This window comes from Rattus norvegicus, chromosome 1, assembly GCF_036323735.1.
Source record: "Rattus norvegicus strain BN/NHsdMcwi chromosome 1, GRCr8, whole genome shotgun sequence".
Taxonomy (NCBI): Eukaryota; Metazoa; Chordata; class Mammalia; order Rodentia; family Muridae; genus Rattus; species Rattus norvegicus.
Window position 1 is genome coordinate 59182839 of NC_086019.1, and position 72089 is coordinate 59254927.

At 43.7% G+C, this 72089-nt stretch overlaps 2 long non-coding RNA genes and 1 pseudogene across 2 annotated transcripts; 1 reads left to right on the plus strand and 2 right to left on the minus strand.

Moving 5' to 3' along the window:
• Positions 1 to 12881: 12881 nt before the first annotated feature.
• On the minus strand, positions 12882 to 25961 carry LOC134485009 (uncharacterized). Its single transcript, XR_010062911.1, has 3 exons — positions 25817 to 25961; positions 23798 to 23920; positions 12882 to 14596 (listed from the first exon to the last, which is right to left on the minus strand). It is a non-coding gene; the product is annotated as an uncharacterized LOC134485009 (long non-coding RNA).
• Positions 25962 to 47330: 21369 nt separating this feature from the next.
• Positions 47331 to 58021, plus strand: LOC134482827 (sperm motility kinase Y-like; annotated as a pseudogene).
• A 7752-nt stretch (positions 58022 to 65773) lies between these two features.
• LOC134482832 (uncharacterized) lies at positions 65774 to 70388 on the minus strand. Its single transcript, XR_010059430.1, has 2 exons — positions 70278 to 70388; positions 65774 to 68373 (listed from the first exon to the last, which is right to left on the minus strand). It is a non-coding gene; the product is annotated as an uncharacterized LOC134482832 (long non-coding RNA).
• Between the last annotated feature and the right edge of the window lie 1701 nt (positions 70389 to 72089).

Sequence of the window (72089 nt, forward strand, 5' to 3'; positions counted from 1 at the left end):
CCCTATGCAAAAACAAGGTCAGAACAGCACAATGAAATCACACAGCAGGAAATGAGCAAAATCCTACCCACATATACCCTGGAATCTTGACTAGTTAGGAAAATTTCTATTTTATGGTTCCAAACTTGTAAGAAAAATACTCCTGTAAAATGGACAATTGGGTCAGAAAATGCCTATGGACTTGGAATACTCAAAATGATTATTTATAAAGTCTAAAACAGCTACAAATCTAAAGGAATGAGAAACATAACAAGTGACCAGCCCTTACCCACATCAGGACAGAAAACCAGCTTGGTACTAAATAATCCAGCATCTGCCTTCTCTATCTTCCATTTAAACATAATTTATAAATTTTAAAACAAGAAATTAACTTCTTGGAGGAAGCAGTTAACAGCATTTTGTAAGGAAATATTATCCAGAAAGTACTCTACTGGAATTCATACCCTGGAACTGAACAGTCAAATGCACTTACAATAGCATTCTATGGAAAGCTAATGAAATGTTTGAGAAATATCTTAGGTATGGTATATAATTTCAGGATCATCAATATTCTGCTTAGAGATCATAATATAACAACAAAAGAGTTTTGGATCACATAGGGAAATATTATACAATGCAGTCATGTGCATGAAGCCTTACCCGGACATTACTGGAATTAGCACAACATTATGTGTATACTTTTGTACTAACAATAAAAATAACTTACCATAATAACTGTGAGATAGTATATCATATAATAATGTATCATAAAAAGTGACTTCAAGAAATGAAGAAAAATTTCTAAAGAAGGAATCAAGAAGATGTTATTTTATATGCACACCATCTGTATTTCCACCCAGTAGTTAACATTTTAGTTTCCCTTTTTCATTGGTGAGACTGGTCCATTTTCTCCCCTGCAGTAGGGAGTAGGGACAAGGCAGCAGTCATCAAGTATGCAGTGTGTTACTGTTTCATAGGCATACAACCTGTGTTTTATTTACATATAAATATATGGATGTATGTAATAAAATTATGAATAAAATAATAAATTACATTGTACATTAATATATAAATAGAAATTATATATTATAAAAGAGAATTGTCTTATATAGGTTTCTTTAGAGTCACAGAACTTATGGGTAATCTCTGTACAGAGAGACAATTTGTTGATGACTTGCAGTCTGTAGTCCAACTCCCCAACCATGATCAGCAGCAGGTATGAATGGGAGTCCAAGGATCTAGCAGTGGCTCAGTCCCACAAGGCAGGCAGACAGGCAGGTGAAAAAGAGAGACTCTTCCTTCTTCCAATGTCCTCATGTAAATCCCCAGCAGAAGGTGTGTCCCAGGTTAAAGGTGCATACAACCACAGCTGGATCTGGGACTTGCTTTGTCCCAGGTGACCTTGAACTCAGAGACCTCCTTGCCTTAAGCTCCTGAGATTCCTAGCCACTTTGCCTCATGATCTCCATGCCAAGATGCAGTTCAGAAACTTGTATCTCCCAGCCTCAACATCAGGATCAAAGGTGAGCTTTACAATTCTGGGTTGTAGTTCATTCCACTTATAGTCAAGTTCACAACCAGGAATAGCCACTACGAGTATATACGATGTGTCATTATACATGCACAATATATACACACACATATATATATATATATATATATATATGTGTGTATATATATATATATATATACACATATAAATTTGAAAACACCACAACATTTTATTAGTATATGTTAACCGAGTAAAGTGACAGATGTGTCATTTGTCTGCACATCATGCATGGGTGGGAGAAGAAATTATAAGCCCTTGCATCAAATGAGGAGCTGCAGTTAACAGCAGCTGATAGAAATTCATTCTTCCTTGGGGGAAGGCCATTGGTACGACTCCCAGTGAACAGCTGTACACACAGTATGCAAGTCTGACCAGGTCTAACAGGGCTTAATGAGATACAAAAAATGTGTTTATGTGTATTTCTGTATACACACACACACACACACACACACACACACACACACACACACACAGAGGGGTGGTTTAGTGGTGCTGACTTTTTTTTTTTAATTAACTTGAGTATTTCTTATATACATTTCGAGTGTTATTCCCTTTCCCGGTTTCCGGGCAAACATCCCCCTCCCCCCTACCCTTCCTTATGGGTGTTCCCCTCCCATCCCTCCCCCCATTGCCGCCCTCCCCCCATAGACTAGTTCACTGGGGGTTCAGTCTTAGCAGGACCCAGGGCTTCCCCTTCCACTGGTGCTCTTACTAGGATATTCATTGCTACCTATGGGGTCAGAGTCCAGGGTAAGTCCATGTATAGTCTTTAGGTAGTGGCTTAGTCCCTGGAAGCTCTGGTTGCTTGGCATTGTTGTACTTTTGGGGTCTCGAGCCCCTTCAAGCTCTTCCAGTTCTTTCTCTGATTCCTTCAACAGGGGACCTATTCTCAGTTCAGTGGTTTGCTGCTGGCATTCGCCTCTGTATTTGCTGTGTTCTGGCTGTGTCTCTCAGGAGCGATCTACATCCGGCTCCTGTCGGTCTGCACTTCTTTGCTTCCTCCATCTTGTCTAATTGGGTGGCTGTATATGTATGGGCCACATGTGGGGCAGGCTCTGAATGGGTGTTCCTTCAGTCTCTGTTTTAATCTTTGCCTCTCCCTTCCCTGCCAAGGGTATTCTTTTTCCTCATTTAAAGAAGGAGTGAAGCATTCACATTTTGATCATCCGTCTTGAGTTTCGTTTGTTCTAGGGATCTAGGGTAATTCAAGCATTTGGGCTAATAGCCACTTATCAATGAGTGCATACCATGTATGTCTTTCTGTGATTGGGTTAGCTCACTCAGGATGATATTTGTGGTGCTGACTTTTAACCCAGGATCTGATTCAGGTGGACCTCTGTGAGTTCTAGACTAATCTGATTTACACAGTCAGTCCCAGACTAACCAGGGCTATAGAGTCAAAAGGGGGATTCTGAGAGGAATCTTTTAGAATTTGGAGGAGAGAAGTTAGGGTTGGTAAGACCATATTTTACTGTATAGATGTATGGAAATTTAAATAAGTGAGAAAATACATGAAGTAACTGAGAGGAAAAAAGTACACTCAATAATGGCAACTTTTTGAACTGACTTTTGTCCAGTTACTTGGCAAAGCAGAAATAAATATGCCTTTAACTGATTTCATCTATGGCAATGACACTTTCCTTGAGTCAAAACACTTAACATAGATGATTGGAAATGACCTTGAAATCACAGTTACCCTCAGCATCCATGGGCTACATTGAAAATTTATAGTTCTGATTAAGAAGCTGGAAGATATTTCATAACTTTGTATTATCCACTGCGGATTATTTTATAGATCTATAGAATTCCACAACTCAGCTGTTAATTCATTCAATTCTCCCAGTAAACATCCATGATACAGTAATGATGCCCTAATCTCTTTGAACAGGTGCTCTGGTGCAGAGTTTGCCTGAGATAGCCCAACAGCTGCATCCTCTCTTGTCTCCTTCCAGAGAGCTTCATGACTCTGCTGAACAGAATATAAAGTTGGTTATTAGTTTGGATTTTACTTGGGATTTTTGTTTTTAGCCTTTTCCCTGATATCTTTCCATGATAGATAGGCAAATGGTTGGAACTGGAAAATATCATCCTGAGTGAGCTAACCCAATCACAGAAAGACATACATGGTATGCACTCATTGATAAGTGGCTATTAGCCCAAATGCTTGAATTACCCTAGATCCCTAGAACAAACGAAACTCAAGACGGATGATCAAAATGTGAATGCTTCACTCCTTCTTTAAATGAGGAAAAAGAATACCCTTGGCAGGGAAGGGAGAGGCAAAGATTAAAACAGAGACAGAAGGAACACCCATTCAGAGCCTGCCCCACATGTGGCCCATACATATACAGCCACCCAATTAGACAAGATGGATGAAGCAAAGAAGTGCAGACCGACAGGAGCCGGATGTAGATCACTCCTGAGAGACACAGCCAGAATACAGCAAATACAGAGGCGAATGCCAGCAGCAAACCACTGAACTGAGAATAGGTCCCCTGTTGAAGGAATCAATGAAAGAACTGGAAGAGCTTGAAGGGGCTCGAGACCCCAAAAGTACAACAGTGCCAAGCAACCAGAGCTTCCAGGGACTAAGCCACTACCTAAAGACTATACATGGACTGACCCTGGACTCTGACCCCATATGTAGCAATGAACATCCTAGTAAGAGCACCAGTGGAAGGGGAAGCCCTGGGTCCTGCTAAGACTGAACCCCCAGTGAACTAGTCTATGGGGGGGAGGGCGGCAATGGGGGGAGGGTTGGGAGGGGAACACCCATAAGGAAGGGGAGGGGGGGAGGGGGATGTTTGCCCGGAAACTGGGAAAGGGAATAACATTCGAAATGTATATAAGAAATACTCAAGTTAATAAAAAAAAAAAGTGGTGTTCCTGACACAATGAGGTCCATTGTCAATGGAGGTCCTGGGACAGTGGATGTGCTTCAACAGTTGAGGTCCTCAGAATATAGAGTAGAAGATATGGAGGTCCCAGGACAGGGGAAGTGCCATATCAATGGTGCTTCGACAACTGTGGAGGTGCTGCAACAATCGAGTTCCTTCAAACTGGAAGACTTGTGACAGTGGAGTGGCTGAGTTTTTGGAGGTACTGCAAGAGTGGAGGTACTGTGACAGTTGAGGTGCTTCATCAGTTGAGGTCCTGTAACAGTGGAGTTCCTAAGACATTTCAGGTCCTTTGACAGTGGAGTAGCACCTGGGACAGTGGATATGCTGCTACAGTGGAGGTCTTGAAAAACTTCAATTGATGCACGAGTCAGGATCTTTGACCTAGGAGGTGATGGGACAGTACAGGTGTAGGAGAGCCAGTAGAGGTGTGGCGACAATAGAAATGCTATAATAGTGAAAGCCTTGCAGCACTAGAGGTCCTGTGATAGTGGAACTGCTTCGACATTAGAGGTACTGTGACAGAGGAGGTCCTGCCAATTCTAGTTTCAGAGGAAATAGATGTCCTAAAAAGTGGAGGTCGTTCAATAGTGGGCTTCATGTGATAGTTGAGGTGCTACCACAGTGAAAGTCCAACATCAGTGGGTGGACATGCTGTGCCAGTTGAGGTAATGGAACTTGGATTTCCTGAGTTATTGGAGGTCCTGTGACTGTGGGGTGCTGGGAGATTAGAGGTGCTGAGACACTGCTCTGTGACATTGGATGGCCTTGTGACAGTTTAGTTGCAGTGACAATGAAAGTCCAGCAACAGTACACATACTGTGACAGTAGATGTCCTGAAAATTGAGGGTCCTGACAATGCAGCCGCTGTTAGTGAGAAGGTCCTATGACACTGGAGGTCCAGTGATAGTGGAGTTACTGGGACAGAAGCCACACTGGAACAGTGGATGTCCTGCTACAGTGCACATCAAAGTGCTTGTAACGATGATGATTTTTGACCACTCTAACTTCATTTCACTACGCAAGTAATTGAGTCTGAGACAAGATAATACCTTGTCATGGTGCTACTTGAATGCCACTAGTTTTACAGTTAAGTCTGAAGGTCTAGGCTGTGACAGAGGAGTTCCTTTGACAGTGATGGCCCTGCAAAATTGGACATCCTACAACACTGGAGCTCCTGCAACAGTGGAGGTCTTGAGACTCTAGATTTACATTGACATTGCAGGTCCTGCGGCAGTGGAATTTCTCTGCGAGCTGAGGTCCTGCAACATACTAGTTGCTGAGAGAATCAATTTTCTGCAACAGTGAAGGTCCTACAATAGTTCAGGTCCTGAAAATTTGAGACTCTGTGAGAGTAGAAGTACAGGGAAAGTGTATGTCCTGTGCCAGGAGAGGCCCTGCAATTTGGAGGCCCTGAGAATGTGGAGTTGATTTGACAACAGAGTTTCTACCACACTGGTGTTCCTGTGACAGTGTCCAACAAAGCCCTTGTATTAGAGAAGAAATAATGCCAGCCAGCAATGACCATGGAAGTGATGATGATGGTTGATCACCCCAACATCATCTCGATTCTTCAAGTAATTTAGACCAAAACGATACATCTATTCATGGAGCTGGTTGAAGGGCAACAGCTTTACAAATACACCCAAAAGTATGGCTATCTAGAGCAAGGCAAGGCCAGCAAAATATTGTGTAAATAATAGCTGTGATGAGCTACTGCTTTGGGCACACAATATTTCACAGGCACCTAAAGCCAAAGAATATTGTGTTGTACATCAATGGGAAAGTCAAAATTACCAACTTTGGCCTTAGTATCCCATTCCAATCAGGGTAAATGATGAACCAGCACTGCAGTACTTATACTTTTTGTGTTCCTGAACTCTTCTTTGGCAAATTTTATGACGTTCCAAAGAACTAAATTTGAACCTTAGGTGGAGTTTTATATTTGATGGCAGTCAGAAAGTTTCCATTTGACTCTCTCTTCATTCTAGAGTTGAGAAGACAGGTTGTAGCAGGAGTGTGTGGTGCCTTTGGTGTGGTGTCAGAAGGACCTACTTAGCCTCCTAATGACAGTCAACCCTAGATATAGGCCAAAAGTCACTGTGGTCATGATGCAACCCTAGTTTAACTAAGGCTAGACGCAGTTCCCAAATCCCTATGAGAAACTGATCCCCCTCAGGCCAGACCCTGTAAGTATAAGAGCAATGGAATATATAGGATTCCAAGTGCTGGAAACTAAGGACACTTAAACTGAACAAAATTATAACCAGACCATGGCATCCTACTTCCTTCTGCAAAGGCAGGAAGTTCACAGGCAAGACAGCACAAAATAGGCTTGGACAGTCAGCACAGTGGAGGTGTGGGGAAAAAGCAGGTGCTAAGACAGTGGATGTCCTGCTACAGTGGCCTCCAAGTCCTTGTGAGGAAGAAGCACTTATGCCATCCAATAATGACCATGGCAATGATGACAATTGTGGTTAACCACTCCAACATCATCTTCAATAATTGAGACGAAAACAAGTAGATACCTTGTCATGGAGCTGTGTGAAGTTCAATGTCTTCATAAATATATCTGAAAGTATGGCTACATAGTGAAAGACAAGGCATGGGAAATACTTATGCAGATATTAGCAGCCTGGATCTACTGTCAGGGGCACAGAATAAATACAGGACTTCAAAACAAATAAAATGGTGGATAAGAACAATAAAGTCAAAATCATCGACATTGGCCTTAGTACCCAAGACAAACCAGAGCAAATGCTGAACCTATACTACGGTGCTAACACTTTTGATGCCCCTGAACTCTTCCTGGGTTATACTTATGATGGTCCAAAGAACCACATATGAATGTTAGTCTTACATTTTATGGTAGCTGAAAAAGTTACCTCTGTTTTAATATAGGAGCTGAAAAGACAGGTTGTGGCAGGTGTGCATCTTGACCACTGTGGGGTGTCAAGAGAGCTAGATGACCTGCTTAGCATTTAATAACAGTCAAACCCAGAAATATCAGTCATATCATGATAATGCACCCCTGTTTCAAAGAAGATTGGGAGCGTTTCCCAAATCCCTATGAAGAAATGATACCTCTCAGGCCACACCCTGGAATTTTGGAAGTAGTGCAACATGTTCCATTCAAAACACAAGACAAAGATTTTTTACATCAAAGAAAGTCTAAGCGGATCATGGCATCCAACTGCTTACTGGAAGGACAGGCTATTCTGATGCCTGACTTCATACCCAGGCTCAGACAGTGAGTCTAGTAATGGCTCCATTCCCTACCCTTAATGATTATGCTGCTGTCCCTCTAGGACTGGACTGCAGAGGAGTGGAAACCAACCCACCATTGACACATTGGACTTGTCAACCCCATGGCCTCATTTATGCCTTTGTCCATATTCTAGTCATAGAGCTTTCAGAAGAACCACTGGGACTGGCTTTCTTCTCAGGCCACTACAGATGACCTGGACAACACATACATGCCAGAGTGTCTTCTTCCTTCATTCAACAAGCAGCCTCAGGCCGAACAGAAGCATCAATGAGAACACAGAAGACAACCTATTATCTCTCTGTGCATGAGGAGAGGGCGAGTCTGTCCCCATCAGTGGCTGGCTAAGAGGATTCAAGGGATGGTCCAAGAAATTAGGAATATCCAAATGAAGCAGTGTTCCTGTGCTCAATCAAGCAAGAAAACTCTCCTGGGACAGGACAGTATCTCTCCTGAGAAATGAGGGCTGGAGACAGCATCCAAAAAATAAGCGGCAGGCAGGCAAGGACAGGTACCTTTGTGCTTTGTTCTACCCAGTTTGCTCTGTGTTGCTTAGCTCTGTCTCTGGTATCCATTTCTGCAAAATCGTTTCTGTCTTAACGTTTTAAGTACTGTATGATTCTTCCGCCAATTCTTCTCCCTCTTCTAGATTTCTCCTCTTCCGAACAAGGACTCAATATGACTGATGTGTACCCCAGACTTCAGAGTTGTCCTGTTACCCCATGCCTTTACCAGGACGGTATCACCACCAAAAGGAAACGGTTCCCACAAGGTGAGGTCTAGAGGCCTATGGATTCATGCAATCTTCTAGGGGCAACTGATCCTTGCACATATGGCAATTAATCACAAGCGGTTTGGAACAAATTCTTATTTTGTCAAAAGTAACATCATTCTCCATTTAGCTTCAAAATAAATAACCAGCAAAGCCTTGTAATAAGTGATAGTGGTGTTGATAAAACAGTGCAGCACCCGTGACATTGTAGGTCCTTCAACAGTGGAGGCACTGAGAGACATTGTAGTTCGTGCAACAGTGGAGGCACTGAGATAGCGAAGGTCCTTTTACATTCAAGATCATGCAACAGTGGAGGTCCTGAAAGAGTGGGCGTCCTGAGACATTGGAGATGGGATTGGTACAGTGGAGGTCCTGAGACAATGCAGGTGTTGCAAGAATGGATGTCCTGCAACAGTGGAGTTCCTTGCACAGTAAAGGTCCTGCAATAGGGGTTGTCTTTAGACAGAGGAGGTCCTGCTACAGTGGAATTCCTGTGATAGCTGAAGTTTTGAGACAATGTCAGACCAGGCACAATGGAGATGCTGTGCCAGGAGAGGTTCTACACAAGTCGAGTTGGTGATAGAGTGGATGTTCTAAGACAGTGGAGATCTGGTGACAGTGGAGGTCCTGCACCATTGGAGGTTCTGGAACAATCGAGGTCCTGAGACAGTGCAGTTGCTCGGACATTGGAGTTTATGCACCATTGTAGGTCATGTGAGAGTGGAGGTGCTGGGCCAGTAAAGGTGATGGGACAATGGAGGTCCTGTGACTGTTTTGGTGCTGCGATATTGGAGATCCTTCATCAGTTGAGGTCCTGGCACATTTGAGGTCCTGAAATATTGGATGTCCTGCATTATTGGAGGTCCTCAGTCAGTGGAGATGGGCCTGGGACAGCTGAGATCTGGTAAAAATGGGGGTGTTTCCACACTACAGGTCATGCAACAGTAAATGTCCTGATACAATGCAGTTGTTCCAACACTGTAGGTTCTGCAATAGTTGGTTTGCTAGAACAGTGAAAGTGGAGATCCCGCATCAACAGAGGTCCTTTGACAGGGAATGCCCTGCAACAATGAACATCCTTCAACATTGGAGGTCCTGCAACAGTGGATGTCATGAGTCAGTGCCATTGAACTGACGGTGGTGTTCCAACAAAAGAGGAATTATTGTGCCAGTAGAGGTCCTGCAAAATTCTGGCTGCTAAAAGAGTGCATGTTCTAAATTGGAGGTCCTGCAACAGTTAAGGTACTGCAACAGTCTAAGTATAGATACTGTGCATATCCTGTGCTAGTAGAGGTCTTGCACATTGGTGTTGCTCACCGTGAAGTTGATGAGACACTGAAGGTCCTGCCACAGTGGAGGTCCTTATAACAGTTGAGGTCCTGCAACAGTGGAAAAGCAGTGTCAATGGATAACCTGTGCCAGTAGAGTTCCTGCAGCTTGGAGGTCCTGAGAAAGTGGAAGGGCTGAGACAATGGAGGTCTTTTGACAATGCAGGTCCTTATAACCGTGATATAGGAGGTCTTGCGACAATAGAGGTCCTTGAAACAGTTGAAGTGCTGTGACAGTGGATGTTCAGGGACAGTAGAATTCCTGTGCCAGTAGAGATCTTGCAGTTTGGAGGTACTGAGTCTGTGGAGTTTCCTGACAGCCGAGGTACTACCACAGTGGATGTCCTGTGACAAGGGAGTTCTTAGGGTAGTGCAGGTTCTGGACAGTGGAAGTACTGCTACAATGATTATCAAAATGCATGGAAAGAAGCAGCAAGGATGCCACCCAGACCAGACCATGGCAAATATAATGAAGATATTAATCCACCCCAACATCATATTGCTTCACCAAGGAATTGAGTCTGAGACACGTCTATACCTTCTCATGTAGCTCTTTGAAGTTCTACAGCTTTACAAATTCATCTGAAAGTCTGTGATAGTGGAGGCCTTAGACAATGTAAGACCAGCCACAATGGAGATCCTGTTCCAGTAGAAGTTCTGCAAAAGTCTAGTTGGTGATAGAGTGGATGTCCTGAGACATTGGAAGTCTGGTGACAGTGGAGGTCCTGCACCATTAGAGGTTCTGGATCATTCGAGGTCCTGAGACATGCAGGTGCTCAGACAATGGAGTTCCTGCAACAGTGTAGGTCCTGTGAGAGTGGAGGTGCTAAGAAAGTGAAGGTGACGGACAGTGTAGGTCCAGTGTAGGAATATTGTGTTCCTACAACATTGGAGGTCCTGCAACAGTTGAGGCTCTCATACCGTGCAGTTCTTCCAACTTTGGAGGTCATGCAACTGAATAGGTCGTGGGAAAATTGAGGTTCTGGGACAGTAAGGGTGTTGGGACAATGGAGGTGCTATGTCACCTGAGGTCCTGGGACATTTGAGGTCCTGCAATATTGGAGGTCCTAAGACAGTGTAGATGACCTTGGAATAGTTGAAGTCTGGAATAAAGGGAGGCTCTGCACCAGTAAATGTCCTGAGACACTGGAGATCCTGCAGTTTGCCTGCACAGTGAAGGTCCTACAAAAGTGGAGGTCCTGTGACAATGGAGGTCATGAATCGGTGCATTGGCACTGACCGTAGAGAGCCAGCAGCAGTGGACTGTCTTTGACAGTAGAGGAACTGCAAGATTCTAGCTGTTGTGAAAGTGGATATCCTACAACATTGGAGAGCTGGCATTAGTGAATGCCCTGAGACAATGGAGATCCTGCAGGAGTTGGTTTGCTTGGACAGTGAAGGTGCTACAAAAGTGGAAGTCTTGCGTCAGTGGAGGGGCTTGGCAAAAATGGATGTGCTGCCACACTACTGGTCCAGCAACAGTGAATATCATGAGACAGTGCATTTGCAGTGACAGTGGAGCTCCAGCAACTGTGGAATTTTTGTGCCAGTAGAGGTCCTGCAAATTCTAGCTGCTGAGAGTGTCTATGTCCTGCAACCTTGTTGGTCCTGCAACAGTTGAGGTACTGCAACAGTGTAAGTCCAGCTACAGTGGATATCCTGTTATAGTAGAGGTCCTTTAAATTGGCCTTGGTGAGACAGTGGACGTCCTGTGATAGTGGAGGTCCTATGACACTGGAGGGGCTGGAACACTGGAGGTCATGCCAAAATTGCAGTTCTTGTAATGGTTGCGGTGTTGTGACAGTGGAAATCTAGCAACAGTGGACATTCTGTAGGACAGTAGAGGTCCTACAATATAAAAGTCCTTGGACAGTGGAGGTACTGACGCACTGGAGGTCCTGTGAGAATGGAGGTTCTTATAACAGCTGTGACACTGGAAGTACAGAAAATGTAAATGTCCTGATAGGAGAGCTCCAACAAACTGAAGTTGCTGAGAGACAGGAGGTCCTCCAACAGCAGTGGTCCTAAGACAGTAGAGATCCTGTAACAGTGGAGAGGCTGAGACCATGGAGGTCCTTTGACAGTGGACTACTTTGTAACAATAGACGTGCTATGACAAGGGGGTTGTACAATAGTAGAGGTCCTTGTTATAGTTGAGGTATTCCAACAGTGGAAGTTTAGGGACAGTGACTTCCAGTGCCCGTAAAGGTCTTGCAATTTGGAGGGTCTGAGACAGAGGAGTTGCCTGACCACAGACGCCCTACCACAATATTGGTCCTTTGACTGTGGAGGTCTTGGGATAGTTCAGGTGCTGGGACAGAGGAAGTTCTGCTACAGGGGTTATCAAAGTGCATGCAAAGAAGAAGCAATGGTGCCAGCCAAACATGTCCATGGCAAATATAATGAAGTTTTTCATCCACCCCAACATCATCTTGCTTCTCCAATTGAGTCTGAGACAATTCTAATAACTTATCGTGAAACTGGTTGAAATTTTACAGCTTTACAAATACATCTGAAAGTCTTTCCACCGAGAGGAGGAAGGAGCCAAGGAAATATTTAGGCAAATGTTAGCAGGCTTTATCTATGGCTATGGGCACTGTATAAGTTCACAGTGACCTGAAACCAGATTTTATTTTGTTAGAGAAGAATGGAAAAGTCAAAAGCATCGACTTTGGCCTTCAACTCAAGACAAACCTGGGCAAATGCTGAACTGGCAGCATGGTGCTTACCCTATTGGTGCACCTGATCTCTTCCTAGGACAACTTTATGATGGTGCAAAAAAAAAAAAAACACAACAACAACAACGTATGGATCTTAGGAGTAGGCTTATATTTCACTGTTGTATTTGACTCTGTTGTCATACAACAGTTCAGAAGACAGGTTGTAGCAGGTGTGTACCCTGCTCACTGTGGGGTGTCAGAAGAGGCAGCTTAGCCTCTTAATAAAAGTCAATCCAAACTATGGGCTGACAGTCTCAGAGGTGATGATGTACCCCTGGTCAATGAAAACTGGAAGAGGTTCACAAATCCTTATGAAGAAGTGATCCCTCCCATGCCAGATACTCCAAAAGAGGAAGAAACGTAATATATTGAGGTTTGAGGTAAAATTTTATAGATTCATTGCATCAAAAAGGTATAACCAGAACATGGCATCCTATTGCTTAATGTAACAGCAAGTTATACACAGGAATTGCTTCACAACACAGGCTCAGCAGCTTTGTCCAGTTACGGTCCCATTCTCTACCCTTGCTGATTTCCCTCTAGGACTAAATAGGAATAGAAGTGAACACAACATAGACACATTGTTCTCCTCATCTTCCAATGGCCTAGTGTCTCCCTATGATCATAAGGCTAGTCAAAGAGGAAGCAAAGAGCCATTGGGCATGCCCTTCTTCTTTTCAGGACACTCCCGACAACACCCACAGTGAACAAAGCATACATACACACCAGAAGTGTCCTGTGTCTTCACTCAACAATCAGCCACACTTAGAAGAGCTGTAGCAACGAGAAAACAGAGGACAACCTACTTTCCTGCTGTCTCTCAGCAGAGAGCAGGACATTCCCCAGCTGGGGATTTCCCAGAGGCATTAAAGGATGAACCAATTCCAATGGGGAAATTCACTGATGAAGTTGTGTTGCTGCTTTCCTTCAACAATGAAACATTACAAGGGGTTGGAGGAAGAGTTTTCTCCCAGAAATGAGGCCAAGGGAGATTGTCCAGAGAACACGCAGATGGCAAAACCCACGTGCCTTTGTACTTTGTCCTTCCCAGTTTGCTCTGTGCTCATTCTTCCTCTGGCTCTGTTTTCCAGTTCCCCATAATTCTTACCTTCTTATATCCTCTAAGTGTTTTATGATTCTTCCCCCAACCCAACCATCTCCCTCTTCTGGATTTCTTCTCTTCCCAGCAAGGACTCAATATGACTGCTGTGTAGCCCACTCTAGAGCGTGGTGCAGCTGAATGCATCCATTCATCTGAAGTTTATCACACTCTAAAAACACCAGCTTCCACAAAGTGAGGTGGAGAGTGGTATGAGCTCATGAAGTCTTCCATAGGTTACTGGTCCTAGCACACATGGCATTTATCACAAGAGATAGAACAAATTCTTATGCTGTCAAAAGTAGCATCACATTTCATTCAGCCTCAAATCTAATAACCAGCAATGACTTTGAAAAATTGAAATTACAGTTGCTGCAACAGTGCAGATCCTGTTAAGAGGTAGGTCCTGCGACATTGGAGGCACTGAAATAGCGCCGGTTCTGTGACAGTGAAGGTCCTTTGAAAGTGGAGGCACTGAGATCGTGGCGGTCAATCTACTTACAATGGAGCTGCTGCACAATTGAAGGTTCTGCTACTGTGGAGGTCCTGCAAAATTGGAATTGCTGATACAGGGGTATTCCTGTCACTGTAGAGATCCTGTGGCAGTGAAGTTGCAGAATCATGGGAGATCTTGCTTCAGTTGATGTCCTGAAACACTTTAGTTGCTAGGAGTGGTGCTACGACAGTGGAATTCCTGGGATAGTGGAGGTTATAGGACAGTGGGTGTACTGAGACAGTTGTAGTGCTCCTACAGTGGAAGTCCTGTAATAGTAGTGTTGCTTGGACAGTCCAGTTCTTGGACAAAGGAGGTCCTGTGACACTTGAGATGCTGAGACTCTTGAGCTCCTGAACAGTAGAAGTGCTGTGATAGTTGAAGTGCTGAGACACTTGTGGTCCTGTAACAGTGGAGTTGACACACAGACAGTGGACTTCCTGAGGTAGTGGTGGTGCTTAAACAGTGGATGTCCTGTGACAGAGGAGGTCCTGCAATAGAGGAAGAACAATATATGCTGGCTGATAACCCAGAGCTTCCAGAAAATAGACCACCAACCAATATATATCAGAGGATGGCATTATTTGAAACCAATGGGATGGAAGGCCCTTGGTCCTGTGGAGATGTGATGCTCGAACATAGGAGGAGGCTGGAGTGGTGGGTTTCGAAAAGTTGGGTGAGTTTAGGAGCAGCATCATAGTGGCAAAATGGAGGGAGGAGGGAGAAGATGTAGGAGTGGGCATTTGTGGATTGGCACCTAGAACGTGGGACATCATTTGAGATGTTAAAAACAGTGGAAATGATAAGGTTTACATTGTCTGACCCAAACCTAAGGGATACTACATAAGGAACACAAAAACCCACAGGTGCTCACCAACAATCAGATAAAATTTGGCCTTTGGCGGTCTACTCCAAAGAAACGCTTCCAAGAACACTGTTTAGTTTTTTCAAACAAAGTTTAAAACTCTTAAGTGTACTCTCAAATCTGCCCTAATTTGCATAAATCGGTCAAAACTGTTGGCTTTGTAAATACTTCTATCTTGTCCCAATAGTCACATGCTGGTCATCCCAACAACAAGATACTTGTCAAGGTGGGAGTCAATCAACATGGGATCCTTTTTCCAACTCGGCATGCAGACCCTCAGCTCACATTCACACACACACACACACACACACACACACACACACACACACACACACAGAGAGAGAGAGAGAGAGAGAGAGACAGACAGACACACAGACACAGATTCACAAACACATTCACACACACACACACAGACATACACACCCATGAGAGAGTGATAGATCGAAAGTGAGGTAGAGAGAGAGAGAGAGAGAGAGAGAGAGAGAGAGAGAGAGAGTTCTTATCATCTACTTTCTTAATGCATATTGTGTGCTCTTGGAGTTGAGCACAGAGACTTGCACATGTAAACCAGTCCTGTACACCTAGGAACATTTTCTGATCAGTATTTTCTCTTCTTTATGCAGTTCTTAAATTATCTTTAAGAGAGTGTATGGCATTAACCTACAATGAAATCTTGGACTTAAAGGTACATTTTAATACAAAGCTTACATATCACTTACAGATGACTCTAGTAGGAAGTACATTAAGTTCAGAACCATTCAATCAGAAACCCTTAATGTATATACCCCATTCTAACTGCCTTCACTTAACCTCATGTTTGGACCACTGTTCCTAGCTGGAGATTCCTGTTTATCTCCCAGAATAAAAGGGAAGCTCCATGCTCAAGTGGAACAGCAGATTCAAGGTGGGACTGTTGGGTGACATTACAGTGAACATCAGGGACTGTCCCATGGAGGGAGGACGTGGCCCTTTCTTTCCTCCTGGGGAAGCAGTATCTACATTGTCCTGAGCAGGGAAGGATTCTCTCATTCTAGCAGATATTCTGGATGACACAAGGAATGTGAATAGATTATGAGATAACTTTACCACATTTCTTTCTGAGGCAGAGACCCTTGCGACCCTTGGCTCAGGAGTAACAGTTCCAGATAGCAAGGTGAGGTCAGTGTGGGCCCTGTGTTGACCTATGAATAGTTATTTATGTTAATCACCAAATCTTTAAAACTTACAGCATGTGAGAGAGAAGACTCCCAGGAGTCTCAGCTAAAACTAATCAGTGAGTTTTTAAGAACAAGAACAAGTAGGAAATTTAAATTCATGTGATTGCTACAAATAAAGCAAGACACTGTCATTAGATCACCTTTGTGTAAGGGCCCTGACGACATACACAACTTAAGATGTGAAGTGCTCAGCTAGCACGCTTCGTGGCATGAACCCAAGACACAGTTTCTCTGTGTCTCATCACCTCTGAAGCATGGTCCACAAACAATGGCAACAAACCTTCTCTTCCTCAGAGTTCAAAGTTACCTTTACTGTTAGTGATAGTTTCACAGTTAACTAACCTCTACTGGATAGACAGGTTTGACTAACCTTCTCTGAGCTTCTCCCAACCATGTACAGATGGTACATCCCTCTACACATGAGGCCTGTTCCTCTCAGGCCTGCTGTTCTCCTTCCCAGATTAGAAACTGGATACCTTTCAAGCCTACAATCTTAAGTCATCTATCAACTTTGGGTACATGATAAGCACAACATGACATTGGGTGCCAAATAACACTTTCCTACCTGACAATGAATATGATCCAGGGGTACCAAACATGGAAACTGGTCAGGTAAGGTCAGGTAACCCCCATGCTATCTCCATGTGGAGATGAAGATTGACACACCTTCCCAAGCAGACTTTCTCAGTTTTCTCAGCCCACACAGCAGTCCTTTGCTGAGCTTCCTTACTCCCAGTGACTGATGAGAGTACATGAGAAGATGCCTGATTTCTGGAAAGCGCTGGGCCCCATGACCCACAGTAGCAGCAGCTTCTGATCACAGGTGATTTCAGGAACTGAAAATGCCTAATGTTCCTGTGTTGATTTGAATATGCTCAGCCCAGGGAGTGGGACTATTTGCAGATGAGCCCTCATTGGATAGGTGTAGCCTTGATTGAGGAAGTGTGTCACTGTTGATGTGACCCTTATGTTTCTTGTCCTAGCTGCATGAAAACCAGTTTTCTAGTAGCGGCCTTCAGATGATGATGGAGAACACCCAGCTCCTCCTGTACCATGTCTGCCTAGATGCTGCCATGCTCCCACCTTGATGATAATGAACCAAACTGCTGAACTTGTAAGCCAAACCCAAAGCAGTGTTCTTCTTATAAGATTTGCATTGGTCATGGTGTCTGTTAATAGCAGGAGAACACTAAGTAAGTCACTTTCTACCACAGATTACGAGGTTAATTGAGTGATGTCATCACCTGAGGAGACATGGCCTCTTATTAAGGTTCTAATCTCCTAAGTAATTGCAGGCTCTCTTCTGGCCTAGGCATTGGCTATAATATTAATCTTCCCAGTGTCTTTTTCTCTGTAAACTGTACATTTTGCATTTCTATTTGCCCTATTTGCTCTTTTTCATTGAAGTCCTATAACCTCAGTATAACAGAGGCCATACTGGGCTCTCTTCAAATTTTCATCGAAGAAATTTGTTTATTACTTTTTAATTTAGCCTCAGGTAGGTTTTTAGGATGTGGGCTGAAGGAAGCCACATTTTTTAAAAGCATCATACAAATTATCCCAGGCCAGTTACAAATATTATTGCCTTCTGAATCCCCTTGTCCTGGGCTTCCACATTCTGAATAGGTCTTGGCACTCCTGACTCCCAAGCTCCTGCCAGTATACCCCATTGAACTCTTTTTAGAGCACTGCGCCACTTCTAGTTCAAAGTTCTGAATTCTTGCATATTTTCCAAAACAAGTAAGAAGCACAAACTGGCATGGTCAGGTATCACAGAGCAAGAGTCCGCTCTATTACATCCCCTTCTGCATTAGTTACCTTAGTATTTCTGTGACAGAAATGCCATGAGCACAGCAAACTATAAAACATGTAGGCGATTAGTGATCCTATTTCACAGACCACCTGTTACCATAGGTTAAGTTCCATGACTACAGGGCACAGTGGAAGGAGCAGGAAGCAGAGGACTCACATCTGGAATCACAAGTACAAAGCAGAGAGTGCACAGGGAGTGGTGCAGAGCACTAAAACCTCAAAGCCCAGCCCCACTGGCATTCTTTCTCCAGCAAGGGCACACCTCCTGAGTCTTCCCAAACAGAGTCACCAACTGGGAAAGGAGTACTCAAATGCCCGAGACAGTGGAGGATAGCTCATGCAAAATGTCATAATGATTCAGGAATTCGAATCAGTAACAGAGAGAACCTTCACTCTGGGTCAATGTGTGTTGCTGCAAAGCCAGCAAGCTGCTCTCCCTCCTCTTGAACATAAGATGTGGATTAAGTAAAAATGTAAACAAGCATCTCCATGGAAAATCAACAGCCCTGTTAATCTGGTAATACTTATAGGATAAGTCCAGAGGTGCTGGATACTGAAATCAAAGAAGAAGCCAACACAAACTCAAACCGTTTAGTCTATAGGAATAAAAATACCACAGAAGCCAAAATGGGAAACGATATGGAGCAAACACTCACTCACTCAGCAGATAAAATTACACCTAGCCCTTACTCACAGACCTACTTCATAAACAGTGTACATTCTGCTGGTACCTACTCAACACAATCCTAAATGCTGCAATCAAACCAAATGGTTTCTTACTTTGTTGAGTATGACTTAAAAACACTGAAGTACTCTGAAGGAGGTTAATGGAATCTTCTCAGGGCCTGGGGAAGTTGGCTGAGGGAGTACAGATTAACAAAGCAACACAACCCAATTTCCCCACCAGCAAGCAGAAACCGGCCTGATGTCAGTTGCCAATTCCTGAGGGTTTAAGAGAAGCCTACAGAATGGAAGGACTGAGGTAGGTGAGATTAAAGTACAGTTACACTGAATGCTCACTTGAGGAATGGGAAGGGTAGAAACTGGAAAGTGCTCGGTGTGTGTGTGTGTGTGTGTGTGTGTGTGTGTGTGTGTGTGTGTGTGTGTGAGTGTGTGTGTGTGTGTGTGTGTGTGTTCCATGCATGTGTTTCTGTGTGAGTGTGGTTGGGTTGTTGCTGTTGTGTGCTTAATTTGAGACAGAGTGTTACCACAAACTGAAGCTGTCCTAAAACTCACCCTGTACACAAGTGTGGTTTGGACAGTAAAGAGACCTTCTCTCTCATGAAAGGGGGATTAATGATGTGTAGCACAAGCTATGTGTGAATGTAAATTTCAAAATCTGAAGATTTTATAAATCTCCTTTGGCTTGCTTTAACAATGCTGGTGATTATAGCAATACATGGTACACTGAGGACAGAACAGAATATATAGTGTGAGCTTTTGAGATGGTTCAGAGGTGAAAGGAATAGCTGATGATCTGAGTTTATTTCCAGTTGCACTGTTAATAATCAAACACAAATGTAGCCGACTTTTATCCTGTGTAAAAATCAGTCAGGGCATCCAGTCAGAGATTTAAGTATTTTTGGTGTTGTGATGCTACACAATCATAAGACTGATTCCTGTGGAACAGGCTAGTGGAGAAGACAGTAATCAACAGGACACGAGAAACCTACAGAGCAGGAACTAGAGAGAAAGCTCAGGATTTCAGAGCACTGGCTGCTACTGCAGAGGACCTTCACTTGTTTTTCAACACTTCCAAGTCAGCTCACAGTCATGTGCAACTCAAGATCTAGAATATCTTACCCTCTTCGGGTTTTGTGGGCACTACATAATGCACACAGTGCACATATACTCATGTACACCCTTGTTGGATGACCATAATCCAACCACAGCAGGGACAGACCTCGCCACCCTCAAGCTTGCCAATTTGAAGGAGGGAGCCTTCTTGTTAAAAGCACTGGAGAACAGCAGGCACAAGGACACCTGACTCACACATTCGACCCGATGTCTTTAGATGGAAGCCACACATAACTCTGGCCTTCTCACTGAAGAGAGGTCATCCTTGGGTAAGGAACTTTCATCTGATACTGTTTTCCTCTTGGATCCCATTACAGAAAAGCATTTGTGTTTGTCCAAGTCTGCACAGGTTCCCAGCACCCTTCCTAGTCATGTCTGACAAATCCATATGGAAACCACTGTGTAACTGGAGTCCTAGTCTACAGCATCTCTCTCCTTCATGCTACCCTCCTTTTATAATGCAGATTTCATAGGAAATCATATTCTTTGTGTACTTACAAATCCCATGTTGTTTACATGTGGCTAATGTTTCGTCCTCAGCATGCTTGCCTGGAGACAGGGCTGGATGCCAGTATTCTGTAGGCAAGGCAAGATGCAGGTACTCTGGTAGCCATTGGACACCAGCATCACAGCTGTCGTGCAGTGCATGCATGGCATGCATTCACAAAGAAGACTGTAGCCACAAGGGCAGGTACATCCACAGGGTACTAATTAGAGGGACCTGATTACTACTGTTGATGCTGCATTTCCTCTTTGTTCTGATGGTTTTAACTGGAATTGCCCCCACATGCAAAATTCCTAAGATATCTGACAGCCACACACAGATGCACATGCAGGTAAAACACAAATGCATGTGAAATAAAAATAAATAATTTTAACTGGAGAGAGGGGGGGGGAGAGAGAGAGAGAGAGAGAGAGAGAGAGAGAGAGAGAGAGAGAGAGAGAGAATGGTGTTTATAAAAGAAAAACTTACCCTCAAAACCTATTTACTGTCCTGAAACTTCTTTCTCATGTGCAGAGGAACATAGACATGAAATTCTTTCTCTCTACACTTCTCAGTGTGTGCTGGGGTACTCTAGATTACCGGTTATTTGGTGAAATGTTGAGGGGTTTAGAAAGATGAACATCATGTTGCAAGTCTGTGGTCTTTAGTCCCTCCTGAGTTCTGTGATTTCAGCTGAGGATCTCTTGCAATGGGTTATGTATCCTGAGTTATAATCATGACCTGTGGAACTTCATTTGCTACATGGATAAAAGGGCCCCAGTGTAGTCATCTGTTACTTCCCCAACCCATGAGCATGACCCAGGCCCAGTCACAAGTCAGAATTGGGTCCTCAGAGATGCCACTAGGAATGTATGTAGACAAAAGAAAGAAGTCTGGGGAGGATAAGGAGGAAGAGTGTCAGGTTGAAGCCTGTTTCAAATTCAGAATAGCAGAGTATGTATTTCAGTTAACTGCTTTCATAATTCCCTCATCTGTGAAATCTTAGGACTTGTTAGATTAGATCTTTTAGCCAGAGAGCTAACACCACTGAAGCCAAAACTTTATACAGACAGGCTATCAGGAGTGTCACCCATGTTTACTATCTCTGCTTCCAGAAGAGGTGCAGACAAATATTTCCTCACTCATGGTGAGTACACCACAAAGGAAACCAGTCCATGCTCCTTACACCCCTGAGGACTTCCCAGGGTAGGGGTCCCCAACACACTGGGATCTGACAGTGAAAGTGTCTGTGATTTGATCAGGGCACGAGGGACTACTTATATCACTTTTCCAGGGATGGCACTGCAGAGATCAGGCAGTAGTTAAACTTGAAAGCTCATCACATTCAACTTCTCCCTGTGCTCCTAACACACCTGGTCCCCACACCCTAAGAACTGGCAGCCCCTTTAAGCTGCTGCTGTACTTTCACACCCTGCCTCCCTGGACTCTGGACTCTTCCTCCTGATGCTCTGCTCCCAACTGCCTTGCACCCCGCATTTTACTCCTTTATTTTTTTCTTGTTCCCACCTCCTGCATGTGTTCTGAGTGGGTCAGCTATGGGTAGGATCACGAAATATGTGGCTGTACACACACACACACACACACACACACACACACACACACACACGTAACAATTTAAGACAAGGCAGACTGTTTATCTGCAGGGGATCCAATGCCTTCAAGAATTGGGACCCTGTAAAAAGAGCACTACCCTTCAAACAAAAATACAAGGAAAATAAACAACTGGAGTGTCAGTGGAGGTTGTGTCAGAAGAGCCTGTGAGTAGATGAAGGGTACACTGAACACCCAGCCAAACTGGAAAAGTCTGCATCTGAACTGTGCAGCATCCACCCTGCTGTGTGGCGTGCTGTGGGGGTGTCTGAGAAACCATGTCTCATCACCTGAGTTTGCACGTATTTAGAACAAGTCTTTGGGTGTTGGAGGTGACTACTATATCTATAGATTAATTAAAATTAATATGGATGAGTTCATCATGCATAAACAGTACAACAAAGTTGTCCAGACCCAACTGTTGGATGTATCATTAATGGATTATTACTTAAATACTTCTGATCACGAGGATGAAAAATTTAGGATTAATCTCTGTTCCACTAGTGGATGACTCACTAAGTGTGCACCACACTGGAGGGGACCAACCATCAAAGGAAAGCTACCTTTCTTTTAATCTTTTGCAACTGCAGTAGCCTATGCAAAGCAAACACTCACATGTGTCTCATCAGTCAATCAGTCTACAGGACAGAGATTACCTATGCCAATCTCAGGGACAGAACAGCATTTTCTGTTTCCAATTCAACTACCTTTTTTTCTTTAACTTGCAGCCAGGATCCAAAAAATTGCCTCAAAACAGCATTTACCTGCCCACACTGAATCACCATTAATGAACAGAGAACAAGAAATGGTAGAAACAGTCTCAGCAAGGAGAAAGTCAACAGTCAGGTTGTGAAGACTCCTTCACATACTGCAGAGCCAAGACAAGTCAGCCTCAGCAAGGCATGGCCGGCTACCCACACACACCCCATGGCTCTGAGCCCATCAGCACCAGACCTGAGGACTACCAGGGATGCAAGCTTGACACTCGAGACTCTTTTATCTTTCGGTCAGTAAGGTGCCGTGGAAACTACCTGGGAAGCAGGGTTTACAGAGAAAGTCATAGAAACATTTCAGCCTTAAAAATAAAAATCTGATACCTTCAAAGCCGTGTGTGTGTGTGTGTGTGTGTGTGTGTGTGTGTGTGTGTGTGTGTGTGTAGGTGCTCATAAGACGTAGGTAGTCTTGGAAAATCAAGGAGAGGAAGGATTTATTGAGATTTATTGAGATAGTTCTGTCAGGTTTGCTCTGACCCTATGAGTCTCTCTTCACTACCTTCACTTGGACAAGTTGTAACCCAATTAATATGGTGAAGGATGAAGTCCCTGACACTTAGTAGGTGACAATGCCTTCCATGTGATCCATTCAAGGAAACCTGAAAGGTGGGCTCTCTTGTAATGACATTGCTGTCTTTATGAAAGGGACCCTAAAGTCACAGACACTTGAAGGGTGCAGAGAGAGACCACAGGGCACCAAGAGGAACCAGCTACCTACAAACGGAGGAGAACTGGAGCCAACTCTTGGACCCCAGACCTCCAAATGGAAGCCAACAGAAACCTCTGCTCAGTTCTGCCTGCAGCCCACAAACACTAGAGTGTGCATTCTTGGTGTGCTCCAGAGCCTGAAAGTCGCTGCTCTAACCCCAGCTCTGTCGTGGGGTGGATGGAAGTCTTGTCTATCTTGGGGTGGATGGAAGTCTATCTCTCAAGGTGAGGTAAAGTGGTCCTGAGTTAGGTGCCAAGGTCCAGTCCCAGGGGGAAGCTTCCCGATAGCTAAGCTTGAGCTTGAAGCAGGCAGAGCTGTGCTCTCCTTAAGGAATATAGCACTAGTTGCCAGAATAGAGGTTTCTTCTTTCAATGTACACTTAGGCAAATTTGGAAAGATCCAAAATGCTGGCTGTGGTTCTCACCAGTTTCCTTGGAGTATGCCCACAGAGTTCCTTGTCTGCTCCTGGGAATCCAAGCCTTGTCCTCAAAGGGGCTGCTCATGCACTCATCTGACTTCTTTGGCCAGGAAGCACACCTGCTAAAAACTGAATTTTAAGAGGCAGATAAGATCAGAGAAAGGACTAAAAGAGCTCGAAGGGGCTCGAGACCCCATATGAACAACAATGCCAAGCAACCAGAGCTTCCAGGGACTAAGCCACTTCCCAAAGACTATACATGGACTGACCCTGGGCTCCAACCTCATAGGTAGCAATGAATAGCCTAGTAAGAGCACCAGTGGAAAGGGAAGCCCTTGGTCCTGCCAAGACTAAACCCCCCTGTGAATGTGATTGTTGTGGGGAGGGTGGTAATGGTGGAGGATGGGGAGGGGAACACCCATAGATAAGGGGAGTAGGAGGGCTTGGGGGGATGTTGGCTTGGAAACCGGGAAAGGGAATAACAATCGAAATGTAAATAAGAAATACTCACGTTAATAAAAAAAAAGACATAGAGACAGGAGGAACTGCATCCTGACCTTTTGTGTAGGAAGTTTGGCTTAGACTGATCAAGTATCAGAAGGACCATGAATTCCCTATGGCCAAATTAGCTAGGGCTAAGTTTATACCAAGAGAGCTCCTTGAAATACCTGATCTGCAGTTTGCGCTCCCTTCTACAAGCAACTACTCAATTGAATATAAGTGACTACATCCAGGTTACTTAGTTGGCTGCTAAGTGTAAATCTACTTTTACCTGTATTTAAACATACGGTTCATATCCCCATTAAATGGAAAATCCCCAGTGGTATTAGTTTTAAAGGTGCTCACATAATAAGTTTTTGCCAAGAAATTTTCAGTAATTCATGTAAAAATCTATATGGAGAATGCAGTATAGTACAGTCAAATCACAGGCTTCATAATCCTATATTTAAAATTTGATATGATTACAAATATTAAAGCAGGACTATTTTAAATAGTCTAATATATTTAATTTAGAATTAATCTGTTTTTCCATGCACCAATCAGCCATAATGTAGGTTAGCTTGTTTCCTAAGTCATGTGTTTTAAGAGGCTTATCAGTCTACCAGCTAAATTTGAAACACCTTTTACAGGATTGTATTATTTAGGTACCAGGAATATTAAGAAGATGAAAAGAATAGGAAAGTTAAAATGATTTAGTAAGCATTAAGATTTATGGATGCATAACAGCTTAAATCTTGATGAGATATGTGTAAGAAAACTAGTAGGGGGAGCATAAGTAAAGGAATGATCCTATCAGTGCCTCTAAACCATAAAATGCATTCCTACAGTTATCTGAACTCCATTGACTACGGAAGTCAAGGTAAAACACACACACACACACACAAACAAAAGAGGCAGATCAGATCATCTTTCTGATTATGTTCACAGCATAGACTTCTTTGTTTATTTGTCTGTTTTTGTTTTTTTAATTTTTTATTAGATACATTTCTTTACTTACACTTCAAATGTCATTCCCCTTCCCGGTTTCCTGTTCATAAAACTTAGGTGGGGCTGCTGTAAGGTTCAGATTCTCTGCTTGGGAGCCATTACCACATATGATGTTTATATTTTTGTTCACTTTTATCAATCTATTTTTCTGCGGTGTGCTCTAAGAGGGCAACGAGTACGGTTACATAATTATTGGTATTAACAGCTGTACTCCCAAATCCTGCTCAGTATGGAGTCTGCTGATGTTCAGCATAAGGAGGTGTCAAGTCAGGGAACCTTCATGTGTTGATGCAGCAAATGAGAGTCCAGAGAAGCCCCAAGCGGGAGATGGAGGAAGGAGCCATAAGGACAGTTGGGAGAAAACGGGTCAACTTCCCTAAGATTCGGAAAAGAAGCAGTTGGTCTCCATCCCGAGGGAACTCAAGCTAAGACTCACAAAATAGTGCTACTAAGCCAACCCAAATTCTCTTATTTTCCCCACATCCCTGAGAGCAGAAAGGAGTGGTTTCAAACTCCATGGGCTCCCCTCATACTCACTGGAATTGGATGGTGAAACTGCCATAACCTCTGTTCTGAAAAATCCCCTCAGGAACTAATGAAGGGCATGGCTAAGTCCGAGAGAGGAGGGCCGGGTATCGTTCATTGGCCACACTCATGCGCGCGCATGAGCTCTATGCCCATACACTGAAGTTTTCCAGGCTACCTTTCAATATCCTTCGCATTTACAGTGCTTGTAAAATACAAATCAATTTACTGTGGCATTGAATACCCATCTCACCTAGAGCCATCACTTTCCCAGCCCACTGGCGATCCTGCCCCCTGAGACTTGTAATGGAGGAGGCCCTTCCCCTTCCACTCTACCATCTCAGGAGAGTCTACCACACAGACAATGTCTTATAGGGTCCTTCAATCAGGCCCCGCAGGTTCTGTGTTCATTTCTCACACTTTAATATTTATCCACACCTGTGGTCTGCTGATGTCTCCTGATCCCCCATCCTGTTCTGTATGTGACTGCCTGGGATCACAGGGCGAGTAGGGGCAGTACTATCTACATACTGTTTAAAACGTTTAGGCAATCTCAAGACTGGCACTTACCTCCCAGCGCTGTGAGTGAACAGGTTGAAAAAAATTCTTATACAAACAAATCGCTTGACACTTTAGGAGATGAAAATTTCTTCTGCCAAGTCAATCAACCACCCTATTCTGATTAATTGTATAATAAATTCATGAGTATAACTGTTTCTGAAATCACTTTATTACCTGGGAATGGGCAAAGGAAGACTCATGTAGGATTTGGCAGAAAATGAAGTGGTACAGAGACCAGGGGCCACAGTAGGCCTGAGCCACAAATCCCACACAGGACAGGGAGCACAAGAAGACATGGTCCTGGGTCAGCACCAAATCTAGTTTCTAAGGGATGTCTCTACAGAATTAAAAAAAATAAATTAAAATATAGAAATACAAACACTAATTCCAACATATAAGTTTTGTTCTTCCAAAAAAGTTCCCCACAAGCTTTTTAAACCCTCAAACATGCTTCCCCTTTCTTAAAGTTCCTTTGCATTATTTATAGGACACTGCTGAGTGTCATAGGCTACAGGTAACAGTATTCAAAGTCATTCCCTGTTCATCTGAACTTTACATCCTTTGACCAGCAACTTCCCAACTCCATCATTACATTTCACCCAAACCCTGAGATTTGGACACTGTCCTGCTCCCCGTGCTAAAGCACAGTAGTCATGAGGGTGAGGGGACACAACATCCCACTGACCCTTCAGCCTGCTGGAACGGATCAGTGTATCCTGTGCCATGATAATAAAACATACCTTCCTTCCATCAGTACTGAGTGGCCACTTACATTTGAAACGTGAATGACCAGAAGACCTTTAAGGCAATGGGCTTATCAGTGAGTAGTTTGGGGAGTCCAGACCTTAGGAAAACATTTCCCAACAGTAGTGTACGCTATTCAATGTGCTCTTGCAACACTTATTCACATCTGACCTCACTGTCCAGGGATGGCCAAGTCTACTTCACTACAGGTCTCACAAACACACATGCAGTGTTTTCAGATGCTTGCAGGTTCTTGAGTGCATCTGTCTTCCCATGCACTAGGGACAGCAGGTACCTGCTCTTCTTTGGGAGGTATCAAAGGCTTCTTTTTATGCTATCAAAGGCTCCCTATGTGCTGCAGACACAAGGAGAATGCACGTCCTGGGCCAGACAAGTGTGCAAATCCTTCATCAGCTCTCTGGGACATTCTATTCTCTTACAGAGGAAAAAACAAAGACACGCTTTCAAATAGGAAACTCGATAAACGTAAAAAATACTAATGGTTGTATTTCAACAATTGATCGTACAGCTCTTATTAAAAAGAATTTTTGGGTTTCAAATGCTTCCGTTTTATTTAAAATTGTGATTATTTCCCTGATGCACAGATTTCTATGGAACAGAAAGTTCTTCTGAAACCATATTAGAGATTCTGAAAAAGAAAATGTGTTGAAATCATAAAGTCACCTTTCACACAAAATAAGCAAACAGGCCTTTCTCCCATAGCTCAACTGAGGAGTGAGGATGCAAAATTCAGGAATTAAAATTAAATAAATCTGTTACGCTGAGAAGGAGATGCAGACTCAACTGACACAAGTTTTCTTATAGCACTTAAGTCACAGGGGGCACAGCAACACGCTTCTTCCTTTCCTGACAGTGTTTATAAATCTCTTTACTAAATTTACAACTTCTGAGATAGCTGTGTTTGACCGCCACACATGAGCTCCCATTCGTCTCGGACGTCTTTGCTCCTGCTTGCAAGAATGCTGTGTAATGCTGTGAGAGCTCTACAGCCTTTGGAACCACTGAAGTATTAGATAACTCTAATAGAACTGTCACCTTTGCTTTCCACTAATGATTAGTATTCTGGTGATTTGAATTGATAAAAATAAAATCCCTAGCATCAAATCTGAAACCTTTCTCTAGAATTTTGGAAATTAAATTATGAATTAGATATTCAATCTCAAACATTTACATTGGATCAGGAGGCTCACATTTTAGATGAATGATGTGTTGTGCGCCTTACATTAACAACTCCTTGCAGCCAACTCATGCAAATTAAAGAACGTACAGGCAACATTTCACCTGCCCTAAGAGACCTGTCTCCTGTATACAGGGTCCCCAATGACACAGGAATGCCCTAGGCTGAGAGGCCTGTCTCCTGCAGAAAAGAGCAATTCTCAAATTCATCTAGAATGACAAAAAACACAGGATAGGGAAAATATTCTCAACAATAAAAGAAATTCTGGGAGAATCAGCATTCCAGAGACACAGTAGTGCTCTGAAATTTTCGGCGATCACTGTCTGGTAGGAAAATGGAGGTTTTAGAAAGAACAGAAAGATAATGTCTAGGCCTACTGCCCTTGGAATGACAATGGAAAAGGTAGGGTAGAGGAAACACCCTGTCATCTTTAAAGCCCTTCATTCTGCCTTCTGGGTCCAAGATTGCCAATGCTAACAAGAACGGGTAACTTCACCTTTGTCAGATCTCTAAGAACTAGGCAGGATTTTTCTTGGTAAAGTAAGACAAAATTTCTTGGATGTGGAACATCTCTCAATTGCAACCATTTCAGAAAAAGAAATTAAACATCACTTAGAAGGACATTTGTTCCTTCCTCTTCAGGCCCACCCCACAAATCGACTGCCAAGGTCAGACCTGCTTGAGTACAGGTGACCTCTCTCTTCTCACTTAGTGTTCAGTTCATTCTCAAGCTCTGTTACTTTACGAGAAGCTTCCACTTTGTCAGACACATCATGACTTTTTGAGAAGATGTGTGGACGCTCTTTAAAAATCAGGTTTTCATGGTCTCCAGAACTGCCAGATAAGTGTGCATCTTGGCTGGACAAGAGGAGAACACAAAAGATTATGCATAAAAATACAACTAACTAGCCTAACTAAATTTTCATCTAAATTTTAATGTTTCAGTGAGAGCTGTTCATTTTTGCACATTATTTCAGTTATTCTATGTATTGTGGCTGAAACAAACTATACCTACTCTACGGTCTGAGCAGAACTTTAAAATCCAATCTTTGCTCATCAACTAAATGTCAGTTCAAAGAAAAGGGCAGGATTTGTGGCATAACCCTATAAGCAACCTGGCCAAAAAGGTATGAGTACAACTTAAAATATATCAAAAGAGTAATAAACCAAGAAAGAATTCCATGCAGAAAAGGGGCAAAATAAACTCTTGACTTTGACTTTCAAAAATAAATATGTGCAGTACTGATGGCTCAGTGATCAACTGAAGATTACATAAATGCTAGGAAGAACAGGGAGCCAGCTTAGCCATTGAGAGACTCTCTTTCTTTGAGCAAGGGAGAGTAATTAGAGGATAATTTCTGTCAACATCAGGGCAAGCCTCCACACGCACCTATATACACAGATGTATATGGTGGTACAACATACCCACACTTATAAGGAAGAAAGAAAATAACAAACCAAGGGTGCTCAATTTCATTAAGCATCAGAATTTAAATGTTTTGGCCATGTAAACAAGCTTAACTATGGGGGTAGTTTAAAAGTACACCATTTCCACAAACTTTCCCCCATATAATATTGAGAACCAGAACAACCCTGATTACTGTAATTCAGTGTTACAAGGGCAGAGGACATATAAACTGAATATATATATATATATATATGTATATATGTTTATATATATTTGTTCATACACATTTATACTTACGTAAATATGTAACCATATACAACCAACAGCCAATACCAAACAAAATGTAGAGAAAATTGAAGCAATCCCAATAAAATCAGGAACAAGGCAAGCCTGCCCACTCTGCCCCTATCTATACAATATATTACGAGAATTTATAGACAGAGCAATTAGATAACAAAAAGAGAGCAAAGGGATAGAAATTGGGAAGGAGGAAGTTAAGATATCACTATTTGTGGATGAAATGATAGTATAAACATGTGACCAGAAAAAACTGTACCAGAACTCCTCCAGCTGATAAACAACTTAAGCAAAGTAGCTGGATAGAAAATTCACTCTACCAAATCAGCAGTATTCCCCTACTCAAAGAAATAATGGGCTGAGAAAAATTAGGGAAACAGCACCCTTCACATTAGACACATATACTATGAAATACGTCAGCGTGACTGTAACCAAGCAAGTGAAAGATCTGTACAACAGGGACAAGTCTCAGATGAAAGAAATTGGAGAAGACCGCAGAAGATGGAAAGATCTTCCATGCTCTTGGATCAGCAGGATAAACATAGTAAAATGGCCATCTTACCAAAGGCAGTCTATAGATTCAATGCAATCCCCATCAAAATTCCAACTCAATTCATCATAGAATTAGAGCAATTCTCAAATTCATGTAGAATGACAAAAAACACAGGATAGGGAAAATATTCTCAACCATAAAAGAAATCTGGGAGAATCAGCATGCCTGACTTCAACCTGTACTACAGAGAAATGATTTTAAAAAACGCAGTTATTTATACAGGGACAGGAATGTAGATCATGGTAATACAATGTACAACCCAGAAAATAACCCTACACACAGATGGGCAATTAATCTGTGACAAAGAAGCCAAATCCATCCAGCATAACAAAACAGCATTTTCAACCAAAGGTGTTGGTTGAACTGTCGGTGAGCATGAAAAGAGTGCAAATTTACCTATTCTCCACGCCTTGTACAATGTTCAATTCCAAGTTGATGAAGAACCTCCATACAAAACCAGATACGCTGAATATACCATGGGGAAGAGACTCAAACACATTGGCACAGGGGAAATTTCTTGATTAGAATGCCAATGGCTTATGTTCTAAAATCACCATTCGACAAATGGGACCTCATAAAATTGAAAAGTATCTGTAAGGCAAAGGTCTTAGTCATTAGGAGAAAATGGCAATCCCGAGATTGGAAAAAGGTCTCTATTGATCCTACATTTGATAGAGAGCTAATATAAAAAATAGACAAAAATTCAGAAGTTAGTCTCCAAAAATCCAAAAACAATATTTTTCAAATGGTGTACAGAGCTAAACAAAGAATTCTCAACTAAGGAGCCTTGAAAGGATGAGAGGCACTTAAAGAAGTGTTCAACATCCTTCCTCATCAGGGATGTGTAAGTCAAAATGACCCTCACAATCCACAGCACACCAATGACTAAGATCAAAACCACAGGCGACAGGAGATGCTGGCAAAGATGTGGAGAAAGAGCAACACTCCTCTACTGCTGGTAGAACTGCAAGCTGGTAAAATCACTTTAGAAATCAATGCAGTGCTTCCTCGGAAAATTAAAAATAGTTCTACATGAACAACTAGCTATAACACTACTAGACATAAATCCTCAAAGATGCTCCAACATATAACAAGGCCCCATGCTCCCTTATGTTTATATAAATCTTATTTATAATATCCACACGTTGTAACTAAGCCACATGTACCTCAATGGAAGAATGGATATAGAAATTGAGATGCATTTGCACATTAGAGTATACCAAGTTATTATAAACAATGACTTCACAAAATTTCAGGGAAATGAATAGATCTAGAATCTATCAACTTGAGAGAGGTAACCCAGACACAAAAGAACACACAAGCTGTGTACAAACTGATAAGTTGTTATTACCCCCAAAAGCTCAATATGCCACAATAAAGCTCACAAACCATATGGAGCTTAAGAAGAAGGAAGACCAAAGTGTGGATGTTCATTCACACATAGTCAGGGAACAAAATAATCACAGGAGGTAGAAAAGGTAGGGACCTGGGAGCAAGAGAGAAGGGGAAGATAAATAAATATGCAGAGTTGTGGGGAGGACAGGATCAGGTGATAGAAAAGACATGAGAGAATTAGAGTTTCAGGAAATTGATTAAAAGTATGTAGCAGTGGGGAATGATGAACAGGGTGTAGCCACTACAAAGTCCCAGATGTTAGGGAAGTGAGAGTCCCCCAGGATGCAAACGGTTGACTTTATCTGAAGTATGCAACAAGGGGGACCTACAACCTGTATAGACACCTCCACTAGATAGACACAGCCCCAAATCGGCGATGGGGCCACAGAATCATCTCAAAATGTTTACCTAGATATGTTCAAGTCCAAAGTAAAGACAGCAATAAAAAATGGAACAGACACTAAAGGAAAGGCCATACAGAAACTACTCCACCTAGGATTCCATCCCATGAGCAGATACCAAACTGAGACACTGTTACTGATGTCAAGATGTGCTTACTGACAGAAGCCTGCTATTGCTATTCCCTGAGAGGTTGTACCAGCACTTGACCCATACAGCTGTAGATACAGCCAACAATCAGACTGTGCCTGGGGACCCCACTGGAAGAGCTAGGTGAAGGACTGAAGGACCTGAGGGAATTCAGCCCCATAAGAAAAACATTATCAGTTTACTGGACACCCAGGGCTCCTAAGAACAAAGCAAAAACTAAAGAATACACATGGAGGGAACCATGGCTCCAGATACATGGCTTTCACTGACATCAATGGGAGAGGAGGCCCCTGGTCCTGTGGAGGTTTGATGTGCCAGCATAGGTGGTTGTTAGAGTGGTCAGGCGGGAGTAGGGGAGAGAGAGGAGGAGCTCCCTCATAGACGCCAAGCTGAGGGGCATGGGGAGGATGGAATGGCTGATTGCGGAGGGGCAACAAGGAAGGGGGATATCATTTGAAATTAAATGAATAAATTGATTAATTATATGCATTGGAAGGGAAGAAGATATCATATTGGCATTTGTGATGATATCATAGTATGTACAAAAGCCCCCAAAAATTCTATCACAGAACTCCTACATTTGATAAATACCTTCAGTAAAGTGGGTGGATACAACATTAACTAAAAAAAATCAGTACCATTCTTTTAAACAAACAATAAAGGGGCTGACAAATAAATTAGGGAAACATTGCTCTTTACAATAGCAACAAATAATATAAATGTATTAGTGTAACTCTAAGAAAGTGAAAGATCTGTATGACAAAAATTTTAAATCTATGAAAAAAGCAATTGAAAGATATCAGAAAGTGAATGCAAAACCCATTAAAATTACCAAAACAAGTCTTTACAGACCTTAACAGTGAAATTCTCAACCTCAAGTGAAAGATTTAATAAACCCAGGATAGCTAAAACATTCCTGAACAAGAACAGAATTTCGGGAGGAATCACCATCTCTCATTTACTGCTGTCCTACAGAGCTATAGCAATAAAACTACAGTATTGGTATAGGAACAGGCAGGCAGATCAATAAAATGAAATCCAAGACCCTGAAATAAACCCACACAAGTATGGATGCTTATTGTCAATAAAGTGGGCAAAATCATATGACAAAAAAATAAGAAATCATCTTGAACAGGTGGTGATGGTCTAATTGGATATAGGCATAGGGAAGAATGCAATGAGCCTTATCTATAAACCTGTGCAAAACACATGTCCAAGTGGATCAAAGACCTCAAAATAAAACCTTATACATCAAAACTGATACAAGAAAAAGTGAGAAATAGGCTTGAGCACATTGGTACAGGAGACAACTTCCTGAGCAGAACACCAATGGCGCTCAGATATTGAGATCAACAATTAAAAAAAATGAAACTTGATGAAACTGAAAAGCTTCTGTAAGTAAAACAAAACACTTAATAGAAATGTCTGCATACAGGTTGGAAGAGGATCTTCACCAACCCTATAGTGCATAAAAGGCTAATATTAAAATTACATAAATAACAAGTGAAACTACAAGAGACCAAATATCCTAATCTAATAATGTGGTGCAGAGATAAATTCATCAGCAGAACTTTGAAGGGCCAAGAGCCACTTAAAGAACTGGTCACCATCCGTGGTCACCAGGTATATCCAAATCAAAAGCACCCTGGGATTCCAAATTATGTGCATCAGTATGGATAAAATAAAAATCTAAAGTGACATCCAGCACATGCTGATGAGGATGTGGAATAGTGGGAACACTCCTCCATTGCTGTTTGGATTGAAAACTTGTACATCCATTTTCGAAATCATATTGGCAGTTTCTCAGAAAACTGGGGATCAGTTTTCATCTGGACTTAGCAAAACAACCCTGGGACATATAATCAAATGGTGACCCACCATCCCACAAGGATGCTTGATGAACTATGTTAATAGTGGTTTTATCTGTAATGTCCAAGAACTGAAAACAACCTGTATGTCCACCTACTGAAGAATGGATACAGGAAATATTGTATATCTACACAATGGAATACTCGTCAGCTATTAAGAATAAATACATTATGAATTTTGTAGGCAAATGGATGAACTTGAGAATGTTATCCTGAGTGAGGTAACCCAGAACCACAGAAAAATGTATGTCATTTATAAGTGGACATTAACCATAAAGTGCAGGATAACAGGTTGATAGGCATGAAGGAAGAAGGAGGGCCTGAGTGAGGAGGTGTGAATCTCATAAGAAGGAGAAACAAAATAGTCTAAGAAGGATGATGGAACAGGGTAAGAGAAGAGGCAGGAAAGGAGATGGAAATGCTGATCAGGTCTAGGGAGAGGGGTTTGGAAGAGGGCTAGGAGTGAGATTACAAATTGTCTGGGCAGGAGTGTCCAGGGATCTCTGGTGACTTGCTGGATGCCTGGTAAGTGAGAGGATGGGGGAGTCTATGGGGGTGACTCTAGCTTAGATTCCTACCGGAGCAGAAGATGGAAATGGCCACCTCCTGTAGCAAGAAAGAACTTCTAGAAGAGGAAGAGGACATCAATGCACTCACAACACCTTCAACTCAAAATCTGTTTTGCCAATAAGTGTGCAGGGATAAAGATATAGCAGATATTGAGGGAACAACCAAACAATGACTGCCCCAAAGTGAGATCCATCTCATGTGACAGAGACAACCTCTGACAGTACTTATGTTACTCTGATTTACTTGCAGACAGAAAAGTAGCACACCTGTCTCTGGAGAGGCTTCACTCAGCAGCTGAAGGCCACAGTCAGTCCTCAGATGGAGCTTGGGAAGTCTTGTGGAAGAGTGGGGGAGAGTGGTGAGCAGACTAGAGGGGTTAAAAACACTACAAGAAGTCCCCTATAGTCAGATACCTTGGAACATGGAATATGCTAGAGCCTGGGCAACCAAACCCAGGGCCAGGTGTAGCTATCTGCAGTTGGTCTCCATGTGGGTCATTTGACAAGTAGATCCAGGACTGTCTCAGTCTCTCTTGCCTGCCATGGGAACCCTTCCCCATAACTGGGCAGCCTGATTGTAAATCTGTGGGACAGGGGGTGCCTCATACTGTTGGGAGTAGATGCCCCAGGGCGGGGTGGTACCTAGGGAGTCTGCCCTTCTACAAAGAGAAGGGAGAGCATTATGGTGAGAAGGATTTGTAAGGTGGCACTGGGAAAGGAGGAGGGAGAGTGGCTGGGATCAGGATGTAACCTAAATAAAGAATACAGTACTGGAATTAAGAAAGTTAGACTGGAAATTGGAAAGATTGCTCAGTGTTAAGAGAACTGATTGCTCTTCCAGAAGTCCTGAGTTCAAATGCCAGCAACCACATTGTGGCTCACAAATATCTCTGATGAGATTTGATGCCCTCTCTGGTATTTCTAAAGACAGCGACATTGTATATATGTATACAGACACACACACACATACACACACACACACACACACATATCAAATGAATAAATAAATAAATAAATAAATAAACAAACAAACAAACAAACGTAGGAATTACCTGGTCTTAGATTCAGAGCAGGGAATAAAGTGCAATGAGATTATATTCAAACCCATGTCATGTACTGCCTGGATCTTTCAGATCTGCAGGAACCATCACAAGGAAGAACAAGAGAGGCTGGAAAAGGGGTCTGATCCCTGCAGCTCCTCAGTGTCCACTAGCACAGCACTTGCCCTTGGGAGATGATGTCATTCATTCTTCCCGATGCTGCATCAATCAAAATTACATGCTCTGTGGATGAACCTGTAAAAGAGGACAGTTGCTTTTGGGCCAATATGGAGGCTCCTTGCCCCTCAGCAAGCTCACTGCTGCCTTTTGAGGTCTCTGGAGGGTGAGCAAAGTGAAGACACACAGAGTAGCCTCAGGTTGAGTCAGCCAGGCCCAGGGGGCTCAGTGGTATCTCTCAGATTCCCAGGCCCTCCCTGAGATTGAACACTCTACACAGTGTAAGAGGATTAGGGGATAACCAGGAAATGCAGTTGCTCAGGTGTCTGGCTCTGTAGGAGGGAAATAAATCACAGTGGGAACCTTCAGGACAGTCAGGTGACCTGAGCCCTCCACAGAGTCTAAGTCCAGACTCACAGACATTCATTCTATCCGCAAGTCTCCTAAACACAGGCATTGACTGATCTGCAGTACAGAGTATTGTACGATACAGTGTCCCTTAGAGATAGGACAAACTTTCCAGTTAGTCCTCTTCTGTGTCACACTGAGACTGGGTCTGTAGCACAGTGGATGCTGATGGGGACAGGCCACAACTGGCATTCTATCCCAGCTCATGCAATAAACAAAGAAATAAACAAACAAACAAACAATCCATCTCACTACTTGCAATCCTCATTGTCATCACAAGGGAGCGCCGCTGTGACCTTCTTCTTACACATAAAAGAGACTTGTCTCAGGGAAATGGATGGATGGATGGATGGATGGATGGATGGATGGATGGATGGATGGATGGTTGGATAGATGGGTGAATAGATAGATAGATAGATAGATAGATAGATAGATAGATAGATGGATGGATGGATGGATGGATGGATGGATGGATGGATGGATGGATGGATGGATGGATGGTTGGATAGATGGGTGAATAGATAGATAGATAGATAGATAGATAGATAGATAGATAGATAGATAGATAGATAGATAGATAGATGGATGGATGGATGGATGGATGGATGGATGGATGGATGGATGGATGGTTGGGTGGGTGGGTGGATGGATGGATGGATGGATGGGTGGGTGGGTGGGTGGGTGGGTGTGTGGATGGATGGATGGATGGATGGTTGGATAGATGGGTGAATAGAGAGATAGATAGATAGATAGATAGATAGATAGATAGATAGATAGATAGATAGATAGATAGATAGATAGATAAGTAATTTGACTTAATCAGTTTCTTCCAGTCCTATTTTTCTGAGCAAAACATCATGGACGTGGCTGGTGCAATTCCTTGTTGTTCATTTCTGCTTTCTTTGGCTGTTCATTCAAGGCAGCCCTCTTAGAATCTGCTCATCTCAATAAAGGCCCCTCTGTGGAATGTACAGCTTCTCAGTTAAGAGCTAAGGGATTCTTGGAAGGAGCCCCCAAAATCCCCTTTGGGGCAGTTTCCAGTGTTCTCTACTTCAGACAGCAGCTGCATGAAGCAAACACACACCTGTCTGAACATTCCAGCTTGGGTGCACATCACAGTGCACCTGCCCCAGGGTCCCTGTCAGTTGCACATGCCACAGGGCCACTACCATGAGGTCCCCACCCTAGGGCTCCTGTCCCATTGCATCTCCCCCAGGGTCCCTGCTCCACTGCACCTGCAACAGGTTCACTGCACTGTTGCACCTGGCCCAGAGTTCCCACTCAGTTTTACTGTCCCAAAATCCCTGGCCAACTGCACCAGCCTCAGGGATCCAGTCCCATTGTTCCCACCCTGGAGCAGCTTCCTGAAAGTGCCAACTAACTGTCCCGAGGTGGCATATTTGAAAATCTAACTCAAAGATCTCGCCAGTCAGAACCCATTTTCTTTGCTGGCACCAAGTAGATATTAGCAGGGCTTCATCACCTTCCCTTTCTCAATCCCTTCTCACAGTTGGCCATGTGGAAGCAAAGAAACTGGCAGCAGAACTTGGGATAGTCACCCAGGGTATCAGCACTCCTAGAATTCTCATGAGATGGACTGCTCTGACATGTGATAAAGGGGTGGCAGGTAGGCTTTGACATTGAAGAAGCCCAGGCTGCTGCCTCTGCTCACATGGGTGCCAGCACCTTAGCCTGACTCTAGATGTCCTATACTCTGAGAGGAGGAAGGAGATCTTCCTACATAGAGGCTGTCCTCTGAATCTGTGCTGGCCAAGGTCAAGCCAGAGTGTTTGAACATGCCAGTTCCAGCCCCTGAGGGTTCTCTGCCTGCCTGGTGTTTTGCTGTGCTTTACGTCTGGCAAGGTGAAGATGTGGTCCATACTAGGAATATCTTTGAAGGCAGCTGCCCTGGGTTTCCATGCTAACATATAACTATGGACTGGCATGGACCTAAATACCAACAACAGTGCCAGGAATGTGAATTCCATAAAGAAGAGCAAATGGGGCCTTGATGCCATCTTGTGCAGATCTGACAGGAGTCAGTACACACAATTCCCCGTACATCCAACGTCCCGTGGGAAAATCCTCTGTCAAGGGCAGGTGATGCCTCATGAGAGTGAACTGTCAGGGTAGGACAAGACACTTGGGACTACTGTTCTGAACTCACCAGTCTCAGATGAATGGGCTTTGAAAAGTTTTCAGAACACAGAATAGGGGTGTGTAAGCAAGTGCAGGTAATCCTTGGGAAACACATAGTTCCTGAGGAGGTTCTGAGAGCTGTTGGATCCACTCCTGGGGAAGACTGTATTGTTTCAGGGAGTACAAAGCAGAAGCCTGCTGATGCTATTCACAGTATTGCAATGGAGCAGTAACAATTCCCTTAGGAACAGGATATCCTAGCACTCTCAGATCAAGCAGACAGCCTACAGCCTCTTAGCCTCATAGTTCCAAGAGAATGCCGCTCATGTGTGAAGCTTCTAAAGTCTGGAAGCTGGGGAAGGGAAGATGGACATTGTCTCAGTTAGGGGTTTACTGCTGTAAAGAGACATAACACAACCCATGCAGCTCTTATGAGGACAACATTAATGAACACAGGATAGCAGGTTCAGAGACTCAGTCCAGTATCATCAAGCTGGGAGCATGGCAGCAATCAGGCAGGCATGGTGCCAGAGAGAGTGAGAGTTCAACATTTTTATCTGAAGGCTGCTTGGGGGAGATTGGCTTGCATGTGGATAGGAACAGGTTCTTAAAGCCCATGACCAATGTGACACACCTACTTAACAAGAACATGCCTCCTAATAGTGCCAAGCCCTGAGCTAAGCTTATACAAACCATCACAGACATCTTCAAGGAGGGTGGTACTGTTTTATCAGAGAGAAGTCTCAGCTCCCATTAATATGCTGAGGTCAACCCTAGATAGGGCATAGAGCAATCCACACATCATGGGATTCAACGGGGCGTTTTATGAAAGAGCTTTTTCCCAGGAGCACACCTGTGTGTCAAGGCCTCCCTTCCAGCTAGGCCTTTGGAATCTCCAGTGTCTCTTCCTTTGCAGAAGTAAAACATAATAAAAATTCACACTTCACAATACAGTGAATAGCAGGTGTAAATAGAACCGATTAGTACCAGAGTATGTGGATTTATGTTATATGAAATGTGTGTGGATGCAGTGCAGTGTCCTCTTCCATGTACCTACATACTGAGCAACTACCCTGTACAATTTCTCTCTAGACAGAACCATCTGTAATTCACTCACTGAGGGACTTATGCCCTGGAGTGGCAGCTACAGGTAGGACTTGTGCAACCATGTCACGAAGCGAAGAGACAGAGATGCATGGGTTAAATGGAGAGAAGCAGATTGGAATGGTGGAGAGGTTAACCTGCCAACAACTCCAAACCCCCAGCAGGATGACAATTGTGAACAGCGAGCTGTTTCCCAGCCAGCCTCACTCTCCATAGACAGACTTCTTCCAGTCCTTCCATTTTCCCAAGGAAGAAAAGTTCAAAAAGGAGGGACAGGGAAAGAAAAACTGCTCTACTCCCAGGAGCCAAGAACAAACCCCGTGGCACCTCCCTGTCTGAGCCCATAACCAGCCACAGCCCAGTCCTGGGATCATCTCTAGAGGCACAGGACCCAGGCAGATGAGTCCTTGAATCACAAAGGGCTCCTCTACAGCATTCTATGGGTGTCAGTCCAGAGTCCCTGAGCCTGAGGTGCTCTGCACAGCTATTCAGAGAAGCCTTCTCTTGATCTCTGTACAAAGATCTCTGTGTTGGATGTCAGAGGAGAGTGTCCACCCAGCATGGGTTGGGGCTCTGGCCCTCTAATCTGTTGGTCCATGTTAAGTTCTCCACAGAGAAAGCTTATGAGCTTTGCTGATGCATCCAATAGGTGTTTTGGGGATTCAAACTCAAGTCTCTGCCTAGTCCTGCAGCTTTGTCTCAGGTGTTTGATGATAACCTAGAGCCTTTCTGAGGACTTATGAGAACAGTGTCCTCTTGGTGGGTCAGTTTAGAAACGGCTTTGTCTTTAAAAAAAGAAAACTATACCATCAGTTTGAGGCTGATCCTTCAGAATTCAAAGAAAACGTGACACCCTGAGTGTAGACATGAGGACATTAAAGCAGGAGGCAGAGTAAACATTCAAAACAGAGAACTATGGACAGCTAAGCATCTTACAGGGTTTTATTTCTAACAGCCTAAAGTCTTTCCATAGCCCATAGAAGCCACAGTCTCAGAGTCCTTCCCAACATGTCATGACAGTTCCTACTGTGACCTCATGAGGAGCGATTGTGAGGCGGCCCAGCAAACAGATATTAAGGTGTTGCCAGGCCTGGAATTCTTTGAGTGCTTTGAGAGGAGGTGTGGAGTGGAGCCCTCTGCGACTTGGTTGTATCTAGTGAGCTGTGTGTGGTTGTATCGGATTTTACTGTACTGTGTATATGTTTATGTATCAGTGTGTGTAAGAGAGTGTGTGTTGACAGATTTGCCTGTGTGTGAGTGTGTGTACACTTTTGCCTGTGTGTTTGTCAGTATATGTAGGAGTGGGTGAGTTTACAGGTTTGTATGTGTGTATGTGTTTGTATGTGTGTACTTCTTCTTGTGCGTGAGTGTGTGTCCCTGTGTGTGTGTGTGTGTGTCTGATGTGTGTTTTTCCACGTTTGCTTGTGTGTAAGTATGTGTGTTTTGTGTGAATCTGGGTGTTTGTAAGAGTTTGTGTGAGTATAAGTTCACTTCTGCGTATTTCTGGGTGAGTGCCTCTGTGTGTGCCTGTGGTGTGTGTGTGTGTGTGTATGTGTGTGTGTGTGTGTGTGTGTTTGTGTGTGTGTGTGTGTCTGTGTGCCTGTGTGTGTCTGTTTGTGTCTGTATGTGCACGTGCCCATCTCCTTTTGCCCCTTGTATCTATATTACCTGCACCTCAGTGCAAGAGAATGTAGAGGCAGGCCAGAAGTCACCCCGGCTGCTGTTCCTGAGGTAGGTCCTCAACCTTATTTTCAAGACAGGCTCTCTCACTGACCTGCAGCTGCCCAAGTATCTGGGCTGGCTGACCAGTCGCTCCCAGGCATTTGGTATGCCAACCCCATAATATCAGTTTAAAGGCCTATGTAGATGACTGACTGCCTATTTCTTGATTGATTTTGGATGACTTCAAGAGAAAGAATTAGGTCACATATTGGCAAAGGCACTGGCTGTTTCCTTATTATGGTTTTGATTTTTATTTATGCTTTCTTTCTTTCTTTCTCTCTTCCTTTCTTTCTTTCTTTCTTTCTTTCTTCCTTTCTCTCTTTCTTTCTTTCTTTCTTTCTTTCTTCCTTCCTTCCTTTCTTTCTTTCTTTCCTTTTTTCTTTCTTTCTTTCTTTCTTTATTATGCATTGCTGGATTCATTTTGTTGGTGGATTTTATGTTTTCACAGGGTATATTATTGCTTTGATTATATACATTTCTGCAGTCAGATTATTCACTCTATCTCCATTTTCTTTTTTTTTTTTTTTTCGGAGCTGGGGACCGAACCCAGGGCCTTGCGCTCGCTAGGCAAGCGCTCTACTGCTGAGCTAAATCCCCAACCCTCTATCTCCATTTTCAATGTCCTGCGGTTACCTTCCTGAGAGTACCTACTAACTTTTCCTAGGTGGCATTTTTCAAAATCTAATTCAAAGATCTTGCCAGTCAGAACCCATTGTCTTTGGTAACACCAAGTAGATATTTGCAGGGCTTCCTCAACTACACTTAATCAATCCCTTCTCTCAGTTGTCCATGTGGAAGCAAAGAAACTAGCAGCAGAACATGGATTATTCATCCAGGATATCAGCAGCCCTAGAATTCTCATGAGATGGGCTGCTGTGACTGTGATACAGGGGTGGCAGGGAGGCTTTGACACTGAACAAGCCCAGAGTGCTGCCTCTGCTCACATTGTGCCAGCACCTTAGCCTAACTCTAGATGTCCTAAACTCTGAGAGGAGGAAGGAGATCTTCCTACAGAGAAGCTGTTCTCTGAATCTGTGCTAAGGCCAAGGTCAATTCAGAGTGTTTGAACATGCCAGTTCCAGCCCCTGAGGGTTCTCTGCCTGCCTGGTGTTTTGTTGTGCTTTATGTCTGGCACAGTGAAGATGTGGTCCATACTAGGAATATCTTTGTAGACAACTGCCCTGGGTTCCCATGCTAAAATTCAATTAGGGACTGACAGGGACCTAAATACCAACAAGACAGTGCCAGGACCATGAGTTCCAAAATCAAGAGCAAATGGGGCCTTGATGCCATCTAGTGCAGATCTGACAAGAGTCAGCACACACAATTCTCCTTCACATCCAATGCCCCTTGGGAAAATCCTGTGTCAAGGGCAGGTGATGCCTCATGAGAATGAACTGTCAGGGTAGGACAAGACACTTGGGACTACTGTCCTGAACTCACCAGTCTCAGATGAATGGGCTTTGAAAAGTTTTCAGAACACAGGATAGGGGTGTGTAAGCAAGTGCAGGTAATCCTTGGGAAACACATAGTTCCTGAGGAGGTTCTGAGAGCTGTTGGATCCACTCCTGGAGAAGGCAGCATTGTGTTCAGGGGGGTAAAAAAGCAGGAGCCTGCTGATGCTATTCACACTATTGCATGGGAACAGTAACAATGCCCTTAGGAGCAGGATATCCTAGCACTCTCAGATCAAGCAGACAGCCTAGAGCCTATTAGGCCCATATCCCAAGAGAATGCCACTCATGTGTGAAGCTTCTATAGCCAGGAAGCTGAAGCAGGGAACATCGACATTGTCTCAGTTAGGGGTTTACTGCTGAGAACAGACACACCATGACCAATGCAGTTCTTATGAGGACACCATTAATGAACACAGGATTTCAGGTTCAGAGACTCAGTCCAGTATCATCAAGCTGGGAGCATGGCAGCATCCAGGCAGTCATGGTGCCAGAGTAAGTGAGATGTCTACATGTTCATGTGAAGGCTGCTTGGGGAAGATTGGCTTGCATGTGGATAGGAAAAGGGTCTTAAAGCCCATGACCAATGTGACACACCTACTTTAACAAGACCACGCCTCCTAATATTGCCACTCCCTGAGCTAAGCATATACAAACCATCGTAGACATCTTGTAGGAGGGTGGTACTGTTCTATCAGAGAGTAGCCTCAGCTCCAGTTAATATATTGAGGTCAACCCTGGATAGGGCACAGAGCCCTCCATACATCCTGGGACTCAGGGAGGCATCCTATGAAAGAGCTTTTTCCTAGAAGGACACATGGGTGTTAAGGCCTCCCTTCCAGCCATGCCGTAGGGAGTCTCCAATGCTAAACTCTGTCCTTTGCAGAAGTGAAACAATAAAAATTCACCCTTCACAGTACAGTGAATAGCAAAAATGGTGAAAGGTGTAAATAGAACCAATTAGTACCTGAGCATGAGGATTGGTTTTATATGAAATGTGGGTAGGTGCAGTGCAGTATCCTCCTCCATGTCCATACATGTTCAGTAACTACCCTGTTCGATGCTGCGTTCCACAGAACCATCTGGAATCCATTCACTGAGGGACTCCATCCCTGGACTGGAAGCTACAGGTGGGACTTATGTATCGAGGTCTCCCATCCCAGGGACAGGGATGCATGGATAAAGTGGAGAGAAGCAGACTGGATTGGTGCAGAGGTTATCCTGCCAACAACCCCAAGCCCCAAGCAGCATGACAATGTAGAACAGCAAGCAGTTTCCCAGCCAGCCTCACTCCCCATAGACAGACTTCTTCCAGTCCCTCCTTATGCCAAGGGAAAGGAAAGCAAAAAAAAAGCAGGAGCAGGGAAAGAAAAATTGCTCTACTCCCAGTAGCCAAGGACCAGTCCCTCCCACCCTCCTATCTGAGCCCATAACCAGCTACAGCCCAGTCCTGGGCTCATATCTAGAGGCACATGGACCCAGGCAGATGAGCCCTTGAATACAATCGGCTCCTCTACAGCATTCTATGTGTGTCAGTCCTGAGTCTGTGATCTGAGGTGCTCTGCACAGCTATTCAGAGAAGCCTTCTATTGATCTCTGTCAAAGATCTCTCTGTTGGATGTCAGAGGAGAGTGTCCACCCAGTATCAGTCCTGGGACTGTGGCCCTCTAATGTGTTAGCCCATGTGAACCTCCCCACAGAGCCCCACCTGTCCTTGTGCAACTCCTCCTTGATCGCCTTTTATAGGAAGATATTTAGAGTCCCTTGCAGGAGGCAGGGAAAATGGCACACAGCTGAGGGTGGTAGACAAAGCTGGGAAGACATCAAATATTGAGTTGGTGTGAGGCTCCCTAAGCCATGCTTGGGCAGGTCTGTGCCAGCGATCCCATAAGACACTTTGATTCTCACCATGTACACAGCAGGAACCAATTGCCAGGTCTACCTTCTGCCCAGAGCAAAGGGAGATTGGAACTTGGATTCCAACCCTAGCCCATTCCTGTAATACATGACCTTGTAACCCTTGCTCCCTTTGGGGCTCAACAGTCCCCCTCAAATGTAGACAACAATGTCTAGATGGTGTTCACAGCTTTTCTTGCCTGAAACTGTGCTGTGGTTGATACTACAAACCAGTAAGTAGGGACTTGAACTTGAGATCACTGACTCAGGCTAGGGAGGACTCCAGAGCACCTGAGCTCAGCTGCAAAGGCAGAAGCTGAACCAGAGTGAGCAGAGGTGGCACATTTTGCTGTTTCTTTCCTTTTCTGCAATCAGTCCTTTCAATGAACACTACAGATGAGGATCTTTCCTCCCAGGCTTAGTGTCTGCAGTCATGAGGGTCCTCTCCAGGGGATTCAAAACCCCAGAAGAGTCTTCAGAAGAAAAGGGCTACACACTGCACTGCCCCCAGCACTCTGAAAAACAGAGACCCTTTTTGTGCTTGGGCCAGTCAGTGCTCAATAGTTAGCTTCTGGCTGCACTGGCTGCTCACAAATAACACAGCTGCCTGGGTCCTGTGGCCTGGCTGTCACAGACTGTGATTGAGAATTTATTTCAACGGTGTCAGCATAGCCACTCTGTTCCTTCTGGTCCCAGGTTGCACAGAGCTCCTTGTCCTCATACACGCCTGTTCCATCATTGGACCTTAATATTTGAAGTGAGCCCTACACTCAGGATGGACTTGGTTTTCTATACATCATGCCAACCTCTGTGTGAGAGGAAGTGTCTGCATGTATATGGATACCCCCTTATGTGCCTAGGTGTCCATGTATACCACTACCCCATGTCCTGTCAGAGGCCATCCTCTGGACAGGTCCTCATGCCTGCATGTCAGACCACCTGTCTTCAAGCCCCAACCCCTCCCCACTCCATGGATGCAGAGCTTGTGGGCTTTGCTGATGCATCCAACATTGATGGGGGTTTTGGGGATTCAAACTCAAGTCCTCACCCGTGGGAGGCAAGTGCTCTGCCTATCCCTGCAGCTTTGTCTCAGGTGTTTGATGATATCCTAGAGCCTTTCTGAGGGCTTATGAGAACAGTGTCCTCTGGATGGGTCAGTTTAGAAACACAGCTTTGTCGTTTTTTATTTTTATAACACTGTACCATCAGTTTGAGGCTAATCATTCAGAATTCAAAGAAAAGGTGACACAGCGAGCATAGACATGAGGACTTTAAAGCAGGAGGCACAGCAAACATTCAAAACAGAGAACTAAGGAGAGTAAACATCTTACAGGCTTTGATTTCTAAAAGCCTAAAATCTCTCCATAGCCCACAGAAGCCAGAGCCTTGAAGCCCTTCCCAACCATGTCATGACAGGTCCTATTGTGACCTCATGAGGAGCGACTGTGAGGAGGTCCAGCCAACAGACGTTAAGCTGTTGCCAGGCCTGGACCTCTTTGAGTGCTTTGAGAGGAGGTGTGGAGTGGAGCCCTCTGCGACTTGGTTGTATCTAGTGAGCTGTGTGTGGTTGTATCGGATTTTACTGTACTGTGCATATGTGTATGTATCAGTGTGTGTAGGATGATGTGTGTTGACAGATTTGCTTGTGTGTGAGTGTGTGTACACTTTCGCCTGTGTGTTTTTCAGTATATGTAGGAGTGTGTGAGTTTACAGGTTTGTGTGTATGTGTTTGTATGTGTGTACCTCTTCGTGTGTGTGTGTGTGTCCCTGTGTGTGTGTGTGTGTGTGTGTGTGTCTGTGATGTGCGTTTTTCCAGGTTTGCTTGTGTGTAAGTATGTGTGTGCCTGTTCCTATGTGATTGTGTTTTGTGTGAATCTGGGTGTTTGTAAGAGTTTGTCTGTGTGAGTGTAAGTACACTTTTGTGTATTTCTGTGTGTGCCTGTGTGTGCTTCTGTGTGTGCCTGTGTGTGTGCCTGTGTGCCTGTGTGTGTGTGTGTGTGTGTGTGTGTGTGTGTGTGTGTTGTGTGTTCACACGTCCCCATCCCGTTTTACCTGCACCTCAATGCAAGAGAGTGTAGAGGCCAGAAGTCAGCCCGGGCTCCTGTTCCTGAGGTAGGTCATCAACCTCATTTTCAAGACAGGCTCTCTCACTGGCCTACAGCTGCCCAAGTACCTGTGTTGGCGGAGCAGTGGCTCCCAGGATTTTGACATGCCAACCCCATAATATCAGATTAAAGGCCTATGTAGACGGCTGGCTGCTTATTTATGGATTGATTCTTTTTTCTATTTGTTTAAGAGATAGAATTAGGCCATATATTCGCAAGACCACTGGCTATTTCCTTATTGTGGTTTTGATTTTTAGTTATGCTTTATTTATTTAGTTATTTATTTATTTATTTATTTATTTATTATGGATTTCTGGATTCTGTTTGGTGGTGGTTTTTATGTTCTCACATGGTATATTATTGCTTTGATTATATACATTTCTGCAGTCGGATGATTCACTCTATCTCGACTTTCAATGTCCTGCGGTTTCATCCTTTTACATTATTCCTGTTTCTGTATTTATTGAGTACAAGCAATCATTGGCTTAGACTTGATACAAATTTGCCCTTTGTGACACTTTGACTTTTCGGCCTCGGTTTTAGGTTTACTATTCACTGGTATTTAACTGCCTTATTCCTTGTGGTTGGTTAATTTTGATTTTCAATATTTTGCTCTGGAGAGTTGTGGATTTTTGTGGATCACTAGGTCCTGAAATTCAATGGAGTTTCCCCTTAAGTGTTGGCTTTTTATATTTGTTTGTTTTCTCTTACACTAATTCTTTCTCCTCTCATTTCTTTCATCATACCTTTTTCTTCAAACAACATCCATTCACAGTATTGACCATCTTTGGCCGCCCAATCCTATTGTAATATGACGATTTTTATTTTCATCATTGCATTTAGTATGTGTGTGCTCTTGGCTTTCTCTTTTGGGGTTGGTTATTTGGGTGGCTTTTACTTATGATTCTTCATATTTTCCCCCTTTTCATAATTTTACTCTATTTTTCTAGTCTAGTCTTTTCTTGTTTTTATTTTTTTCTTTTTGTTTCCTTTGTTTCTTTTAGGGACCGCATGTGTAATTTTAGTTCCTGAATTGCTCCATCTTTTTCATTACCTGATTCCATTTTTTGTTATTTTTAGGTAGCATTAGTACTGATAAAATGCCTACAGAGACTGAGGAGGAGTTACCACCTCCTAGCCCCGATCCCAGTATCTCTGAGGAGTGAACCTTTCATTCCCAATATAAAGTATTGAAGACTATTGGAAAAGGAAGCCATGCGAAGGTCCTCCTGGCCCACCGCCGGCTCACAGGAACCCGAGTGGCGGTCAAAGTTCTCCGAAAGGACAAGCAGTGGTTCTGGCCAGCCATGACAGAAGCAAACATAATGAGAAAGATCAACCACCCCAACATTGTTTCTCTCTTACAAGTCATTGAAAATAAAACAAGAATATACCTCATAATGGAGCTGGTGGAAGGCCAAGAACTCTACCAGTACATCAGAGAGTCAGGGCACATAGAGGAGGATGAGGCCCGGCAAATATTTGAACAGATATTGTCAGCAGTGAGCTACTGCCATGGAAAGGGGATTGTTCACCGAGACCTCAAACTGGACAATATAATGATTGATAAAAACAGAAAGGTCAAAGTCATCGACTTTGGGCTTAGCACTGAAACACAACCTGGACAAATGCTAAACCAGCAGTGCGGTGCATACTCTTTTGGTTCCCTGGAACTCTTCCTTGGACTTCTGTATGACGGGATGAAGAATGACATGTGGAAAATAGGAGTGGTCTTGTACTATATGGTAGTGGGAAAGCTCCCATTTGATTCAATGATCTTCCAAATATTACAAAAACAACTTGTTGCAGGGGTGTATCCTGCCCCCTGTGGGGTTTCAGAAGAACTGTAGAACCTCCTTAGTCAATTTCTAACAGTAAATCCAATGTATAGACCAACAGCCAGCGAGGTGATGAAACATGCCTGGTTCAAAGAACACGGGAAGGGGTTCACAGGTCGTTATGAAGAACTGCTTGCCCTCAGGCCAGACCCTGAAATTTTGGCCGCAATGAAATGTGAGGGATTTCAAGCCTCTGTAATAAAATACTCTCTAATGAAAAGAAAATATAATGAGGAAATGGCAACTTATTGCTTTCTACAACAGCAGGCTCTCCAGGGTGATGGCTGCACAGCCCAGGCACAGCAGGTGAGTCCCATTGCAGCCCCATTCCCTAGCCTTGATCCTGCTGCTGCTTTTAGATTAGAACAAAAGAGGAGTGGAAGCCTGCCAGTCCTTGGGACCTTGCGGGTGTCATCCTCCCATGGTCAAGTATCTCACTATGGCCAGAAGGCTCATCCAAAAGGAGGAAGAAGGTCCACTGTGGCTGGTTGTCTCAGGCCACTACCGATGACACCTACACACAACCACTATCACAAATGTGCCGTGAGTGTCCCATGCATTCAAACAACAAGCATCTTCAGTGAGAAGAGTAGCAATAAGGAAATCAAAGAAGACAACCCACTCTCCCACAGAGCCCCGTTAGAGGATAAGCCCATCCCCAGCAGGGTCCGGCACAGAGGTTTTAAGGGGTGGACCAGGAATATAGCAAATGCTCTGATAAAGCTGTGTTGCTGCTTGCCAAGGAGAAAGAAACCTCGCCTGGGGCAGAACAGCATCTCCCCCCAGAAATGAGCCACAGGGAGAGTCCAGAGAACATGCAGCAAGCATAGCCCAGGTACCTTTGTGCTTTGTCCTTTTCAGTTTGCTCTATGCTGGTCCTTCCTCTGTCTCTGGTTTCCATTTTCCCCACAATTCTTACCTTGTATCTTCTCTAAGTTCTTTATGAGGTTTACCCAACACCAAGCCTTCTCCGTCTTCTTGATTTCTCCTCTTCCCAGCAGGGACCCAATAGGATTGATGAGTTCCCCACTCTACAGAGTTTTCTTGTTGACCCATCCCTTCAGATGGACTCCAGCTCCCCCTTAAGCCAATAGCTCCCACAGGGTGAGGACTAGAGGTTTATGGGCTCATGGACTCCTCCATGGGCTACTGATCTTTTCACATGTGGTCATCAATCACAAGTGCCTCAGAACAGTGTCTTATGTTTTCAAATGTAACATCCCATTTCATTAAGCCTCAAAACTAATTAACAAGGTTTGTCATTGAATAAGTATCAACAACCTAGTTTGCTGGTTATTGTTGATGGTCAGAATCATGCATAGTTTTTTGCATGCTGATTTTTTCGTTCCTAAGACCTAGTGATATATATATATATATGTATATATATATATATATATGTATATATATATATATATACGTGTGTGTGTGTGTGTGTGTATGTAACCTTTCTAAATGATTTCTTTCAAAAATCTTAACAGAAGTAGAAGAGAAGATGTAATAAAATAATAAGGCAATCAAAGCTCCAAATGGTAATCTAAGTATTCTACCTCATAAAATTTTTGCTTAGAATAATTTTTTTCTTTCAAAGTGCCATCTTGAAATTGTCATGTCCTGAGTATAAAAAGGAGGTGATTTCAGACACATGGCCAAGGAAAAGACACCAGCAGAAGCTACAGCACCAACAGGAGTAACAGCAATAGCACCAGCAGCATTAGCAGTAGCAGAAGGAGAAGGAGGAGGAGGAGAAAAAGCTGGAGGAGGAGGAGAAGGAGGAGGAGGAGGAGGAGGAGAAAAATCTGGAGGAGGAGGAGGAAGAATAGGAGGAGGAGAAAGAGGATGGTGATGATGATGATGATGATGATGATGATGATGATGATGATGGTGATGATGGTGGTGATGATGGTGATGATGATGGTGATGATTTTGCCTCCCTGTTGTGGGAGAATTGCTGAATGACTTCTTATGGAGACAGACACCATGCTGAGCAATGTTTATGAAGTGAATTATCAGAATAATATTAACCATTCATAGAACACATGTCAATACTCCTGAGGGGGATCACCCCTGGAAGATAGAGTTAGATGGCAGTGCAAGCTGTGTGGAATGCTCTTAATGAGGACAACCTTCTCAAAGAGGATGATGTAATAAGTCTGAAGAAGCGTTTTGTGGGAGTCAGGGTCCCATCTACCTCTGTCAGGGCGCACAGAGCTCCTGTCCTTGCAGCCTGCCAGGGAGGTGACCAGGATTATTGGCTTCCCTGTTCCCCACAGGGTCCTGGATTGCTTGGTTCCCCCTCAGTCATGGTCCTTCCTGTGCCTCATGGGGTCCGCACCTTCTATGGGCTGAATTTAATCAGTGATTCACTGGATCTGGATCTGAACCCAAACCACAGAAAAGCCCTGGGCACTGAGGACAATAAGAGCAGCAGACAACATCTCCTCCACTGCTTCTGACTCTGCTCCACAAGCCAAGGCAGCTCCCACACAGCAGGCATCCAGCCTAACTCCCAGCAGGGAGAGTGTGAGATGTCTGTGGATGAGCCCACAGGGACTACAGGATTCTGTGGGAAGACATCTGGTAGCTTCTGGTGCAGCTGCAGCAGCCAGGACACATGGAACTGCAGTGGAGGTGAGCTATAGGACCAGGTAGCAAAGAGTTTGATCTGGCCAATGCTGATTTGAATCCCTGGGTGCAGGCAGGAACGGTCAGTCAGGACTACACTGAAGGCCAGTCAAGGGCATGCAAGGTGTCACTAACACTGTGTGTGACCACATTCTCGAAGTCTTGTCCAGAAAAAAACAAGTGGTCTTGAGCACTGAGGTTCAGTCCCGACTCATGGGGTACAGGATAGCAGATTGACCTGAGTATGAAATTGCATGAATATGCCCTCTGGCTGCTCCCTGGGCTCAGGATAGATGGGCCCTGAGAAGGCACCATTCATGGGTCTGCAGGAGTAGGGGAGAGCTTGGCACTCATGAGGCACTCCTAACCCTTATTGAGCCACTCTGGGGAGGAGATGGCATCATTTGTGATATGGACTTATGTGGGACACTATGCTTTGATGTATGGCACAGACAGCTCCTGTCCTCCTTGCTGACAGTTCAGACCCACAGCTGGCCTCATCTCAGACAGTCCCATGAGGAGTGGTGCTTGGTTCCTGCTTCACAGTTAGGGCAGGAAAACACCTAGGATACGATGGGCCACTGCAGTGAGTACAGGCCATGTGCCTGTCTTGTCCTTACTTGTTTTTTCCTCCTCTTCCCCTTTTTCCTCCTCTTCATCTTCCTCCTCCTCTTCTTCCTCCTCCTCTTCTTCCTCCTCTTCCTCCTCCTCCTCCTCTTTGTCCACCTAATTTCAGGAGCCACCCAGAGACCTTCACAGGAGTGTAGTTCATGCTAATCAGAATGCAGGGCTGGATATCAAATTCTGGGTAAGGTCTCCATCCAGTCCTGTTTACTCCTCCACACACACTGCCTACCTGAGATTTCCAAATTGAATGTCCTCCTCACAGCTTCTTGTTAGTTGAGCCCAATAGTGGATGTATTGTTGTGAGTCATATCTGCACCTCCTCCTAACATGTTAGAGTAGATGAAGTCTGTCTGTCTGGGAGGGGCAGTACCTCCTCATCTAGGCCTTCTTGTGTGCATCTTGTCCTCGGCCAGAACATGTAGAGTTGGGACAACCATTCAGGATGTCAGCTGATGCAATGCCTCACACAGAGGTGCTGGCAGAACTCAGGGTTCTATTCCCTGGACATTGTGACACGAAACAGACTGGGAACAGTGGGAAGAGGAGGGTCTACAAGGCTAGCTCAGGCAAGAACCCATAAAGATCATATTTCATCTTTCGTACAAAATCTGGTGAACTAGCCCTGTAAGAGGCACATATTACTTTCCATTAGAAAACCTTTGGGAATAAAAACGCTAGTGTAAAGTGGGGTCTGTGCCAACTGTGGGTGCCTGGCATCGGTCAGGTCTGGTGTCAGGATAGACTCATCCACAGACATACACAGGCACACACACACACACACATCATTTCAGTCAAGTACACACACACACACACACACACAAACACTCACACACACAGACACACACAGACACACAACCACCTGCTATCTTGGGATGTGTCCCAGCTGCCTCAACTTAGTTTCTTCCCACCACATATGTCCCTAAATTATGTGAGCCAAGGGTGGTCACTCTCCTTGCTGGGTTCCCTATTCCTCAAGTTCAGGTGAGGTCACTCTGCTCCTCCTGATCCTTTCCTGGTCTAGAGCTTGTCACCTGACCCTGTGGTTCATAAGTGGTCCCAAGGAAGAAAGTAATCCATGTCTCCATGTTTACGTGGTTGCCCATACTGCTGATTCCTGGCAGGAGTCAAGTGTGGATGGGTACTTGACAGCGTCTTGGTCCTTAGTTTGTCAGTGTCTCCATCACCACAGCATTCCTGTGAGACCAAAGCACTCCAGACACAGAGTGGGATATGCTGAGTGGCATGGCAGAGTATGCCCCTGAAGAGCAGGCAGGCCCAGCATGGCCACAGTACAGCCTTGGATGTGCCTGTCTGCCTTTCCCAACAGAGCATGGCCTGTTGTAACAGGTGCTTGTCATTATCTTGGGGAACACAGCAGTGAGAACCCTGCTGGGGCTTCTGGTATTCAGGGAGCAGGCAGGGGCCTTGTGCTCACTTGTCCCTCACTAGTCCCCTTGCCCCAGGGATTGTGGTTTTCAGGACTCCCAGAAGCAGCAGAGGACAGCACAAGTCATCCTTAGTGTGTGCAGCAAATACAGGTGCATGGAGGTCAGGACCTGTGCCCTGTGTCCTCAGAGATAAGAATGAGCCAAGAGCATTGGCTGAACCTGAGAAGCCACTTGGGTCTCATAATGATTCTATTTATGTCCTTCCTCTGGGCCTGTGGAGACATTGTGGGGAACTATGCCAAGTTTCTTTGGATGCCAGGCTGTGCAGAACTGCAGACTGGTCACAATCCATAGGGAATGGACAGGACAATTACAGGCCACGCTCTGCGATGCTTCTGAGAAAAAGTGTGCAATGGGGTCAAGGTGTGGTCATAAGGAGGAGCCCATGCAGATCCCAGAGTCTCCTTCCAATATTCATCTGTGGGCTGGGTAAAGAAAGCCAGCACAAAATCACTGTAAGTTTATATGACTACCTTTTAAAAGAAACATCAAAGAAAACATGTGTAAATCATGAAAATGGCATCTGTGTGTGCGTAGACAGCTGTTTGCATGGAGAGTGTGTACCCACACTCCAAGCAGGGACTACAGGCATGGGGAGTGTCTGTCTACATTTGGAGCAGAGCATACATGCTACCAAACACACAATAAAAGCCATCATGCACAAGCCCTGGGTCTATAAGACACTGAAAGTCTCTCACTCCTCAGTGGGGTCTGATGTCCAATACCTTAGAGACATCTGCAGACTGTGCTGTCAGAACATGAAGAGCCATGAGAGTCTCCCCCGGGAAATCTGTAGTCTTGCTGGAAATGCAAGAGGAAAGCCCAGCCTCTAGGTCAATGTGTAGCATAGTTCATACAAGTATCACTGACACACAAAGATTTTGAAGACAACATGGCAGGGCCTGGCAGAGCTGTAACTTGGCCAAAGGTGGAGTGGCTGGGACAAAAGAACAATCATGGCTGTGGTAGCTCCCTAAAGCCTGGATTTCTTCCCCCTCTATTATGGGGTCTCTGAGGAAGCAAACTGATGGACTCCCAGAGCATCCTGTTGATTAGCTTGCTGTTCAGATGTGGGATGTGGTCACAGTGCTCTGACAAGGCCACAAGAGCATCCATGGGAGTGAAAACTAGCCTAGGTGTGTCCTACTGTGCCCAGGGATCTGCACTCTGGCTTATGGTGTGGAGGCCCAGGGTGCAACGGGGTCAAGGTATGGCATAAGGAGGAGCCCACGCAGCATAGCATGTGAGTCCTTGAACTCACTGCATTTAGGTCCTGGGGTGAGTCTCATGTTGTCAAACTCTGCATGACTCAGGTGGCTGACATCCACATAGAAGCAGGGGCAGGGGGTTGGGAGAGCATGGGAAGGGGATAACGTTTGAAATGTGCATACATAAATTATCCAAGAAAAATAAAACTCATAAAAACTTCACTCTGTGCTCTGGGTTTACCTGAGCCATAACGATCTGAAACTGAAACCAAAGCCAACTCATTCATTCTCTCTCCCTCATTCTTTCTAAGATGAAGAGCTTCAAAGGATGCATCTATAATTCTTATATTTAATAACTGCTCTTGGTATAATAGGGTGATCTTATATATACATTTTTGACTAGCCTAAAAATGCAAACACGAGCAAGCAATCAGAACAAAACGGAGCCCAGGGACTCACTATATATTTGAGGCTGATCTGGAATTCACTACACAGGCGAGGGGACCGGAAACTAACAATAATCTGCCTCTTTCTGCATTCTTAGAGCTGGCATTAAATGCACATGCCACCACAAATAGCTTTATATGAACATTTTCACAAGCTTTTACATATATTGTGTCTAGAAAAACATTTTATTTACTTAGTATCTAGGGGGGAAACTGACCTTATTTATTTTCTCAACACCTGAATTGTAATTTGTAAATAACAAAGTAACCTTTTTTAGAAGAATTTTTAAAAAGTACTACAACATTGGAGAGCTGGCATTAGTGAATGCCCTGAGACAATGGAGATCCTGCAGGAGTTGGTTTGCTTGGACAGTGAAGGTGCTACAAAAGTGGAAGTCTTGCGTCAGTGGAGGGGCTTGGAAAAAATGGATGTGCTGCCACACTACTGGTCCAGCAACAGTGAATATCATGAGACAGTGCATTTGCAGTGACAGTGGAGCTCCAGCAACTGTGGAATTTGTGTGCCAGTAGAGGTCCTGCAAATTCTAGCTGCTGAGAGTGTCTATGTCCTGCAACCTTGTTGGTCCTGCAACAGTTGAGGTACTGCAACAGTGTAAGTCCAGCTACAGTGGATATCCTGTTATAGTAGAGGTCCTTTAAATTGGCCTTGGTGAGACAGTGGACGTCCTGTGATAGTGGAGGTCCTATGACACTGGAGGGGCTGGAACACTGGAGGTCATGCCAAAATTGCAGTTCTTGTAATGGTTGTGGTGTTGTGACAGTGTAAATCTAGCGACAGTGGACATTCTGTAGGACAGTAGAGGTCCTACAATATAAAAGTCCTTGGACAGTGGAGGTACTGACGCACTGGAGGTCCTGTGAGAATGGAGGTTCTTATAACAGCTGTGACACTGGAAGTACAGCAAATGTAAATGTCCTCTGATAGGAGAGCTCCAACAAACTGAAGTTGCTGAGAGACAGGAGGTCCTCCAACAGCAGTGGTCCTAAGACAGTAGAGATCCTGTAACAGTGGAGAGGCTGAGACCCTGGAGGTCCTTTGACAGTGGACTACTTTGTAACAATAGACGTGCTATGACAAGGGGATTGTACAATAGTAGAGGTCCTTGTTATAGTTGAGGTACTCCAACAGTGGAAGTTTAGGGACAGTGACTTCCAGTGCCCGTAAAGGTCTTGCAATTTGGAGGGTCTGAGACAGAGGAGTTGCCTGACCACAGACGCCCTACCACAATATTGGTCCTTTGACTGTGGAGGTCTTGGGATAGTTCAGGTGCTGGGACAGAGGAAGTTCTGCTACAGGGGTTATCAAAGTGCATGCAAAGAAGAAGCAATGGTGCCAGCCAAACATGACCATGGCAAATATAATGAAGTTTTTCATCCACCCCAACATCATCTTGCTTCTCCAATTGAGTCTGAGACAATTCTAATAACTTATCGTGAAACTGGTTGAAATTTTACAGCTTTACAAATACATCTGAAAGTCTTTCCACCGAGAGGAGGAAGGAGCCAAGGAAATATTTAGGCAAATATTAGCAGGCTTTATCTATGGCTATGGGCACTGTATAAGTTCACAGTGACCTGAAACCAGATTATATTTTGTTAAAGAAGAACAGAAAAGTCAAAAGCAACGACTTTGGCCTTCAACTCAAGACAAATCTGGGCAAATGCTGAACTGGCAGCATGGTGCTTACCCTATTGGTGCACCTGATCTCTTCCTAGGACAACTTTATGGTGGTGCAAAAAAAAACCAACATATGGATCTTAGGAGTAGGCTTATATTTCACTGTTGTATTTGACTCTGTTGACATACAACAGTTCAGAAGACAGGTTGTAGCAGGTGTGTACCCTGCTCACTGTGGGTTGTCAGAAGAGACAGCTTAGCCTATTACTGAAAGTAAATCCAAACTATGGGCTGACAGTCACAGAGGTGATGATGTACCCCTGGTCAATGAAAACTGGAAGAGGTTCACAAATCCTTATGAAGAAGTGATCCCTCTCATGCCAGATTCTCCAAAAGAGGAAGAAACGTAATATATTGAGGTTTGAGGTAAAATATTATAGATTCATTGCATCAAAAAGGTATAAACAGAACATGGCATCCTATTGCTTAATGTAACATCAAGTTATACACAGGAATTGCTGCACAACACAGGCTCAGCAGCTTTGTCCAGTTACGGTCCCCTTCTCTACCCTTGCTGATTTCCCTCTAGGACTAAATAGGAATAGAAGTGAACACAACATAGACACATTGTTCTCCTCATCTTCCAATGGCCTAGTGTATCCCTATGATCATAAGGCTAGTCAAAGAGGAAGCAAAGAGCCATTGGCCATGCCCTTCTTCTTTTCAGGACACTACCGACAACACCCACAGCGAACAAAGCATACATACACACCAGAAGTGTCCTGTGTCTTCACTCGCCAATAAGCCACATTTGGAAGAGCTGTAGCAACGAGAAAACAGAGGACAACCTACTTTCCAGCTGTCCTTCAGCAGAGAGCAGGACATTCCCCATCTGGGGATTTCCCAGAGGCATTAAAGGATGAACCAATTCCAATGGGGAAATTCACTGATGAAGTTGTGTTGCTGCTTTCCTTCAAGAATGAAACCTTACAAGGGGGTGGAGGAAGAGTTTTCTCCCAGAAATGAGGCCAAGGGAGATTTTCCAGAGAACATGCAGATGGCAAAACCCAAGTGCCTTTGTACTTTGTCCTTCCCAGTTTGCTCTGTGCTCATTCTTCCTCTGGCTCTGTTTTCCAGTTCCCCATAATTCTTACCTTCTTATATCTTCTAAGTATTTTATGATACTTCCCCCAACCCAAGCCTTCTCCCTCCTCTGGATTTCTTCTCTTCCCAGCAAGGACTCAATATGACGGCTGTGTAGCCCACTCTAGAACGTGGTGCAGCTGAATGCATCCATTCACCTGAAGTTTATCACACTCTAAAAACACCAGCTTCCACAAAGTGAGGTGGAGAGTGGTATGAGCTCATGAAGTCTTCCATAGTTTACTGGTCCAAGCACACACGGCATTTATCACAAGAGCTATAGAACAAATTTTTTGCTTTCAAAAGTAGCATCACATTTCATTCAGCCTCAAATATAAACAGCAATGACTTTGAAAAATTGAAATTACAGTTGCTGCAACAGTGCAGATCCTGTGAAGAGGTAGGTCCTGCGACAGTGGAGGCACTGAAATAGCGCCGGTTCTGTGACAGTGAAGGTCCTTTGAAAATCGATGCACTGAGATCAAGGAGGTCAATCTACCTACAGGGGAGCTGCTGCACAATTGAAGGTTCTGCTACTGTGGAGGTCCTGCAAAATTGGAATTGATGATACAGGGGTATTCCTGTCACTGTAGAGATCCTGTGGCAGTGAAGTTGCAGAATCATGGGAGATCTTGCTTCAGTTGATGTCCTGAAACACTTTAGTTGCTATGGGTGGTGCTACGACAGTGGAATTCCTGGGATAGTGGAGGTTATAGGACAGTGGGTGTCCTGAGACAGTTGTAGTGCTCCTACAGTGGAAGTCCTATGACAGTGGAGGTCCCGCAATAGTAGTGTTGCTTGGACAGTCCAGTTCTTGGACAAAGGAGGTCCTGTGACACTTGAGATGCTGAGACTCTTGAGCTCCTGAACAGTAGAAGTGCTGTGATAGTGGAAGTGCTGAGACACTTATGGTCCTGTAACAGTGGAGTTGACACACAGACAGTGGACTTCCTGAGGTAGTGGTGGTGCTTAAACAGTGGATGTCCTGTGACAGAGGAGGTCCTGCAATAGAGGAAGAACAATATATGCTGGCTGATGACCCATAGCTTCTAGAAAATAGACCACCAACCAATATATATCAGAGGATGGCATTATTTGAAACCAATGGGATGGAAGACCCTTGGTCCTGTGGAGATGTGATGCTCGAACATAGGAGGAGGCTGGAGTGGTGGGTTTCGAAAAGTTGGGTGAGTTTTGTAGCAGCATCATAGTGGCAAAATGGAGGGAGGAGGGAGAAGATGTAGGAGTGGGCATTTGTGGATTGGCACCTAGAACGTGGGACATCATTTGAGATGTTAAAAACAGTGGAAATGATAAGGTTTACATTGTCTGACCCAAACCTAAGGGATAATACATTAGGAACACAAAAACCCACAGGTGCTCACCAACAATCAGATAAAATGTGGCCTTTGGCGGTCTACTCCAAAGAAACTCTTCCAAGAACACTGTTTAGTTTTTTCAAACAAAGTTTAAAACTCTTAAGTGTACTCTCAAATCTGCCTTAATTCGCATAAATCGGTCAAAACTGTTGGCTTTGTAAATACTTCTATCTTGTCCCAATAGTCACATGCTGGTCATACCAACAACAAGATACTTGTCAAGGTGGGGGTCAATCAACATGGGATCCTTGTTCCAACTGGGCATGCAGACCTTGAGCTCACCTTCAGTTTGTCACACACACACACACACACACACACACACACACACACACAAACATGCACACACACAGAGAGAAAGAGAGAGACAGACAGACAGACAGACAGACAGACACAGATTCATAAACACATGCACACACACACACAGAGACACACACACCCATGAGAGAGTGAGAGATCGAAAGTTAGGTAGAGAGAGAAAGAGAGAGAGAGGGGGGGGGAGAGAGAGAGAGAAGAGAGAGAGAGAGAGAGAGAGAGAGAGAGTTCTTATCATCTACTTTCTAATGCATATTGTGTGCTCTTGGAGCTGAGCACAGAGACATGCACATGTAAACCAGTCATGTACACCTAGGAACATTTTCTGATCAGTATTTTCTCTTCTTTATGCAGTTCTTAAATTATCTTTAAGAGAAAGTAGCGCATTGACCTACCATGAAATCTTGGACCTAAAGGTACATTTTAATACAAAGCTTATATATGACTTACAGATGACTCCAGTAGTAAATACATTAAGTTCAGAATCATTCAATCAGACCCTTAATGTATATACACCATTCTCACTGCCTTCACTTAACCTCATGTTTGGACCACTGTTCCTAGCTGGAGACTCCTGTTTATCTCCCAGAATAAAAGGGAGGCTCCATGCTCAAGTGGAACAGCAGATTCAAGGTGGGACTGTTGGGTGACATTACCGTGAACACCAGGGACTGCCCCACAGAGGCAGGTAGTGGCCCTTTCTTTCCTCCTGGGGAAGCAGTATCTACATTGTCCTGAGCAGAGAAGGATCCTCTCATTCTAGCAGATATTCTGGATGATACAAAGAATGTGAATAGATTATGAGATCACTTTACCACATTTCTTTCTGAGGCAGAGACCCTTGAGACCCTTGGCTCAGGAGTAACAGTTCCAGATAGCAAGGTGAGGTCAGTGTGGGCCCTGTGTTCACCTATGAATAGTAATTTATGTTAATCACCGAATCTTTAAAACTTACAGCATGTGGGAGAAAAGTCTCCCAGGAGTCTCAGCTAAAACTAATCAGTGAGTTTTTAAGAACAAGAACAAGTAGGAAATTTAAATTCATGTGATTGCTACAAACAAAGCAAGACACTGTCACTAGATCACCTTTGTGTAAGGGCCCTGACGACATACACAACTTAAGATGTGAAGTGCTCAGCTAGCACTCTTCGTGGCATGAACCCAAGACACAGTTTCTCTGTGTCTCATCACCTCTGAAGCATGGTCCACAAACAATGGCAACAAACCTTCTCTTCCTCAGAGTTCAAAGTTACCTTTACTGTTAGTGATAGTTTCCACAGTTAACTAACCTCTACTGGATAGACAGGTTTGACTAACCTTCTCTGAGCTTCTCCCAACCATGTACAGATGGGACATCCCTCTGCACATGAGGCCTGTTCCTCTCAGGCCTGCTGTTCTCCTTCCCAGATTAGAAACTGGATACTTTCAAGCCTACATTCTTAAGTCATCTATCAGATGATGATGTAGAGCACCCAGCTCCTCCTGTACCATATCTGCCTAGAGGCTGCCATGCTCCCACCTTGATGATAATGAAGCAAACTGCTGAACTTGTAAGCCAAACCAAAAGCAGTGTTCTTATAAGATTTGCATTGGTCATGGTGTCTGTTAATAGCAGGAAAACACTAAGTAAGTCACTTTCTACCTCAGATTACAAGGTCAATTGAGTGATGTCATCACCTGAGGAGACATGGCCTTATATTAAGGTTCTAATCTCCTAAGTAATTGCAGGCTCTCTTCTGGCCTAGGCATTGGCTATAATATTAATCTTCCCAGTGTCCTTTTCTCTGTAAACTATACATTTTGCATTTCAATTTGCCCCATTTGCTCTTTTTCATTGAAGTCCTATAACCTCAGTATAACAGAGGCCATACTGGGCTCTCTTCAAATTTTCATCAAAGAAATTTGTTTATTACTTTTTAATTCAGCCTCAGGTAGGTTTTTACGAAGTGGTCGGAAAGAAGCCACATTTTGTAAAACCATCATACAAATTATCCCAGACCAGTTACAAATATTATTGCCTTCTGAATCCCCTTGTCCTGGGCTTCCACATTCTGGATAGGTCTTGGCACTCCTGACTCCCAAGCTCCTGCCAGTATACCCCATTAAACTCTTCTTAGAGCACTGGGCCACTTCTAGATCAAAGTTCTGAATTCTTGCATATTTTCCAAAACAAATAATAAGCACAAACTGGCATGGTCAGGTATCACAGAGCAAGAGTCCACTCTATTACATCCCCTTCTGCATTAGTTACCTTAGTATTTCTGTGACAGAAATGCCATGAGCACAGCAAACTATAAAACATGTAGGCGATTAGTGATCCTATTTCACAGACCACCTGTTACCATAGGTTAAGTTCCATGACTACAGTGCACAGTGGAAGGAGCAGGAAGCAGAGGACTCACATCTGGAATCACAAGTACAAAGCAGACAGTGCACAGAGAGTGGTGCAGAGCACTAAAACCTCAAAGCCCAGCCCCAATGGCATTCTTTCTCCAGCAAGGGCACACCTCCTGAGTCTTCCCAAACAGAGTCACCAACTGGGAAAGGAGTACTCAAATGCCCGAGACAGTGGAGGATAGCTCATGCAAAATGTCATGATGATTCAGGAATTCGAATCAGTAACATAGAGAACCTTCACTCTGGGTCAATGTGTGTTGCTGCAGAGCCAGCAAGCTGCTCTCTCTCCACTTGAACATAAGATGTGGATTAAGTAAAAATGTAAACAAGCATCTCCATGGAAAATCAACAGCCCTGTTAATCTGGTAATACTTATAGGATAAGTCCAGAGGTGCTGGATACTGAAATCACAGAAGAAGCCAACACAAACTCAAACCCTTTAGTCTATAGGAATAAATATACGACAGAAGTCAAAATGGATAACGATATGGAGCAAACACTCACTCAGCAGATAAAATTACACCTAGCCCTTACTCACAGACCTACTTCATAAACAGTGTACATTCTGCTGGTACCTACTCAACACAATCCTAAATGCTGCAATCAAACCAAATGGTTTCTTACTTTGTTGAGTATGACTTAAAAACACTGAAGTACTCTGAAGGAGGTTAATGGAATCTTCTCAGGGCCTGGGGAAGATGGCTAAGGGAGTACAGATTAACAAAGCAACACAACCCAATTTCCCCACCAGCAAGCAGAAACCGGCCTGATGTCAGTTGCCAATTCCGGAGGGTTTAAGAGAAGCCTGCAGACTGGAAGGACTGAGGTAGGAGAGATTAAAGTACAGTTACACTGAATGCTCACTTGAGGAATGGGAAGGGTAGAAACTGGAAAGTGCTCTGTGTGTGTGTGTGTGTGTGTGTGTGTGTGTGTGTGTGTGTGTTCCATGCATGTGTTTCTGTGTGAGTGTGGTTGGGTTGTTGCTGTTGTGTGCTTAATTTGAGACAGAGTGTTACCACACACTGAAGCTGTCCTAAAACTCACCCTGTACACAAGGGTGGTTTGGACAGTAAAGAGACCTTCTCTCTCATGAAAGGGGGATTAATGATGTGTAGCACAAGCTATGTGTGAATGTAAATTTCAAAATCTTAAGATTTTATAAATCTCCTTTGGCTTGCTTTAACAATACTGGTGATTATAGCAATATATGGTACACTGAGGACAGAACGGAATATATAGTGTGAGCTTTTGAGAAGGTTCAGAGGTAAAAGGAATAGCTGATAATCTGAGTTTAGTTCCAGAGGCACTGTTAATAATCAAACACAAATGTAGCCGAGTTTTATCCCGTGTAAAAATCATTCAGGGCATCCAGTCAGAGATTAAAGTATTTTTGGTGTTGTGATGCTACACAATCATAAGACTGATTCCTGTGTAACAGGCTAGTGGAGCAGACAGTAATCAACAGGACACGAGAAAACATACAGAGCAGGAACTAGAGAGAAAGCTCAGGATTTCAGAGCACTGGCTGCCTTTCAGAGGACCTTCACTTGTTTTCAACATTTCCAAGTCAGCTCACAGTCATGTGCAACTCCAAGATCTAGAATATCTTACCCTCTTCAGGTTTTGTGGGCACTACATAATACACACAGTGCACGTATACTCATGTACACCCTTGTTGGATGACCATAATCCAACCACAGCAGGGACAGAGCTTGCACCCTCAAGCTTGCCAATTTTAAGGAGGAAGCCTTCTTGTTAAAAGCACTGGAGAACAGCAGGCACAAGGACACCTGACTCACACATTCGACCCGAGGTCTTGAGATGGAAGACACACATAACTCTGGCCTTCTCACTGAAGAGAGGTCATCCTTGGGTAAGGAGCTTTCATCTGATCCTGTTTTCCTCTTGGATCCCATTACAGAAAAGCATTTGTGTTTGTCCAAGTCTGCACAGGTTCCCAGCACCCTTCCTAGTCATGTCTGACAAATCCATATGGAAACCACTGTGTAACTGGAGTCCTAGTCTATAGCATCTCTCTCCTTCATGCTACCCTCCTTTTATACTGCAGATTTCATAGGAAATCATATTCTTTGTGTACTTACAAATCCCATGTTGTTTACATGTGGCTAATGTTTCGTCCTCAGCATGCTTGCCTGGAGACAGGGCTGGATGCAGGTATTCTGTAGACAAGGCAAGATGCAGCTCCTCTGGAAGCCATAGGACACCAGCGTCACAGCTGTAGTGCAGTGCATGCATGGCATGCATTCACAAAGAAGACTGTAGCCCCAAGGTCAGGTACATCCACAGGGTACTAAGGAGAGGGACCTGATTGCTACTGTTGATGCTGCATTTCCTCTTTGTTCTGACTGTTTTAACTGGAATTGCCCCCACACGCAAAATTCCTAAGATATCTGACAGCCACACACAGATGCACATGCAGGTAAAACACAAATGCATGTGAAATAAAAATAAATAATTTTAAACTGGAGAGAGAGAGAGAGAGAGAGAGAGAGAGAGAGAGAGAGAGAGAGAGAATGGTGTTTATAAAAGAAAAACTTACCCTCAAAACCTATTTACTGTCCTGAAACTTCTTTCTCATGGGCAGAGGAACATAGACATGAAATTCTTTCTCTCTATACTTCTCAGTGTGTGCTGGGGTACTCTAGAATACTGGTTATTCGGTGAAATGTTGAGGGGTTTAGAAAGATGAACATCATGTTGCAAGTCAGTGGTCTTTAGTCCCTCGTGAGTTCCGTGATTTCAGCTGAGGATCTCTTGCAATGGGTTCTGTATCCAGAGTTATAATCATGAGCTGTGGAACTTCATTTGCTACATGGATACAGGGGCCCCAGTGTAGTCATCTGTTACTTCCCCAACCCATGAGCATGACCCAGGCCCAGTCACAAGTCAGAATTTGGTCCTCAGAGACGCCACTAGGAATGTATGTAGACAAAAGAAAGAAGTCTGGGAAGGGTAAGGAAGAAGAGTGTCAGGTTGAAGCCTGTTTCAAATTCAGAATAGCAGTGTATGTATTTCAGTTAACTGCTTTCATAATTCCCTCATCTGTGAAATCTTAAGACTTGTTAGATTAGATCTTATAGCCAGAGAGCTAACACCACTGAAGCCAAAACTTTATACAGATAGGCTATCAGGAGTGTCACCCATGTTTACTATCTCTGCTTCCAGAAGAGGTGCAGACAAATATTTCCTCACTCATGGTGAGTACAACACAAAGGAAACCAGTGCATGCTCCTTACACCCCTGAGGACTTCCCAGGGTAGGGGTTCCCAGCACACTGGGATCTGACAGTGAAAGTGTCTGTGATTTGATTAGGGCACTAGGTACTACTTACATCACTTTTCCAGTGATGGCACTGCAGAGATCAGACAGTAGTTAAACTTGAAAGCTCATCACATTCAACTTCTTCCTGTGCTCCTAACACCTGATCCCCACACCCTAAGAACTGGCAGCCCCTTTAAGATGCTGCTGTACTTTCACACCCTGCCTCCCTAGACTCTGGACTCTTCCTCATGATGCTCTGCTCCTATCTCCCTTGCACCCAGCTTTTTACTCCTTTATTTTTATTTCATGTTCCCACCTCCTGCATGTGTTCTGAGTGGGTCAGCTATGGGTAGGATCATGAAATATGTGGCTGTACACACACACACACACACACACACACACACACACAGACACACACACAGACACACACACAGGTACCAATTTAAGACAAGGCAGACTGTTTATATGCAGGGGATACAATGCCTTCAAGAATTGGGATCCTGAAAAAAGAGCAGTACACTTCAAAACAAAAATCCAAGGAAAATAAACAACTGGAGTGTCAGTGGAGGTTGTGTAAGAAGAGTGTCAGAAGAGCCTGTGAGAAGGTGAAGGGTACACTGAACACTCAGCCAAACAGGAAACATCTGCATCTGAACTGTGCAGCATCCACCCTGCAGTGTGGCATGCTGTGGGGGTGTCTGAGAAACCATATCTCATCACCTGAGTTTGCACGTATTTATACCAAGTCTTTGGGTGTAGGAGGTGACTACTATATCTATAGATTAATTAAAATTAATATGGATGAATTTATCATGCATAAACAGTACAACAAAGTTGTCCAGACCCAACTGATGGATGTATCATTAATGGATTATTCCTTAAATACTTCTGATCACGAGGATGAAATATTTAGGATTAATCTCTGTTCCACTAGTGGATGACTCACCAAATGTGCACCACACTGGAGCAGACCAACCATCAAAGGAAAGCTACCATTCTTTTAATCTTTTGCAACTGCAGTAGACTATGCAAAGCAAACACTCACATGTGTCTCATCAGTCAATCAGTCTACAGGACAGAGATTACCTATGCCAGTCTCAGGGACAGAACAGCATTTTCTGTTTCCAATTCAACTACCTTTTTTCTTTAACCTGCAGCCAGGCTTTGTGGGAGAAGCTGAGATGGTTGGCAATGAAAGGTGGATGTTGGAAGGAAGCTAGAGCATGGCGGGATTTTATAAGCCAAAGAAGTGAAATTCGTATTTAATTCCCTTAGACAACTGGTCCAGGTGCAGTGTTCCTGATAGTGGCTCGGTGCTCCAGCTGTGGATTCAGGGAACTCAGAACATCATACTGAAAATAATCTCTCAGACTGCAGAGTCAAATTCCTGCTGGTGCTCCAGTCTCATCAGAGAAGAAATTAAGTCCCTCCTCCTATGGATCCTCTCATTTTTGTCATTCTCTCCTGCAGGAGATTCAGTCCTTCCTCTGAGGGGGCTACTCATACCTGCAAGTGATTTAGACCTTCTTGAAGGGAATTCTGTCTCCAGATTGGGATGCGGACCCTCCTGTTAGAGAATTAACTCTCTGAATCTTCTCACAGAGTATGTGTGACTACCTGGAGACAGCATTATCTGCACTTCTAAACTCTGATTGGTAAAGAAAACCCACGGTATGAGTTTGAAAACCTGTGAGTTATATACTGAGTAATGAAAACCTATGAGTTCTATACTGTTGATTTCTAAATGTATTCAGTTGGTTATGAATTATTCTGCATTATTTTGATGAAATTTACTTACTTCCTAGATTTCAAACAAAAATAGAAGCTATAGTTAAAAGTTTAGGGTGTGTTTGGCCAAATATTTACAAAATATTTTTGATTTTTATAAAAGTTGGTGTACGACATAGAAATTTTCCCCTATTTTGTTTTGTTTACTGCTAGGATATAGAAATGCTTTATTTCTGCTGACAGAGCTTATATTCATTGGTCTTGTATAACTCACTGTTGTGTGCTCAACTTTAGCAGATTCCTTAGGGTCTCTGCCATTTATAACAGGATTCCATCTAAAAGTCGACTGCCTTGTTCTTCCTTTCTGAGGAGATGCCTTTTGTTCAGTTTTCCCCCGTAAATGACAGAGCTATACTGTGAGAACAATGATGGACAGCAGTGCCAGAAAGACCTGGGACACATTTACAAAGTCTGGTCCAATTAGAATGGGGCATGGTGAGATAGTTCTGTCAGGTTTGCTCTGACCCTATGAGTCTCTCTTCACTACCTTCACTTGGACAAGTTGTAACCCAATTAATATGGTGAAGGATGAAGTCCCTGACACTTAGTAGGTGACACTTAAAGACAGTGCCTTCCACGTGATCCATTCAAGGAAACCTGAAAGGTGGTCTCTCTTGTAATGACATTGGTGTCCTTATGAAAGGGACCCTAAAGTCACAGACACTTGAAGAGGCAGAGAGAGACCACAGGGCACCAAGAGGAACCAGCTACCTACAAACGGAAGAGAACTGGAGCCAACTCTTGGACCCCAGTCCTCCAAACAGAAGCCAACAGAAACCTCTGCTCAGTTCTGCCTGCAGCCCACAAACACTGGAGTGTGCATTCTTGGTGTGCTCCAGAGCCTGAAAGTCGCTGCTCTAACCCCAGCTCTGCCGTGGGGTGGATGGAAGTCTTGTCTATCTTGGGGTGGATGGAAGTCTATCTCTCAAGGTGAGGTAAAGTGGTCCTGAGTTAGGTGCCAAGGTCCAGTCTCAGGGGGAAGCTTCCCGATAGCTAAGCTTGAGCTTGAAGCAGGCAGAGCTGTGCTCTCCCTAAGGAATGTAGCACTAGTTGCCAGAATAGAGGTTTCTTCTTTCAATGTACACTTAGGCAAATTTGCAAAGATCCAAAATGCTGGCTGTGGTTCTCACCAGATTCCTTGGAGTATGCCCACAGAGTTCCTTGTCTGCTCCTGGGAATCCAAGCCTTGTCCTTGAAGGGGCTGCTCATGCACTCATCTGACTTCTTTGGTCAGGAAGCACACCTGCTAAAAACTGAATTTTAAGAGGCAGTAAGATCAGAGTAAGGACTAAAAGAGCTCGAAGGGGCTCGAGACCCCATGTGAACAACAATGCCAAGCAACCAGAGCTTCCAGGGACTAAGCCACTTCCCAAAGACTATACATGGACTGACCCTGGGCTCCAACCTCATAGGTAGCAATGAATAGCCTAGTAAGAGCACCAGTGGAAAGGGAAGCCCTTGGTCCTGCCAAGACTGAACCCCCAGTGAATGTGATTGTTGGGGGGAGGGTGGTAATGGTGGAGGATGGGGAGGGGAACACCCATAGAGAAGGGGAGTGGGAGGGGTTAGGGGGATGTTGGCTCAGAAACCGGGAAAGGGAATAACAATCGAAATGTAAAAAAGAAATACTTAAGTTAATAAAAAAAAAAAGGACATAGAGACAGGAGGAACTGCATCCTGAACTTTTGTGTAGGAAGTTTGGCTTGGACTGATCAAGTATCAGAAGGACCATGAATTCCCTATGGCCAAATTAGCTAGGGCTAAGTTTATACCAAGAGAGCTCCTTGAAATACCTGATCTGCAGTTTGCGCTCCCTTCTACAAGCAACTACTCAGTGAATATAAGTGACTACATCCAGGTTACTTAGTTGGCTGCTAAGTGTAAATCTCCTTTTACTTGTATTTAAACATATGGTTCACATAACCATTAAATGGAAAAGCCCCAGTGGTATTAGTTATAAAGGTGCTCACATAATAAGTTTTTGCCAAGAAATTTTCAGTAATTCATGTAAAAATCTATATGGAGAATGCAGTATAGTACAGTCAAATCACAGGCTTTATAATCCCATATTTAAAATTTGATATGATTACAAATATTAAAGCAGGACTATTTTAAATAGTCTAATATATTTAATTTAGAATTAATCTGTTTTGCAATGCACCAATCAGCCATAATGTAGGTTAGCTTGTTTCCTAAGTCATGTGTTTTAAGAGGCGTACCAGTCTACCAGCTAAATTTGAAACACCTTTTACAGGATTGTATTATTTAGGTACCAGGAATATTAAAGAAGATGAAAAGAATAGGAAAGTTAAAATGATTTAGTAAGCATTAAGTTTTATGGATGCATAACAGCTTAAATCTTGATGAGATATGTGTGAGAAAACTAGTAGGGGGAGCATAAGTAAAGGAATGATCCTATCAGTGCCTCTAAACCATAAAATGCATTCCTACAGTTATCTGAACTCCATTGACTACGGAAGTCAAGGTAAAACACACACACACACACACACACACACACACACACACACAAAAGAGGCAGATAAGATCATCTTTCTGATTATGTTCACAGCATAGACCTCTTTGTCTTTTTTTGTTTTTTAATTTTTTATTAGATACATTTCTTTACTTACACTTCAAATGTCATTCCCCTTCCCGGTTTCCTGTTCATAAATCTTAGGTGGGGCTGCTGTAAGGTTCAGATTCTTTGCTTGGGAGCCATTACCACACATGATGTTCATATTTTTGTTCACTTTTATCAATCTATTTTTCTGCGGCGTGCTCTAAGAGGGCATCGAGTAGGGTTACATAATTATTGGTATTAACAGCTGTACTCCCAAATCCTACTCAGTATGGAGTCTGCTGATGTTCAGCATAAGGAGGTGCCAAGTCAGGGAACCTTCATGTGCTGATGCAGCAAATGAGAGTCCACAGAGGCCCCAAGTGGGAGATGGAGGAAGGAGCCATAAGGACAGTTGGGAGAAAACGGGTCAACTTCCCTAAGATTCGGAAAGAAGCAGTTGGTCTCCATCCCGAGGGAACTAAAGCTAAGACTCACAAAATAGTGCTACTAAGCCAACCCAAATTCTCTTATTTTTTCTCACATCCCTGAGAGAAGAAAGGAGTCATTTCAAACTCAATGGGCTCCCCTCATACTCACTGGAATTGGATAGTGAAACTGCCATAACCTCTGTTCTGAAAAATCCCCTCAGGAACTAATGAAGGGCGTGGCTAAGTCCGAGAGAGGAGGGGCGGGTATCGTTCATTGGCCACTCATGCGCGCGCATGAGCTCTATGCCTATACACTGAAGTTTTCCAGGCTACCTTTCAGGATCCTTCGCATTTACAGTGCTTGTAAAATACAAATCAATTTACTGTGTCATTGAATACCCATCTCAGCTTTTTAAACCCTCAAACATGCTTCCCCTTTCTTAAAGTTCCTTTGCATTATTTATAGGACACTGCTGAGTGTCATAGGCTACAGGTAACAGTACTCAAAGTCATTCCCTGTTCATCTGAACTTTACATCCTTTGACCAGCAACTTCCCAACTCCATCCTTACATTTCACCCAAACCCTGAGATTTGGACACTGTCCTGCTCCCCGTGCTAAAGCACAGTAGTCATGAGGGTGAGGGGACACAACATCCCACTGACCCTTCAGCCGGCTGGAACGAATCAGTGTATCTTGTGCCATGATAATAAAACATACCTTCCTTCCATCAGTACTGAGTGGCCACTTACATTTGAAACGTGAATGGCCAGAAGACCTTTAAAGCAATGGCTTATCTGTGCGTAGTTTGGGGAGTCCAGGCCTTAGGAAAACATTTCCCAACAGTAGTGTATGCTATTCAATGTGATCTTGCAACACTTATTCACATCTGACCTCACTGTCCAGGGATGGCCAAGTCTACTTCACTACAGGTCTCACAAACACACATGCAGTGTTTTCAGATGCTTGCAAGTTCTTGAGTGCATCTGTCTTCCCATGCACTAGGGACAGCAGGTACCTGCTCTTCTTTGGGAGGTATTTTTATGCTATGAAAGGCTGCCCATGTGCTGCAGACACAAGGAGAATGCACTTCCTGGGCAAGACAAGTGTGCAAATCCTTCATCAGCTCTCTGGGACACTCTATTCTCTTACAGAGGAAAAAAACAAAGACACGCTTTCAAATAGGAAACTCGATAAACGTAAAAAGTACTAATGGTTGTATTTCAACAATTGATCGTACAGCTCTTATTAAAAAGAATTTTTGGGTTTCAAATGCTTCCGTTTTATTTAAAATTGTGATTATTTCCCTGATGCACAGATTTCTATGGAGCAGAAAGTTCTTCTGAAACCATATTAGAGATTCTGAAAAAGAAAATGTGTTGAAATCATAAAGTCACCTTTCACACAAAATAAGCAAACTGAGGCCTTTCTCCCATAGCTCAACTGAGGAATGAGGATGCAAAATTCAGGAATTAAAATTAAATAAATCTGTTAGGCTGAGAAAGAGATGCAGACTCAACTGACACAAGTTTTCTTATAGCACTTATGTCACAGCAGGCACAGCAACACGCTTCTTCCTTTCCTGACAGTGTTTATAAATCTCTTTACTAAATTTACAACTTCTGAGATAGCTGTGTTTGACCGCCACACATGAGCTCCCATTCGTCTCGGACGTCTTTGCTCCTGCTTGCAAGAATGCTGTGTAATGCTGTGAGAGCTCTACAGCCTTTGGAACCACTGAAGTATTAGATAACTCTAATAGAACTGTCACCTTTGCTTTCCACTAATGATTAGTATTCTGGTGATTTGAATTGATAAAAATAAAATCCCTAGCATCAAATCTGAAACCTTTCTCTAGAATTTTGGAAATTAAATTATGAATTAGATATTCAATCTCAAACATTTACATTGGATCAGGAGGCTCACATTTTAGATGAATGATGTGTTGTGCGCCTTACATTAACAACTCCTTGCAGCCAACT